Here is a 60,948-nt window from a genome sequence, read left to right as displayed (position 1 = left end):
ATGCCCAGCATTTTAAAAACAAGCAGTACTTGCAAAGAACACAGAATAGACAAGAACAAGATGATATGTCACTTCAAGAACATTTCCACGAAGCATGGGGATTGCAGAGACCTGGTAGAATCATTCTAATAAAGAGCTAGATGGTCACCTCTTCACACCACCGTGATGTTTGCCTAATAGGGCAATTTTTACCAGCACACCTTTCGTATAGATTTTGAAACATCTGAATTGGCCTGAATCACTTTAGAGGTCCCCAACTTCAGTTCCGGTGCTTTGGAGAGATCCCCCTTCAGCTCAGACAAGCCTGAAATTTGTCCAAAGTGCCCCCACTTTTGGGGGGGGATCTGTTGCACATGCCTATCCTTTACAGGTTATTGGGTCTGACTCTCAGGTAAATGAAAGCCACTGCAAAGATCTCTCTGGAGGCTAAAGCGAGACTTAGGCTGCAGCCCCCCAATCTCCCAAGTTAATAGAATTTTTGTCATTCTTTTTATGCATTTCACTGCAGGTGTTGCTCCAATTTAAATGCGGCATTAGCAAAGTTGAAGGCAACTGTTTTATAGATTTCACCAAACTATTTCATTAGAAGCGCAACTGCATTTGTCCACTTGTTTCTTTCTAAAACAAATTAAGTTGTTTTGCCAACTCACTTAGGTCATTAGCACGGTCTTTCAGCAGCTTTGGTTGCCTTGGTTCCAATCCATTAATTTAAAACTGTGGCTTCAGTGAGATTCTCATTTGTGACTTAATGCTTTTATTTTATCCAAGAAAGTCCTTTGTCTCATTCTGCAGTGAACCCTGCTGCTTTAACCCTGACCGGAGGTTTTGTTTCACTTAGCTGGCAACGGAGCTCAGGTTCTGTCATTCACACACACACATTTCTTTTAAAACCCTGTTGCATGCCTTCCTCATTTAGTGAATTACTGTATTCTCAGGAGGCTATTTCAGGAGCAGAAAGCGCTCTATTGTGTTCAATTTGGGGAATAAGCAGAATGGTTGCTCGTCTTTAATTCCTGGATTCTTCATCTGCCCCCACTGGGATAAGGAAGGGTGGGTCAGGTCACTGCCGTCATATTTAAAAGGTATTAACTGCTCTCAGGAGGTATAAAACTGTTCTGTTCGTGCTTGTTCCCTCAACCCTCTTGGAAATTCCAAGAATCTGTCACCACCCTGATAATTCGGAGCGGGGAGGTGGGGAGAAGATGGTGGAGGGGTTTCGTGTGCAAGATAAAAATAAAATTTCAGTCAAGTTTTTGGCATGCTTCTGCTTGTATTATTTTCACTGACAGTACTCTAACGCAACCACACACAGACTCCCAGGTAAATGTTTATAGGATTGCAGCCTTAATTTTTGTAGGTTAATAGAAGGCTGAACTCCATCTGCAACGCACTGTACAAGAAACAAAACAAAACAAAAAACCCTACTTCAAAGGGTATTTGAACATGTAATGAAAAAGCAGGTTTTTATTATGTCATTTTGTCCATTATTCAGCATTGCTGTAAATGGCTTACATTTACGGCAACTTCTGTACAGACGTGTGGCTTTGAATTTAATAGAACAGCAAAATTTAAAATGAAAAATAAATGCTCAACAGTTCCACACAAGATTTTACAATCCAACATTTCACTGTGTAGGTGAAAAGACATGGTTACTACAGAGTTATTCGGCATGAATAAAAAACTACAACTTTTTATTTTTAAACAGGAGTCACTTGTTTTAATTTTTTTTTACACTGTTTAAAATTACTGTGATAAAAATAACAAAAAAAGCTTTTTAATAATGCCATACACCAGCATAATATAGGATTTGTCCCCATTATATATCTTTTGTATAATATACAAAATAGAACGTTGACACACTATTGAATCCGTGCTATTAAGCCTGGGCTTGTATGGTTTTGGGGGGTTGGGGAGGAAGGAGGCTATTTTCACACACGCAGCCTTTTTACCAGCAAACAAAAGCCTCAAAAAGGGCCCTTCAGTGTTTTCCAATAATATGAGGCTCTATTTCTTGCTTGAAAGTACGGTTCCTACATTGACAGCAGTAGCATAAAAATGTGTGTACATTCAGGGCAATTGTGCCCAATTGGTTTTAATATTGACCAGGCAGTGGTGGATGAGGCTCAATTCTGAAAGAGGCTGGAGACTCTGGTCCCTTTCCACAAAGTACTTAAGCACATACTTTATCTTGCAGTGGGTTCAAAACGCCAGGGCCTTGCCACCCATTCCTCGGATGTCTCAACCCTCCTACACTTGAGGGGCCAGAACTGGCCCCATGGGCTAGTCAAAACATGCAAAAGTTTTCCCCTCCCCTGAAATCGATTTCATTTGCCATGCATTTGCTGAAAATATTGGGAGCCTGTTGTTCTGTGATGTCCAAATACCACCCCATGTTTCTATGGGCGCTCCAAAAGGATTTGCCGACATGTCATGCAGGGCATAAACAGCCCCATCACGATAAAAGCTTTGTGTAAACACCACAACAGCAACTTAGTGCTGATGCAACAGTAAAGCTAAGGAGGCATTAACTACCCAAGTTAATTTTAAAATTTTAACTCTTATGTCCAAAAGCTTACACAGCACCAGGGAAAGCATTTGTGTAACAGTATGCCAGGTAGGTTCTATAAAAGTTCTTGGGCTTCTGCTTGACGAAGCGGAAGAACGTCTTTGGATTTATTTTCACTTTACTTTGGCACTAAAGTATAACACTACTTGTCAACAGAAGACACCTTCTGCAGACACAACTGTAGCTCTGGACCCAGCTTTTCTGTTGGAGCGGGGGGGGGGGGGAGATGCATCTCTCAAAGGAGATGTTAAAAACTGTAGAAATTACAGACCTCCCCACCCCACCAGCTACCACCCACCTGTACATTTAATATGGTTTTGTAAATAGTACTTAATTTTTTTAAAAAAAACTAAAACAGGTTTTGCCTGACAGCATTTGATTTAACTCATTCTTTGCAAGTGTAGAAGGGTTAAGTTCTTTGCATAATCAGCATCGGAATACACACTAGGTTGAAGAATTAAGGCCCCACTGAGTTTCTGCATGCTGAACAAAATGAAGATGTGCTATCCTATCTCGTGAGCCTGCATATTTGTAATCGCTCCACATGATGTGCGTATATGAATATGGTAAATGGGACTAGCCTCGGTTCTCAGTTCTCCACCGTCTGCTTTCTTCCCACCTCTTTTCCTAAGACGCTGTTATTTTGTCAAGTTAAGTGGCTGTGTTTCTAAAGGTAGGCTGGCACTTGTTCCCCCAGTTGTGCGCACTTTCTCAGCCTCTGCTGTTTTCAAGGAAACTCAATGCTGTATTTTTGGTTTAATACGGTACGGCTGGCAAGATTGGCAAACCAATCCTAAGCACATTTGCCTGGAAGTCAGTCCCAAAGATTTTATAGGACTTACTTCGAAGTAAGTGTGCTCAGGCTTAAGGCTAAGGCTCTGTTACTTTAGTGGTGTATAAGTGATAAAATTTCCTCTCTCCGTTTGCATGCCCTAACATATCCTATGAAAGGCCATTCCTATTAGTTTCCAAGTGCAATTCTAACATACAGCATGCATATCTGGGGCTACCCATGTTATTTCTGTTAGCATGTTGTGGCAAGGCACTGAAGAGACAGAAGTCAGAATATTCCCTGCTTTATTTGAAGTGCTGATTTTCCCCAGCATGAAAAAGACTAGCCAGACAAGAAACAACATACCTTTTGCTGATGCTTATGTACTTTAAATGGCTTGTACTTATATTCTTAACAGCACATTTAAATTGAAAGTTCTTTTCCAGAATCAGCATTTTTAAAAAGTGAAATCAAAGTCCAAAAACTGAGCAAAAATACATGAAATCAAAAGAATTAGAGCCTCTTTTCCACCGCTGAAGTACTTGTTTGCACATAGTCATAATATTGATTTCTGTATACCTCACTTGTATAGGTAAACCACCATAAATGCGTTGTCCATGGATGCAGTGCTAGCTTCCTTAAACTTGGACTAAAATGTTCACTACACATCAGTTCCCAACTTTCCAAATTTTCCTTTGAAATAAAGACAGGGTGCCATGATTTATCTTTTCAGGAACCTTTCTGAAACCAAATACTTGAGTCTCTTAGCATTAACTAAAATCAGGCAGAATACACGTTTTCATCCCAATGGTTTGCAAACTAATGTTAAAATACTCTCTGAAGCTTAGATTAACTGTTAAAACATACATACTTTAAAGAGCTTATTCAAGAAGAGAGACAGGTTTCTTACCTGTTTCTGGTATCCTTTGAGTGGTCATCTGTGCATAACACAACTGTATTCTATGCAGAACATGTTTAGAACCTTCTAGAGCCCTAGCCAGGGAGCTGGTGCTCCTATGGAAAAGTTCACAGAGAGAAACGCAGGCAGCACATTCTCAAGGCGGTGCGCTTGCCCTATCCCCCCCTCCCCTCCCCACCCCAGATAATTGCAAAGAGGCTCGCAGCACCGGAGGATGAGTTACTTGACAAAAGCTCTGTAAGGTTCTCAAGATGCTATGCATAGGTGCAGCACCCAATTGTGGGACTGCACAGAGATCAAAAAGAATGATTACTGTTATTAAAAGGTAGTATTTTACTTGAAAGTAGCTGGGGATTTCCATTTATAAGCTTAACGTTGGTTGTTGGTGTTTTGTTTTGTTTTTTAAAAAAAGATTTAAAAACAGATAGTTCAGGTAAAACTCCTATTTTACCAGGAACATTTTTGTTGAATAATTAGAAATGTTTTTAGTAGATGGTGAACAACCTATGCTCTATTATTTACATATTGCTGGTACCTGTATGCATTTTAACTGCCAAATTTGTCTCACTGTTTTGCGGTGCTCTGTGAGGCTATATGTGAAAGTAACCCCATACATAGAGAAGTGTGGACATACGAACACACTGCTTTATTTTTTGGGGGGTGGGATAGGGGGAAGGGTCAAATAAACCTGCACATCTGCTGCAGGTTTAGTCCTGGAATGTGAGGGGACCAAGCGCACGGGCTGGGCAATTAAATTGAACCTCCAGCTCCCGTGTTTTTCTTACAGCGGACTAATGGATTTAGCTTTCAGCCCGAGGAACTCCCACCGAATATGGGTAAGTGCCTTTAAAACAAAAAGGAAAGCAAAAGGAAAAGGATAAAAAGAAACAAACGATAGAAACACACCAAGTAAAACTAGAGTACCTCTTTAGATACTTCAGAACAATGCTGCCAGGATTAATACTTCCAGACAAACCACAATTTGTATGGGTTACCATTTAACACATTTGTGACCCCTAGAAAAAATATATCACATGTCATGATAAAGCAATCTGTCATCTAAAAACCATTCTTATGATACACTATACAAGCTATTTTACAATAATTTGATAAATTGCTTTTAAAGCTGTAGTAGCCCTTCCTTCCTTTTTCAAACTCTACCAAATGATATCTATTTGAAAATATAACTAAAAAAATATTAGTAGCATCATATTACATTTTGATTGTTAACTCCTGTTAAGTAATTAAACCCCCATTAATTTCTTTTTACAGAAATATCCAGGCCACTTTGAACAAAAATATTTTTTCTTTCTTTCTTTCGAGTGGCGTAGCATTTACAATTTTCTGAGAATTCCTAAGGTGCTCAGAGGATAGGCTACTACAGCTTGCAAATTGTTTTAAAATATAAATCAATGATGACAAGGAAAAATTCACAAGACTTACATGGTTGTAAATTCACAAGACTTATATGGTGGTTGTTTTTATGGCACACTAGTAGTTTGATGCAGAAGGGTTGGGAGACGTACAGAGACAAAGCTCTAGTCTACACCACTAAATCAGTAGCGGAATTTTCGTGTTCTCCAGGAAACAAGATAGGATTGTTTGGGTGACGAATGAAGTGAAAATGGGGGTGTAACAACACAAGTTTTGGGTTTTTATTTTCCAGAAGTGATTTGTTTCTTTCTGTAGTTTGGTCTATTTTATTTTCTGCATAAAGGTAAAAATCTTATTTGAAGTAAAATCTTTTAAGAATCATTATAATACTAAACATAATATATACTGGGCATAATTACATTTTTTTTTTTGTAATTCAATGATATTTATGTATATGTATTTATATAAAGTATGTGTACGTGTACGTATATACACATATAGAGTTCCTGACTACTGAAGTCAACAGAAATTAACCATCAACTTAAAATAGAGTCAAGATTTTGCCCAATCCGGGGAGTGATCCACAAGCAGAAACTGGCTTCTTTCTACTCATTGTTCTGCTTTACTGGGGTTCAAAAAGCTGCTGCAAAGGTAGGCTTGGGTATGTGTGTTCAGGACTCGGGGCACTACTGCACTGGTGAGGCATGAGCTGCAGTACTATCATCTCATAAGGCAGCCTTGCCATCCTCCAACCCCTTCCCCAGAAGGTCATAAGAAGTGGCAATGCCAATCACATCTTAGGTTGGAGGGAGCAGAGTCTCTGGAATGGCTACACTGGCTGTAATCCAACAATTCTGAGAAACCCAAGGAGGCAATTGCACAGCTTTGCACTTGTGGGGAAAAAAGATGAACTGATCATCAATATTGTCCTCCAAATAATTTTTTAAAGCACAGGTTTTGCTACTTCTCAGTTATGTCCAAGGAGAACAGCAGACATGCCAATTTTGGTGCACCTCAGTTTTGTTCTGCGTTGTGACAGCTGCTCTGGATTGTGGCCACTGTATATATAATATACACTGATGCACACAGAAGTACACACTCATATGGCAATAGACTGAGTATGGAAAAAGTTAATTTTTCCATGTAGAAGTAAACTTTTAAACAATTATGCATATTTTCCTGAAGGTTTCCTGATGGGCAGTCAAGACTGATGTTTTTACTGTCAATCCAGCCCAAGAATCTTACAATTATGGCTATCACATTAAATGTAAATATCTAGTATGCTTTGTTTTAAAAACAAAAAAGTTTTTGTTGACAAACCTGTTTAAGACAGAGCTAGTTTGCAAGTAGCTCACAGAATCTTTGACCAATATCAAAAGTATGCATGTCCAGTGTTCAGGTTAGGTTTGGATTACATTTCAATCCCTCCCACCCCACCCCTGCCACTGAAGAAAGCTGATTTTTATAGGCCAATTTTAAAAGGTGACATCTAAAAGGTGACTATGACAGTCTTGATCAGGTTAGAAAAGTCAACCTATATTCACATGAGTATACTTAAAAGATTAATATCTAGAGGTCATTAAGCTATGAGCTGCCCCACTTTAAAAAAACAGCTGTACAATAGGCATCTTGACGTTTTACAAAAATTATGTAAGAAAAAATGAGCAAGCTTAGTTCACTGTATATAAAGTTAAAGGAAATTGCTAAAACCAGACAGTAATAGCTATAAAAGGCACAACTTCCCTTTTCCAATATACAGTTGTAAACTTTCTTCATGTTACATGCATAAATCAAAATGCTACCTTAACTATACAAAAAATCTATACCAAAACAAAAACCTAGAAAATGTTATCCAGCCAACTGCAGAAATTCCTAGCAGAATGTTGACAATGTAGATTCTGAACTTGACACTGCTGTTTTGGTATATCCTATCCTGTGAATATGATGGTGTTTCTGGAGGGAAAATCCCAAATCATATTTCCTTCTTTTCCTTCTTCCTGTAATCATTCAGTTTGAGGCATCTGCTTCTGAAACCTAGGTCTTGGCCCTCTGTAAACCACATGTAGTGCATAATTACAAAACAAAAACAAGAACACCCAATATAGTTGCAAGGACAAAATTAACAAGTCTTTTAGTTTGTAAAAAAGAAGCTATAATTGACTTTTTTTTCCTTAAGGCATTATTTCTGTATTAAGGCAGTCACTTCTGATGAAATAGGAGTTTCTTGATATTCCCATTTGAATATTTTGGTAACTGATTGCTGATGATTTCTGCCAACATTTCTGGAAATTCAATACTCATGGATTTATCCAAAAACGTTTGGAAGCAAAAGCTTAGAAGATTCTCAACCACCTGCAAATGATAAGAGAATAATTTCGTAAAGGAAGCCTGAATTATCAATACAGTGTAGTATATATAAAATGCTACAAGACGTTAATATCACAGCACAAATTAAAACTGGCAAAAGAACGCTGGATTAAATCAGATTGCAAAGCTGCTTATGAGTAAAACTCTTGTTATAAAAATCCACAATGAAATACTGACATATAAAATGCCATCAGGATCCTTCCCACAGGGCAGTTGGTTCCACAGGCCCTGTGAGGGACACACTGATGTCGTCTTTGCCTGCATCACTACTTACTAGGATACTTTACAATCAATGGCCTAGCAGGGGCAGTGGGAGAGTCCAGAAAGATACCTTTCTGAAGAACCTTAGCTTTAGAATCAGGAAAGCTGTGCCTAGATGGCTTTTTCATTGGCCAGGTTTCATCCACATTGGTACTATCCCCAAATTGCACAGAATCAATGTATGGAAGCAAAACTTACATCATGCATGGAGTCCAAAAGTTTTGTCAGTTGATAAAATCGCTGCCAGTTCTGGCTCGAGTTTCCCTCTCTCTTCACTATAGCTTTCCCCAGTTCTTTGATGTAGGTCATCCGAATTTCATCAAACAAAGCCTGACTCCTCAAGCCCTCCTTAGGAACTGAAATATTGAGATTAGTTTTTAGATCACCTGAGTTTGTAAGCGCCCTACAACAGGATTTCTATTTACCTTAAACCAAGACAAGAGAAGTTAGAATCATGGTTTTAAATTGTGGATATTTATGTAGACAATTGCAGAGAGTTAAGAGTTTCTGCATAAACTGTGAATAACACCATTAAAAGGCCGTTTTGGTTTTGCAGTCTAAGACAGTATGTACCACAAGGAAAACCAATACCCACTTGTGCACTAACCTCTCAAATTATAGGAAATTCTAAGTGACCTTGTCCATAGAAATAGTATGGTTGTAAGATTTTGCACCATGGAGATTAATGTTTCCTGGATTCATCCATCTACCGTGTCCCCAAATGGTTGTATTTCCAGGAAGAAATAAATGGCTATTGATTCTGTTTATTCTTCTAGTGTACCTAGAAAAATAAAACTCCCTTCTACTGAAAAAGCTTCTGCAAATTTCTCCTCCACAGGACTCTACTGGGCTTTGATCACACCAGAGACTCATCCCTATTATCAGAGTCAACTTAAGTCTGAACAGAGCTTCCTTGTCCAAGCATTTATGTGCAAACTGCCACTTTCATCAGCTCTCCAGCTACCACAAAGCTTGAACCCATTTAGGAATTGAACATTTTAGTTATTTCTGGTGGCAAAATCGGTTTGGTCCAATAGATATTGTGACAGATTGTTAATTTCAAAATAATTTTAACATGCTTTTTGGACTATCAATTACGAGGTGCACAAATGCTGACCCAAGACTGACAAAATGTGGTGGCCACAGAACTCTCTAATAAAGTGGATATGAGAGTTCTAAATTCAGTTCCCAGATCAGTATTGAAGAACTCTTTAAAAAGTGGTTGGTTTTTTTGTAAGAAAAGAGGAAGCACCAATGTTCACGTACTTGTAGAGAGAAGCAGCAAGGTTTTCATGCAGAGATATTCCTCATATGAAACTTGAAGGCGTGCTAACTCATTAGTAACCATCAGCAAACGCTTGCATTGTTCATACATACAGGGTAAATTCATTCTCTGCCTGAGGAGTAAATAGAATATACACATCTGAATCAGTACAAAAAATAATAATTTGAACCTTGTTTACCAGTAAGGAGATGTCTCTATTTACATGAATTCCAGAAATTATAGGCTGGTAAAATATGCATACTTTTTCCAAATGAAGTCGCAAAGCAACGCCTTTAAATAAACTGCAGTTTTAATATTATTGTGAAAGGTTTACTCATAATAGTAAAATGGTATTTTATCATGAAGGGTAAAATAGATATTTACAGAATTTCCCTTCTGACCTTTCTGTTGTATAAGTATACAATCTTTTCTTTTTAAAACTTATTGCACTTATGGATTCTCCTATACAGTGGACGCTCGGATTGCGAACGTGATCCGTGCGGGATGCACGTTCGCAACCTGCAGGAGTGCATGTGCGGGTTGCGATTTGGTCGCATGTGCAAAGCGAGATTTAGTGCTTCTGTGCATGCACAACCCTCGGAAGCGCAACCCAAAAAAATGCAGTCTGAAGCGTTTGTAACCCAAGGTGTGACTGTATTCCGTGTTTTACAAATCGTCTAGGCATAAGTTATTAACAAGGCAACACAATAAATACAACAGCTAGACTTGTAGCCACAGATGACCAGGAAGGAATTCCATACTGATGACAGAGTGGGTTGGCAAAGGAGGAACAAAACCCTCTACTCCTTCTCTGACAATCCATGGGATTGGGGATGGCTTTGAAGGAAGGAAGCCAGTTTATTAACACTTTCCCTTATCTACTAGCCTGTTGAGAAGATATTTGAATTTCTAGGCTGACCACAAAGAAGCAGGTAGGTTACTAATGTAAGCGTCTCCCCTTTGTCTCTAGAGAAAGTTTAAGCCAATTCTTAGGACTTTATTTCACCTTATTAAATGTTTGGGCTGGATATTTTATATACTGGCTATTTTTAATGGCTAATAAAACAGCAAGATCAGTTCAATTCTAGAACTGTGTTTGTTGAATTAATATTGCTTTTTTCTATTTTCAAATTTATATGCCTTTTGCACTTTGACAGCAGGGTGTAGCTAGCAGAAAGGCCCACACCCTGTGATATGTTTCTGCTTGAAGAGGATATGGGGCGTAGCTTTGAGACTCAAGATGTGCTAAGCTGTAGGTCATATTTTAGATGCTTTGAAAGCCTGCAATTTTAGAATCCTGTATCATTACTTGCCACAATTATCATGCAGTACACACTTTATGTGAGAGCTAGTATAACTCCTCCCCAATACAAATGAACAGGGAAAAGTACTAGCACTTCCAAAACATGGGGGTGATATCCATCCCTGTTAAACTGTTCCCACTAGACCTTTCCTTGGTTCAATCCACCTAAAGCTGTTCAGACCATTGAAGATCCTATCAGCCACAATGGCTAAACAGAACCTCTTTGTTCAGAGACAGCACACCTATGAATACCAGGTGCTAGTGACATCAACTGCCATAATGCCTTGCTTGTAAGCTGCCCAGAGGCAATTTTCTGGCCACTATTGGAAATAGACTGCTGGAATAGATGGAGACAACTTGCATTGAACTTATTTAGTAGTCTTGGGCAGTTACTTATTTCAGCATAGCTTAGCTGTTTGGAACATGGTGCTGATAACAGCAATGTTGCTTATTCAATCTGTGAATGGGACAGCTGCATATACCTGCATTGCAGGGGGTTGGACTAGATCCCTTGCAACTCCAAAATTCTTTGACTCTGACCCCACATTGGCTGCTGCAACATGGACAGGATGTGACAGGAGCTGCTATGACCTCCTGATCCTGGACACATTTTCTGGCTCTGACCTCAGATTTGGTTTGAGGAGGACTTGCTCTTTGCCCCAAGGCTGCCAGAACCTGAACAAACATCAGGTGCAGGGAGCTGGACCTTACAGAGTCCCTTGTAAATGGCATTATGTTTGCAAACCACCTTGAATGGCTAAAAGTGGAAAGGCAGGATATCAATCTTTTAAAATCAAATCATTCAACCAGCCAACTCCACACTAAAAGCAGAGGAAGAAGTAATTTGCTGAAGGTTCCATCTGAGCCCCAAACATAAAATCCACAAAAAAAAAATCCCTTTCCAAAAGTTCCAACTACTGGCCCAACATATACTTTCCAGTAGCACCTTAAAGACCAACTAAGTTAGTTCTTGGTATGAGCTTTCGTGTGCATGCACACGAAAGCTCATACCAAGAACTAACTTACGTTGGTCTTTAAGGTGCTACTGGAAAGAATTTTTTTTGTTTTGACTATGGCAGACCAACACAGCTACCTATCTGTAACTGGCCCAACATATGTCGCACTGCTCTAGTGTTCTTTGTGCTGAACTGTGTTCCTAAACTCAATTCAAAGTGTTCATTAATATATTTAAAGCCCCAAACAGCTTAGTTCAATATTATTCAAAGAACCCCCTGCACCCATGTAGTGGTGTCTATATTTTAAAATCTAGTTCAGAAGGCCTGCTTCAGCACCCACCAGATGGGTGAGGATATGGATTGGTGGTAGTTAACGGGTAGGGTCAAATCATTTATGTGTTGTGCTGGTTATTTTAATGTTACTGTTTATTGTAATTTTATGTATTATTGACTCCAAGCAGCTCCAGGTGGCATACATAACCACCGGAAGTCAGTTATACCCAAGTTCACCCAGTAAGCTTCATGGCTGATTGCAGATTTCAAAACTGATATGCCGGGTCCTAATCCAGCACTTTATCTACTATACCACACTTAACAGCTACTTTTTGAAGAAAAACTTTTATGAAATACGCAAGCTGCTTTGTGAAGGAGAACAAGCATATCTCCAATAAAATAAATTATCAGATGCTAGGGACAACCAAGATGGAAAGCCTATTTCCTTCATGGCCATCTTATGAGTTTCCAGAGGAACCAGAATAGCTCAAGTCAGCCTTTCCAAATCTGATGGTCTCCAGATCTTTGGCTCTCCCAACTTTCATCAGCTTCAGCAAGCATGGCCAATGGGATCTGAAGTGCAAAATATGGGGAGGACATCAGCTTGGGGAAAGCTGGCAGCTAAATTTAATGGGTAGCTTTTGTTTTAATGAGTACTTTGAATTTGGGGAAGTGTTTGATTATTGTTAAGTTTCATCAACTAATGTTTCCTAACCAGTTGATATTGACCATTAAATTGTGCTAAATAGCTGCACTGTGCAATTAAGGAGCACCGGGAATAGGGGCTGCTTGTAACTGTGGCCTTAAAGTGCACAAGTGAGAATAATTATATAAAATAAGCATGAACAGTGAGTTACATTCCTACAGCTAACCTTCTCTTCTAGGAAAATGAATAATTAGTAATGATATGGTGCTACAGCAAATCTGCAGTGTAATTACATTATAACTACCCTGCAATTACAATTCCCACTTCCTCCCTGTGGTATATGTTATGTGAATACACTTGCTCCTATTCTGAGTATGTATATTTATTTTTGAATAGCTTAGACTATGGGTTCCTAAGCAGAGCTATCTATTCAGAACATAAATATAATCTTGGTGGTCCAATTTTTCATTCTACAATTGCCTTACATCTGCTTCAGCTAACTTGCTATAGCCATAGGTTGGTAACCTACCACTCAGATTACTGCAATGCATTCTACACAGATCTACCCTCCAAAACAGTCTGGAAGCTTCAGTTGGTCCAAAATAGGTTGACTAAGTTATGGATGGGGAGCTGCCCAGGGTTGTTGGGGCAGCCCAGTCAGATGGGCGGCATATAAATGAAGTAGTAGTAAAAAAATGAGTGAGTGAATGAATGAATGGGACTGATAAATATAATTATATCATACCAGTGCTTGATCATCTGTAGTACCTTGTAGTCAAGTTTCCAGTTCCAATTCAAAGTGCTGGTTTTAATGTTTAATAACCTAAATGAGTTGGGGCAAAGCTACTTCTGCAATGCCTCATCAGAGGTCATTCTCCAGGTTCCCCTACCTAATGAACTGAGGCAGATGCCTACTATGCAGGCTCCTTGAGTAATTTTAGTTTGAGGGCTACAGCTTTTTTGGTAGAAGAGGTTATATAAAGCCCTGTATATTCTTATTTTGCTAGATAAGTTACCTGAAATTATTATTTGCTTAATAGATGAGAGGTCATAGATCATTTCCATTAGTAAAATTACTGGTTAACCAACAGTTATCCATAGGTGTGAAATTAAATTAGCAAATGGGAGATGGAAAAGATTTACACCATCACTAATGGAAATTTATATTGTGCAATACAGAGTTACTACATGCCACTTGCAAGTCTCATAAGATACAGTAGCCTACCAACTTGTATTTCCTGTTTCTCTCACACACGCACAGAGCGAGCGCTTTGTTAAGGGATTTTAGCAAACAGCACTTGGCCAGGAGATAAGCTCAGATATTGCATCCATGACTGATTAAAACAAGATCTATTATGGACTGATACAGGAATGGGGAGTTCAGAAATAGCCACATTTTCATTGTGCAATTTATAATTGAAATGCTCAAATATTCAGGGAAATGATCAGCATTCCAAGGAGTAAAAATTGCTGGGAAACCAGATTACTTCTTCCACAAAGGTCTGTCCCTCCTCCCAAGCTCAAATGGAAGTGCCAGCCAATATTCCTGAACTAGTGCCAATACATCTATTCTGCATTCCCATTATAGTGAAAGTCTGAAAAGGCAGATACCCTCCCGCAATTCACAAACTACTCTGAGAAACACCTATATTTCTCACAACTTCACTTATCAGATGTTTCATTTAACCTCATTAAATGAGACTGAAAGTGGTGAAAATTTAATTCACGTATCTCTCCTTTTCTCACTTATTTCCAGACCTTCACTTCACAGAACTAGAAGTGCATAGATATCCATCAAGCTGCATAACAAGGACTATGTATGTGGAGTCAGCAAAACAGCACAGGGCACCATGGAGCTGGCTAAGACTACAGTCTCTCTGCATGCAGTTTCCTGTCAGCTGGGTAAGCAGCACCTCATAGTCTCTTGTAAATGTAGATGCTGACTAAAAGGCTGCAGCAGTATTTTCTTGGAAATAATGTTGTTAATTAAAGATGGTGGGTATTTTTTGAAGCATTCATTTATAGATAAATAAATGCCCTCCCATATTACGATGCTTCCTGTTATTTAACCTTTTATGTGTTTTTGTAGTATAATACAGTGGTGCCTCGCAAGACGAAATTAATTCGTTCCGCAAGTTTTTTCTTCTTGCGAGTTTTTCGTCTTGCGAAGCACGGTTTCCCATAGGAATGCATTAAAAATCAATTAATGCGTTCCTATGGAGACCGCTTGCCAGGCTGGCGGTGCAGAGAAGGGCTTTCCTCCCCACCACAAGCCTTCAGCACAGGTACGGGAACAGAGGGGAAGGCGCACAGCGCTTCTCCTCTGTTTCCGGGGCTTGTGGTGGTAGGAGGGTTTTTCCTCCCCACCGCCAACATTCAGAACAGCATTCTGAATGTTGGCGGTGGGAAGGAAAACCCTCCTCCCACCGCAACTCTTCAGGACAGGCTTCTGAAGGCTGGCGGCAGGAGGAGGTATCTCCGCCCCACCGCCAGCCTTCGGAGCAGCCTCCCGAAGGCTGCCGGTGGGGCGGAGAGACCTCCTCCCGCCGCCAGCCTTCGGAGCAGCCTTCCGAAGGCTGCCGGTGGGGCGGAGAGACCTCCTCCCGCCGCCAGCCTTCGGAGCAGCCTTCCGAAGCTTTCCGAAGGCTGCCGGTGGGGCGGAGAGACCTCCTCCTGCCGCTAGCCTTCGGAGCAGCCTTCCGAAGGCTGACGGCGGGAGGAGGTCTCTCCGCCCCACCACCAGCCTTCGGACAGGTACGGGAACAGAGGGGAAGGCGCACAGCGCTTCTCCTCTGTTCCTGGGGCTTGCGGTGGGAGGAGGGTTTTTCCTCCCCACCGCCAACATTCAGAACAGCATTCTGAATGTTGGCGGTGGGAAGGAAAACCCTCCTCCCACCGCAACTCTTCAGGACAGCCATCCGAAGGCTGGCACGGGGAGAAGGGCTCTCTGCCCCATCGCCAGCCTTCGGAGGAGGTCCGAGGACAGTGGGGAAGACGCGCTGCGCTTCCCCGCTGTCCCGGAGATTTCCCTATGGGCTTTCATCTTGCAAAGGAAGCCCATAGGGAAATTCATTTTGCGAAGCGCCTCCAAAATGGAAAACCCTTTCGTCTAGCGGGTTTTCCGACTTGCGAGGTGTTCGTCTTGCGGGGCACCACTGTATATTCCTTTTTGTTTGAAGTTGCTACCCTTGTCAATTTTATATTGGTGAAATCCTTGGTATCTGCAGATGATCATGTACTTTAAAACTATATCCCTGTAGCATTAATGGGTGGGCAGAAAAAGTGGATTGTCTTAGCTCTTATGGTGGCTAAGAAACTTCTACTTCGAGATTGCAAGGACAAAAATCTATTACACTATAATCTGAAGAGTTCATTTCATACAGGCATCAATCTTCTGTGGTTACCTATTTGGAGAGTTTATATTAACTTATATGCTTTATTTAAATGGCATCTAAGTTATGAAGTTTATCCTGTGAACTGCCCTGAGACCTGCAGGTATAGGGCAGTATACAATTTTAATAATAATAGAAATAAATAAAACCATTTTGATTGGTATAGGCAGTTTCCTATATTCCTATATATGGAAGGGCACACCTGCCTAGCCAGCCAAATCAACCCTGGTGATCAATGGGGTGACAGATGTCACAGCCAGATCGCGCTCACATATATGGTGGGTTAACCAGAAAACCTCAGCATCAATCTCCTTTCATGAAATGCAACTAGAATACAATAATCAGAATCAGGAAGAGCACAGTATATCTCAGTAAGCTATTTTTCAGCTTCCTTCTCAATCCACATAACAGAATAAAAAAACAATAAATTTAGCTATGATGTTTTATCACTCAGTTTTTGTTTTTTTTAAAAAAAAATAATTCACTGTTTGCATTCAATACAGGGACTGATATAGAACTTCCACATACTGTATTTCATTGGGAAACCATCAAAGTATACAGGTGGTTATACTAAGCCTCTATTTTTGACGCAAGCAATATCAATCTGATGCATTGTTTCTTTCAGGTCAAGATTGGGTTAATGAAGGATAAAACAGTCAAAAGGCACTGTAGCAAAAGAGAAGAAGCCTCACAGTAGAAGAAATTATTTGTTCATTACTAAAGCAAGTAATGAACACAAAAGATTACAGTGCTGTAGGTCAACATGCAAGACAGGCTTCTTCAGGGAGGAACAAAGTCATTGAGGATGAGATCATAGTCCATCCTTATTGTAGTTGCTCAATAAAATTTGATACAAGTCTTCTATTTGGGTGACTAGAATAACACAACACTTGAGAAAGCTTTTTTTAAATAAATAAATAAATAGCCAGGTCAAGTTCTGTTCATCAAGATCCTTGTAGGGCATCGAGGTTTGCCATAAACTGAATCTACCTATATTGTTACAGTATGTAATTTTTTCATAAAACTGCACCAAGTGTCTACAGAAAGTGGTGAGAACATCCCACCACTGACTATTCTGGCCCTGCTGCAGAAAATATCTACCACCATCAGAAATGTTACAAAAATGTAAAAAGGCTTGCTTTTGAGGAATAAATATACAGACTGTCTTGGAAGCAACTGTTCTCACACAATATTAAAATACAGAAATAATAGATGTGTTAAGATTTAGCCCTTAGTTACTTATTGTTTCAAAGCTTTTTTCAATTGTGCAATGTTACAGTGCCATGCAAATACCATTACTGTGTTACTAGGACTCTGAGCTACAGTATCTCATGTATTAGAAGTGTCACCGTTTATTATGTGAAACACTGTCTGCAAAGGGCATCTGAAGGGAAGAGTTTATTTGAGTGGAAGGAACATTTAATGCTCTTAACTTATTATGACAAAAGGATTCACATATGCAAAAACAAGGTCAAGGTGGCCAGACAATATCAGTTCATAGCTGTCAACAAATAATGTTAGACAAATATAGAGGTATGATAATGGAACTATTATTATTGTGGTGTCAGTAAGCTAGAGCATTTCAAAATTAGAATTTAACAAGACAAACATGCACTATGAAAGACGGCAGTTTTAGAATGTGAGAAGCGGAGTCTGTGGAAAAATCTCACAGGTCAAAGGGGAAGAGAGAAATTAGTCTCCAGAGGAGTGTATCCTCTGTGGCATTCAGCCTTTATCAATTTGTATAATTTCAGTAAAAGGTCAATGTTATGCCATTTGAACCCACCTATATTATCCTTTGTTCTACTGTCTGCCTACCCGCCCCCATTTTGGATTCTCAGCACAACTGTGCATAGCACCACTACTTTAACCAGTTATTTCATCTAATAGTGAAATGCAGGGTACCCTAATAGCATACTGCTATAATGAGCAAAAGGAAAAGCCTAAACAGTAACAAACAAATCTAAATATATTCTTTGCTTAGTTGAATATTAATTAATAGTAGACAGGCACTCTAATATATATATTTGACCAATCAATTGAACTGTGACCTAACCCTAGTACTCAGAAAAGTAACCTTGTTAATATATTCAAAGCATCATAAAGTGGAGATGGATTGTGCATATATTCTAACAAATATTTTACTGGGAGACATCTCTAACATATTTTGTGCCCCCCCCCCGTACTACTACCATCCATCACGATGCAAAACAAACCTAACCAACCCTAATCATTCCCCACCTCACCTTTGGCTTGCTTCTGGTAATTTAAATTTAGCCAAATTAGGTTGCCAACTAACATATGCACATTAGGGTCTCCCAATGAGCTTCATGCTGAATTGAACCTGAGTGCCCCTTGTCGTAGTATGACAATTCCTAACTATTGCACCACAGTGGCTCTCATCCTGCCAACTTGTGTTGCACAGGATGTGGTGTTATCATTTTCAACAGACAGATGTAGTTATGCATTATTAAAGTAAAAGCCATAAGAGATACCTTCATTTCTACTGTTCTATTAAGCAGTACAAGTTACTGAAATATTCAATTTCAAAAATAAATAAGGAATTGGTTTTTTCATAAGCCAAGTCTTTATACACAATTATAGTACTAATTGTGCACCTAGGTTATAAGAACACATTTCTAGAAGTGTAGCCAAGCTTTAGAAACACAGAGAGAAGGAGTCGAATACTACTTACTCATTGATGATCAAATCTGGTGCAAAACACAATAAACTTCCATTAGCCTGTTTATATGATCTCCATCCTAGGGCAAAAGCCATCAGAAACATCCACGAATACTGCAGAAGTGTCATTTGGTCATCCAGATGCAAGTTTCTGAAACCTGATTGGAAATAAAAGCTACAAGATCTAGCACATTTCCTGTTGTAATTAAAGTACTGCTTGTCCAAAGTGTTCTTTTGAATCTTAAAGTTCAGAATGACTTTTTGAGAGGCTCCAGAGTCAAAATGCATAAGAAATTCAGTAAAGGGACATAAGATTCAAAATAGTTTTATGAAGTAGTAATGCTAAATAGCAAAAAAATGTTAATAAGAGACCTATTAATATCTAAAGGTAAATGGACCCCTGACCATTAGGTCCAGTCGTGGCCGACTCTGGGGTTGCGGCACGCATCTCGCTTTATTGGCCGAGGGAGCCAGCGTACAGCTTCTGGGTCAGGTGGCCAGCATGACTAAGCCGCTTCTGGCGAACCAGAGCAGTGCACGGAAACGCCGTTTACCTTCCCGCCAGAGCAGTACCTATTTATCTACTATGAACTTTGGCGTGCTTTCGAACTGCTAGGATGGCAGGAGCAGGGACAGAGAAATGGGAGCTCACCCCATCGTGGGGATTCGAACCGCCGACCTTCTGATTGGCAAGTCCTAGGCTCTGTGGTTTAACCCACAGTGCCACCCGCGTCCCATATTAATATCTACAAAAATGCATGTTACAGTTGATATACTGCAGTGAAATGTCACCAAGCTCTCTCCTTTGTATAATGCTCTTTGGAAGAGGCAATTTCCACTGGAAAAGGAACATTAAGGAAAAGAGTGTTTAATCTTTTCCCTGCCAGGGAAGAAGTTGATTAGACTTTCCAATCCTAGTATTAGTTCTTGTTTCACTTTTTTCCTTTCATGGCAAGCCACAACAATTAACAGTAAGGGAATAATTTATCTCTGTGTCATTTTGGAGGTAGAACTGCAACCTATACAGTGGTACCTCGGGTTACATATGCTTCAGGTTGCAGACTCCGCTAACCCAGAAATAGCACCTCGGGTTAAGAACTTTGCTTCAGGATGAGAACAGAAATCACGCGGCGGCAGTAGGAGGCCCCATTAGCTAAAGTGGTGCTTCATGTTAAGAACAGTTTCAGGTTAAGAACGGACCTCCGGAACGAATTAAGTACTTAACCCGAGGTACCACTGTATGCTGTTACAAAATGGAAACCAGGAAACCGAACCTTTCTCTATGGTGTAAGATAAGAAGCCCATGATTTAGGGCTGGACAAAGTTTGGTTTTCAACATCACAATCTGGCGATAAACCACGATTATGAACTATGCTGCATTGGCCCCAGCCCGCAAGGCACAGGGTGAAATTGATGCAGCTCTTGCCATGGGAGCGGAGGCACTTTCACCCCAGTGCCTCATAGGCAGGGACAACTCAGCTTGTTTGTGCTGCTCAGCTGGGGCCCCCACCTGCACAGGCCGGAGGCTTCTTTTTCCTGCTTGCCCCAAGATGGAGGGAGCCTCACAGGCTCTGTTCGCAGGGCTCCCTCAAGTGTAACGGAGCCCCAACCTTGCCTCCAGCTTGTGCGAGCTGGAGGCTCCATTAAAATTCTCCATTCAGGGGCAGGCAGCCACTAAGTAGAGAAGTTTAATGGAGCTGCCTACCTGCATGGGCAGCTGAGGGAAGAACAAGTTGCATGACGGCCAGAGCACAATGGCTGATTCACCTGGCAGTATATTGCAGGTGAAATCACTGCTGCTGCAGAGACCCACTGTGGCTTGTTCCTCCCTCTCACACTGGGCGCTGACAGCAGAGGGACTCGGCAGCAGAAGCGGCTTCACCCACAACATACCACTGGGTATACGGGCCCTCATACCGGTCCTGGGCAATGTATTGATTCATCATCCAGGCCTACCATGGTTAGGAGCAGAATATGGCCTTGCAAAACACACTTACATTAAGGAAGTATAGTCTATATTCATGTAATACATATACAAACCTGGTATTGCCTTTGCCCATTTCACAGCAGCAACCACTTGCCTTCCTCCTAGCATATTGAGAGTTGACATAATACGCCAAGTTGTGTCCGGTACTGTGCTGTCATAGCCTGAAAACATCACTTCTGGTTCAATGACTTCCAGTAGGGAAACCAGAGTAGGCGTTAGCTGTGGCAGGGAGGCAGGAACAACAGCCTTATTTGTGGGACTTTCTGAAGTCTCTCTTCCTGCAGCCACACTAGATTGCTGGATTCCTTTTATCTTTTTCTTTGTCTTTCGTGCTAGAAATTTTTAAGAAAAGAAAGTCAACATTAAAAAATAAAATCAGAAAGCGTTGCTAACACAATCAATGCAATCTTCTATGCTGCAGGCACACAACAGACTCCTTATGGCAGGGAATCCTGTGGCCTCCTAATCTTGTTGGAACGACAACTCTCATCATCCCCAAACGTTGGCCATACTTGCTGGAACGGAGAAGAGTTGGGGGGCCACAGAGATTTCCTGCTCTTCCTTTATGGTTTCATTTGTATGAACAGAAAATGAAACCTTGGATTAAATGTGAAAAGGAAGAAAAAGCAGTAGTGCACCTGGGGGAAATTACTAAAAAATTTATTCCATTTACAGCTTTGGAATGGAATGGTTTCAATGAGACCTTTGCATTGCACTTAAACCAAGACAACATAACAGATGGATGAACAAAACTACATATACACCATGGAATTATGCCTACATGCACATAGAATGCATTACTAGACATGAATCACCATAGCCAGGATTTTAATTTGTTTCTTCTACAGCTGGACCAAAAAAGATATTCTGACAACTGCTTGCCATTATAATTAAACTATAGAATACATATGCCAGATGAACTGCTCAAAATACACTTCTCCGTATACTGTTTTTATTCACATTTGCACAGTATCTATGCTGCCTGTATACTTTTTTTACTTATACGAACCATATATCCTGAAAATTTTGCAATACTGTATATAAAATCTATCTTACAGTGGAATTACAAAAATGGACAAAATAGAGTACCAGATAATGAACAGCAAATATAAAGTTAATACTGGTCCCTTCCAACTTCACAATTCAATGAGTAGCAAAGAGCTGTAAAGCACTTAGCCAACTAGGACTTTGAAAAGATAGCACAGGGCCAGATCACTTGCATGCAGCAGTGCTTCCATGTGGTGCTATACACTTGATGCCTCCAACTGCAGCAGTGCTTTTGGCAGCAGCTGCCGTTACAGAAATCACTGCAAATGTAAATCATGGAGCTTACCATGAGCTTACCAGTGATCTTGATATTCCATACCTGAGTTAGCACACAATTAGAGGTGTCTTTGGAGACACATACATGCAATAACATACAAAATCATTAGTTGTGTTATTAGCTATTATACTATTGGCTGCCTATTACCTACTGAGATCGAGGTGATGTGGTTGACATTTAAAGTACTAAACAACTTGGGACTATTATACCTAGCAGACTGCCTTCCCCAATACAGACCAAGTTGATCTTCCAAGGAGACTCTGCTGGTTGCTCCACAACCACCAAATTTTCATTTGGTGACAATGTGGAAGTGGGTCTTCTTGGTGATAGCATCCACACTCTGGATTGCTCTTCCTTAGATATTTTGTAAGGCAGAGATTTAGATGTTTTGTAAGACAGAGACAAAAACGTATGCAAAAGCACAAGCAGCCAAGTATTTTAGATTTTAGTTGTTTGTCCAATTAAATTTGTTACCTGCAAAGGCCTAAAACATACCGCCTCTAAATTAAGTTTCTGGTAAAGACATTCTATTGTTAGGCATAAGGGCTTAAAATAATCGAAACACATAATATTTCAGGGGCCTCTAGAATTATATAGTCACAGCATTATTATGAAATTGCTATAATAACTAGCAATGTTTACAAAGTTTGAATGTGAGGGGGGGGGATGAAAAATGCCTTTGCTCCTAAATATAATGCCACATGGAGCAGCAGAGACAGATCACAATGCAGGCTTGCCTCCCTAACTACTGAGCTAGAAATCACAGAACTGCTGGGTTGGAAGGGAGCCCGGGGATCATCTAGTCCAACCCCAGCAATGCAGCACCTGAGCAGCACCTGCACTCTGTCTAATGGCAAGGCCAGGTCAGTTTTCCTATCACACAAATGGAAGTCTACATTCTGCCAAACACTACTAACATTGCTACTACAAGACTTCCTGGATTGCAATGACAAGCCTGCAAAAGTTACCTCTCCTCAGCCAGAAAGGACCAAACTTGTGAATTTGCTCATTATGAATCTGCCATACAGTATTACTGAATGTTATCACCTAGCCATACTTTAAAAGTTTCATATTGTTGACAATGGATTGCACTCAACCAGGTGCTACTCAGAGTAGACCCACCGAAATTAGTGAACAGAAGTTAATGGTGTTGATTAACTTCAGTGGGTCTAACTCTGACTAGAACTGGTATAGAATACCACCCGATGAGTCAACATTTTTGTTTCTTCCTGATTTGCATTCAAACTGTTGTACACTCCAAGTGTGGGGTTTTCCCAACCACAGTATTTACTGAAAAAAGGAGTGCACAAATACGTGAAATCGGAAAGTGAAAACAAAAAGAAGAGAAACGGAAAAAAGAGATTAGCATGCATACAAATCATACTACTTCAGTGCAAAATACAGTTCTTATGAGAGTCTGGGAAAGATTGGAAATGTATGTTGAAATAAATATCTAAGTTCTGCCAAGAAATACGTGCATATGTTAAACATATACAGTGATAGTCATTCAGAAAACATTAAACAACTGCATATATTGCCACTAACCCACTTAAATAAGTTAAATAAGTTGGAGTCTTTGTTATTAAATATACCAAGCAAAAAGTACACCAAGAACTCAGGCCAATGTAAGTTTCAATAGTGGGAGTGGTCCCTACTCACAATTCAATAGTCAATAGGACAGGAACAGGGCCCTGTTTCAATGTATTCACCTTCATCAGCTAATTTTTAAGTTTGAAGTTTGTAAGTCTGAAGATTTTCGGATAAATATATCCTGTTATATATAGATATATAGAAAATAACAGGATATATTTATCCGAAAGTCTTCAAACTTACAAACTTCAAACTTAAAAATTAGCTGATGAAGGTGAATACATCGAAACAGGGCCCTGTCCTGGTTTCCAATCCATAACTGACTTCTGCTCTATGATTGAAACTGAGTCTCCATCTGCAAGCTGATAAATTATAAGGATCAACATTACTGTCGAGTCAAAAAGAGAAAATCTTTTTAACAAATTATTGTGTTATACATATCTCTTTGAGTTTGTAATCTCTGTTAGAGTTTATAATCTCCATTTGAGTTTGTAATCTTTATTATAATAAATACTTTTGAATGGATTAGTTTTTGTTATTATTGACTATTGAATTGTGAGTAGGGACCACTCCCACTATTGAAACTTACACTAACCCACTTCATGCATTATTCCAGTGATGGGATCAATGTGTAGAATGAAGCAGAGGGACTAGGCCACCAGTCCTGCACTCAACATCATGCAGCTTCCCCCATCCCTTATGTTCATATATTAGGCATGGATTTCTGAGTCTATGGGTACAGGCTGCACATCATAGGAAAGGCCAGGAAAAAGATGTGTGGCATTGGATGCAACATGTCCCCACTGTCTTTTTCTATATTTGGGACATCTTCATATGAGTAATGTGCAAAGAGGCTTTCCATCTTTTATATATGCAAAAATGAAGGATTTTCTAGGTTTCAGCTTTAAAACATTTCAAGTTACCTTCCAGGTTCATGCCAGCTTGAAGACATTTCCGATAGCGGCAAGCTGGGCAGTTTTTTCTCCGGATTTTGTCAATAATGCAGTCATTTCTTCCAGCACAGAGATAATTGTGCTGCCCTGCATTTGCAAACAAAGCACAACACCTTTATAATTATGAGCATTTAATTTCTAACATGCACTTGTTGGGTTGGGGAAGAGAAGAAACAAATGGACTTATGTATCCTATCCATGTACATCAGGATGGTCTAACGTGTGGGGACACCCCTTGCCCCTGCAGCCCTTGTACTGCCTTCCCAAAGCCAGGTAAGCAAGGTGCTGGGAAAGGATGCATGAGGGCTCCGACACGGTTCTACAGCCCCCCCCTTCCCAAAGCCTAGTTAGCTCTTTCCCAGCTTTGAGAAGGAGATGGGTGGGCTCTAGGACCCTGCCAGAGCCCTCACACCTCCTTCCCAAAATGCAGTGTCTTTCTTAAGGGGCATGAAGGGGTGTGTGTGTGTGTGTGTGTGTGTCAAATTTTGGTCTCAAGCTCCCCCTCCCTTTTTGGCTCCATGGGCCAGATCTTTATCAGGATCTTACTCACAGGTAAAATCTGACAGGTGAGCAGGCTGCCCACTTTACAAAAATCCCTTGAAATCCAATCTTAAGCAGGGAAGGAAGAGAATTGCAAAGGTTTTTTGCAAACCCCCTCCCATTTCCCTTTTAAGACCCCAATATCAGTGAATTAAAAGGGAAGTAGGAAGAGGTTTTTTAAATCATCTGCAAGTCTCCCACTTCCCTTTTTTGCTCTGAAAGGGGGGGGGGGGTTACACAAAAAAATTGAAGAGTCAGATGAGAGGTATTGGAGAGGGAGTGAATATAAGGAAGGCCTACATTGTTCCAGTATTCTATAGGTACATGTCCATGAAAATCTGAGATGGATGAGACAGAAAGAGGCTGAACATCTGCAGCAGAATGTCAGTTGCTAGGAAATCAGTGTGGAACTGGAGTACTTTTTATGACCACTCACATTTTTATATCAATGTATATATCCAAGTAGTCATTTTATTGTACTGTATAATTTCTCCAACACAGAACTTTTGAAAAAAGTAAACTGCTTTTTCAAAAAACTCGCTATGGAATAGTTCACTATAAAATGTCTATCCATACTTTTTTCCTGGAACAGAATTACGTATTCTCTGCATTTTTTAGGTTAAAGTTGGTACCACCAGAGCAAGCAGCCAGTAATCCAGTTTGGGAAATTTTGTTTTGAAATGCTGCTTTAGGACATATTGATTTTACCACTTTAAAAGAACAGGGAGGAAACTATTTGGTTTTTGGAGCTTGTGAAGCAGGCAAACTAAATCCTTTGGAATTTTTATGGAACCAAAGATCCAAGTATAAGCAAACTTTGGAAGCAAAGTAAAGTCAACTATAACTTTTAAAGAGCAGATTCTTTCCATATTGAATTAAATAGCAGTGTTAAACAATGGGAGAACAGTGAACCTTAGTAGATCTATTTACCAGGGTCTATTTACTAGAATCTATTTACAAATAAAATCAAACATTGAAAACAACGTGACCTAAAACTTGTCAAGATATAAATAAAATCGAGAGTTTTAAAACAACTTATTATCTTATTGTATTACGGTTATTTAACATTACATGTCTGGCTTAGTTTGCTGTAAACCATACAGGAAAAGTTCCTGCTTAATATTAATTGGGAGGGGGTGGGATTCCAATGCCTAGTGTGCAAGGATTGTAAACAAAACTATGGTGTGGTATCCTGGAGGTTGGGTAAGCAGTTACACTGAGAATCTTCTGGCAGAGAGTGAGGTCCTCTTTGTGTGGGGAGACAATGAAAAGAGCAGACTACTAGTGAAAAACAGGGTGGGAACTTGCTAAAACCATTGGTTGTTTAAACTGTTTGAACATCTTGTGTTTGCTTTTACCTAGGTATTTGGTTAAATTGGAAATTTTTAATTTTATTAATGTAGTTTTGCTTGCTTTTCTCATGACATAATTTTTAAGTTTCTATTTCTTGGGCCTGTTTATATGTTTTTTGCAATGTTGTATCCTATTTTCCTCTGTTTATTTTTATTACTTTGCTCCACGCTCTGGGATTGCAAATATTCAATGACGAGTGAGCTATACCATAAATGAAGAGTGGGCTGTATTGTAAATAAAAATAAACAAAACAGCCCTCTTTGGCTGTTTGTTCTTTCATGTTAGGTAAATACATGAAGAAGAGTTAGGAGAGCAAGCTAGTTCTGGCTCCACCGACATCACCACCCATGATTTGGAGGGCGAACATCTGAAGAAGGTAGCTTCCACAAGTATAGAAGGCTCCCACTTTAGAAGTCTGCCCTCCAACTTGAGAAAAGCAATGGAATGGGAACAGGAGGTAGAGCCAGAATGCTTATTCCCACCGGCTGCTTTCACACGCTTACTTAACACGCACATACACACACTCACACAGAAAAATACTTGAAGATGGCTACTGAAGACCAAGGATTTTGCAAGAAATAGAAAGAGATAGCATGGAAATGAACTCCAAACCTTTGTAAAAACCCACAAACATTTGAGGAGAGATATAGACTATACGTTTTAAATAATTGTGATATATCCTACCTTCCACAGCTCTTTTGAAGAACACTTTGCAGCTGCCACAAGTTAGGACACCATAATGACACCCAGAAGCCTCATCTGAGCAAACAAGGCAGAGCTTGGGAGGTGGTCCCGTAGTTGTTGAAGAGGTAGATGGTGAAGTGCTTACATCAGATCTCATTCCAGGGCTAAGGAAACAACAAAACACAGACCAAACTAAAGAAAGGAATTAAAGTATAGAAATACTAAGTTACAAAAACACTGACTCTTACTCTGCTCTGTTAACCAAAACACAAGAAAAGCATCTTGAGTTTTTGCTGAATTCATTATACTCACAGTAAAGTACTTCACATTTTAAAACCATAAAAAGAAAGTGCTGTTACAGTAATACTGAAGGCAGAGCCTGGGATTTTAAAAGGCACAATATTTAAAAGTATGTTTTCACCCTATTTATTCCATAATTGGAAGAAAAAACAAGTAGGGAAATGCATTGTGGATGCATGCTATGTACTTGTATTTAATGTATGCAATTTTTATTTCAATAAATGGTGCTTGGATGTCAGCTGGAAGTCAGCCTAGATGCTCTTTAAAAGTATTATCTTGAGGCCATTAGGATCAACCATTTTTTTAATGCTTTGTTTTGCACACATGATACTTTCAATGGGATAAAAAACACACAACAATTTCTGTGGGATGAAACATTACGTAATGATTGGCCCAGTTACAACTGGAACTAAGCTTGTTGCTGAAGGAAGTTTGAATCTGTGATGCAACTGAATCTTAACATTTGAGCTTACACAGCAAAATTGAGCAAAACAAGGTGTACACTTCTGAGATCTGCTTAGGTAACTGAATCCTAAGCTCCAAATGAAGAGATGATGCAGGGCTTGTTTGGATTGCAACCAAAAACAGAAGCCACTATGTGCTACATCCACCAGCCACAAAGTTGAGGCCCAGGCCAATGTGGATAACCAACTTTCACTCAGGCACTTGGCCCCTTCCTTGGAGAAATTGGTATGAGTGCTCAAAGCACCAGCAGAACACCCCTACAATCCAAGTATGAACTCCACCACTATCCTGGCTGTTGTCCTTTATATTTATATTTAGACTTTAGCTAAACCAAAAGTCTTAGTTCTGTTTAGAGGTGGTATTGCCTCTGTGCACTTTCAAGATCAAACTCCAGATACCTCCTTCACTTAATTAATCTAACCCCCATAACACATAAAAATTTACTCAATTAACTTTCCTAGGGCACATGGTAGTATGCCTATATTCAAGAAAGCTTGAAACGAGAGGTAAAGCCGAGTGTCATTTACATGCTGATGACATTGCAACCCAAATCTCTGGAAGACTTCCCCCCAGTGGCTCCCTTGTTCTTTAGTATTTACAATATAATACTTATGTAGGACATAAGGCAGCTTTGGCTGTAGAGTAGAGCAAAAGTTCCCCAGCACCATCTTCTGGAACCTCTCCTTCAGAAGTACCACAATCACTTTAAAACCATGTCTTCCAAACTAATCCAGATAAGGTTGCCATGGACAACGGTACTCAAAGCTGTTGAGGTCCAGGAGAACTAACAAGGTTCCTCTGAATACCAAGGAACTGACACCAGATCTACAGACAGAAAACATTTTGAAGTAGTTGTACTGATGACCTAAGTCATATCCTCATTCTAAGCAGAGACCTCAATAAGACTGCCAGTTAAACCTGTGAGAAAATCTCCAATTGGCTTCAGAAAACCATCCAGATCCATCAGCTTCCAGGGAGTAGACCAAATCTGATCAGTTAATGATCTGTACATACCAATGGAGTTGCTTCTCTCACACCCACATATTATTTCCCTCTACTTCTGTAGAGAAACAAGATCCAAGATACACCCTGCCAAGTATTGGTTCAGATCTTGAGACAGGTCCATGGTTGACAGGGCAGCTATGAAATCGTGAGCTGCTCCTGAGAAGACAGCATCAGCATGAACATTTAAGTCCCACAAGAGTTGGAGTTGTCAACACAACACTCAAGACCACAAGGGAAGGACATAGGATGAGGGCTTCTCTTAGCACACCGTCATGAGAACCCAGCACCAGTTAGAGACACTCAAAGCTGATTGTTCGACTGATGACAGAGAATGTACCCCTAGAACAAAGTAACCCTTTCTCTAGTTGTCTGAAACTATACAGCAGGCATCTCTAGTTTGTGTATAAAAACTAGGCTACTGTGCAAAGGTAATATTTCCATTAATTGCTCCACCCACTTTTGCCTCTGTTCCCAACCCTCACTGGCATGTGTCCCAAGGATGTTATTCACAAGGGAATACAGCTCATGGTCTGAAAAGGTTCCTCATCACTGAGTAAGTTTTAGCTTTGCTTCATAACCTTTAAAAATACAATTCAGCACAACAAAAATGCTTCACTGCAGTGATGCCCACTGCTAATACTTCCCTTACAGTCCATTTTTTATTTTAACAAGTTGAAGAGTAAAACTACTTTTGCAAACACAAAGCTAGAAGTGGGAGGTAGGATTTATCAGATTTACAACCCAGAACTAGGCAGAAGAAAAAATGCAGCAGTTATAAAATACAGGTGTGTTGGGTTGTTAAACGCCATGATTATTAGCAAGTAACAGCATGTGTTTAAAATAGTTTTTACCTTTTATTCTCAAAAAGCAGGTTTATACCCCATTATAAAATAAGTGTATTTACTTCCAGAAGGCAAAGATAAGGGTCCTCTGAAAGTTCAGAGGACAATTTCTATTGACAAACCATGTTACCCAACCTAATTTTGTTTATTAATGATTTGCCAAAGTCTTTCACTCAAGCACAAGGTCCAAACTTACATGTTCGGAATAAATTGTTTAATATTACACTAAAAGGTAGGATTCAAAAATGCTATTTTTCAGTGGAACTCACAAGCATAAAATGAATGGAGCAACATTCACTGAAAGAACCCAGTACAACTGGGAGGAAGGTCTATGAGAAACAACAGATAACATTATGGCTAAAACAAAGTGTGCAAGTGGTACTGAACATAGTTACAAGCTAACCTGAGAACTCTGTATTAGCTTGGAAAGTTTTCAGGAAGTTGCAACAGAAGAAATTTCTCTCATCTACCAACAAGCCTTCAGCTTCACCATACTTTTGTGCTAACCACCATGTAATAAATTCTGCCTTTCTTGTTTTCTGTACCACCCTGCCCCTTTTAAAGGTAAAGGTATGCTTTATTCCATATTTCAGAACATATTTTTGCATTGTTTTGGGAAAGTTTTTAAAATAAAAGCAAGCTTAGGATGCCTCTTTATAAAGTAAGTTGAAGGTCTGAAAGCTAAAGGTTAAGTGTCACAAACTTTCTGTCACAGCTCAAGGGTTTGACTGTATCAAGATTCCAAGGCTTGGTGGGGAATATTTAAACATTTGTAGAAGAAAATATTCAAATTGTTTTATTTCTGGGACAGCTGATAGAGACGCTACACTGCAGGGTGGGAGTAGGGGTGGAGGAAGAAGAGAACCGCTCCTATTTTGGTATTATGAACTCTAATTGCTGGTTTATGTTTCATTAAATGAGATGGCAATGCCTAGACATAATCTGAACTGCAGTTCCACTTCAACTACAAGAAGAAACTGCCAGTCTTGTCCCTAATGCTCCTAACATCTACATGAATCTGATAGATATGCCTGCCACTGAGTGGGGCTGCAGATCATACTTCTTTACCAATGATGAATAGCAACCAATAGGAAAAGGACACATGCCCTTTCTAACAGTAATCAAAGGGCAGTGGCTGCATGGGGTCATGCAGTGCACAGCTATTAAGAAACCTACACCAAGTGGAGAAATGTCATTAGCACCATGCGTTTATCTGTATGCCAGTCTTCCACAAAACTATGCCCGGAGTGGCTCACAATATATCATGAAAAATAATAAATATAACAAAAAAAAGAACAATTTAAAATGATAATGTCAATCAAACCTAACCTGAACAGAAAATAATTATGCCATACAATCTACTACAGTGGTGCCCCGCAAGACGAATGCCTCGCAAGACGAAAAACCCGCAAGACAAAAGGGTTTTTCGGTTTTTGCGACGCTTCGCTAGACGATTTTCCCTATGGGCTTGCTTCGCAAGACGAAAGCCCATAGTGAAATCTCCAGGGAGCTCTTTTAAATGCTGGCGGTGGGGAGCAAAGCCTTCCCCCCCCCCTCCGGACTTCAGAAGAGGTCCAGGAAGGCCGGCGGGGGCGAAAGGCTTTGCTCCCCACCGCCAGCATTTTAAAAGCGGTCCGGGATAGCAGGGAAGCGCTTCCCGCTATCCCGGACGGCTTTTGAAGGCAGGCGGGGGGGGAGCAAAGACGTTTGCCCCCCGCCAGCCTTCAGAAGAGGTCCAGGACCTCTTCTGAAGGCGGGCGGGGGGCAAAAGTCTTTGTCCCCCCTTCCTGCCTAACCGGGGGCTTTTAAATCGCCCCGGGACTGTCCGGGGCGATTTAAAAGCGCCCGGACGGCTTTTGAAGGCAGGCGGGGGGGAGCAAAGACTTTTGCCCCCCGCCAGCCTTCAGAAGAGGTCTCTTCTGAAGGCTGGCGGGGGGCAAAAGTCTTTGCTCCCCCCTGCCTGCCTTCCCGGGAGAGCGAAAAACGCAGCGCTGCCTTCCCGCTCTCCCGGAAAGGCAGGCAGGGGGGACAAAGACTTTTGCCCCCCGCCCACCTTCGGAAGAGGTCCTGGACCTCTTCTGAAGGCGGGGGGCAAAAGTCTTTGCTCCCCCCCCCGCCTGCCTTCAAAAGCCGTCCGGGGGCTTTTAAATCGCCCCGGACAGTCCCGGGGTGATTTAAAAGCCCCCGGTTAGGCAGGCAGGGGGGACAAAGACTTTTGCCCCCCGCCCGCCTTTGGAAGAGGTCCTGGACCTCTTCTGAAGGCTGGCGGGGGGCAAAAGTCTTTGCTCCCCCCCGCCTGCCTTCAAAAGCCGTCCGGGCGCTTTTAAATCGCCCCGGACAGTCCCGGGGCGATTTAAAAGCCCCCGGTTAGGCAGGCAGGGGGGACAAAGACTTTTGCCCCCCGCCCGCCTTCGAAAGAGGTCCTGGACCTCTTCCGAAGGCGGGCGGGGGACAAAAGTCTTTGTCCCCCCTGCCTGCCTTTCCGGGAGAGCGGGAAGGCAGCGCTGCGTTTTCCGCTCTCCCGGGAAGGCAGGCAGAGGGGAGCAAAGACTTTTGCCCCCCCCCCCGCCAGCCTTCAGAAGAGGTCAGGGGACAGACTGTCCCCGGACCTGGTCTGAAGGCGGTTTCCATAGGAACGCATTAATTGATTTTTAATGCATTCCTATGGGAAACCGTGCTTCGCAAGACGAAAAACTCGCAAGACGAAAAGACTTGCGGAACGAATTAATTTCGTCTTGCGAGGCACCACTGTACATATTTTAGAAAATGCTTTGTCTGTCTGTCGTCTATACGTTCAGACACCACTCGAGATATCATCACCAAACTTGGCAGGAGGAGTCTGAAGGTGGGAGTGGCAATCTTTGTTGATGTTTGGATGCTAGCCACCATTTTGAAACAAGGTGGTGGACCAAAACATCACTTTGGCCTGATTTTGGCTGTGTTTTTTTGGTTGGCTTTCGTTTTAGCTCATTCTTCGCTGACCTTCCCCTCCTTCAGTTGTGTTTTTTTGACATAGAGTAGATTTGGCTGCCTTTGATATATCACTGCCAAATACAGCACAATTCCCAAGGTGAGAGAAATGGGCATATTAACTTTTGGATGCCAGGCAGAACGCTAAGTCATATGCTGGTCAACTAACAGTACTGAAAAACAACTGATACAACTACTAAAATTATTCACATAGACTGAGGCATTACCAGGGAAAATGGTAAGTTAAATTACATCACAACAATCTATTACTATTGATTTTAAAAACTCTAAACAAACATCCTTAAAATAAAAAGTCTGAAAACTGAAGTTTTGAACTTCCTGTAAGATTCCAAAGAAATATCATTTTAAAAAACGATTGCACTCTAAACCACACCCCTGAAACACACAACTACATTTCTAACTCTTAACGGATTACATGCAAAGCGAAGAGAGTTGTGCTGAAAAAAATGAAAATTCCAGGAATAACATCCCAGCAATTCTTAAGAGACTCACTTTTATTGTTTAAATCACTGTTTAAAAAAATCACAGCAGCCTGCAAGGGAATTTTTAGAACGTTTAAGCCAAGATTATAATTACTATTACTGCCAGAGAGAAAGCAATTTTGCTTCTACAATACCTTATTTTTAGCTTTCATTTTTATAGATATTGCAAGAATGTTATGATATTTTGAGATTAGGTAAAATGATAGTTGAGCATTTCCTCAATGTTCAAAGAACACCTCTTACTGCCCTGCCATAGGCAAATGACCAATTAATGGGGCTTTCCTCATCTAGGAATGTGGTATAAAGAACACAAAGGTTCTATCATACAGGTTGTGCTCCATGAACTTTAATTATTACTGTCTTAAGCACTCTGCGTCTTGAGTCCCTGCAATAACAAAAGGCTCTTTCTACAGTACAGACGACTCCCCTATTATGGGCAGGTTATGTTCTGGGCCGCCACACACATAAGTGAAATTGAGTAAAATGGGGTGCACCCTCTAAACACACTTTGTATTTTATTTTAGATTACGTGAAAATTGTTCAGTTTCGTTGTGTATTTTTTTGATGTTTTATTTATTTATTGATGAGTTTTGTTATGCTAAAGTTATGTATTTTTTTCTTGTTGTAAGCCACCATGAATATGTTGGCATGCAAATAATATTATGGAAAGGTGGCGTGCAAATAATATTATGTATGTATGCAGGTACTCAAGAAGGGACATTTCAGAAAAATGGAATGAAATATAAGAATGATAAATATTGTATACAATGCTTAGAATATGACAAGCAGACAAACTAATTTGTACCTTTCCTACTGACTGAAAGAAGACAGCTATGTCTGTAATTTAGTACATATTAATAGCAGCTTCATGATTTATGCAATTGCTGCAGGTACACTGCTGTTACACAATACATAAAGCAGGGGTCGGCAAAGTTTTTGTGACTTGGGCTGGTTCATGGTCCCGCAGACGCCAGGGTGAGCATGTACACATGCGTAAACGCTCCTTCTGGCACGGAGGAGGCGTGCACAGCTTCTCATTGGCTGCAGCAGCTTCCTGCAACTAATGGGAAGCCAGCCAGCGTCGCGGAAGCCGGTCCCTGCTCTGCTCCGGTTTAGCATGGTGCATGGGAGCCAACCGAGTAGGCGGCGGGGGTCCATGGGCTGGTTAAATGACCCCCATGGGCCTTAGGTTGCCGACCTAAATGAGCAACATACACATTTATTTTATAAAATTCACATACCACTTGATTGTATGTGGAACCTCTAAACGGTCTACATCATCTAACCTCCATCTGAAAATGGGAGTACAAAAATTAATTCTAATGAAGCAGGTATGCTACTGGTCTACTTCTAAGTATGATCAGCCTGTTATATCAACCATAATCTCCTGCAATGCCTCAAGGGTGAATTTCTTTAATTCTGTTATCAGATTTTAGGAAACTAGGAAACCCTGCCCCTCTGCCAACTTATGTACCCTCCCCTGACAGGCTGCACACCTGCAACCTAAGATTTCTCTTGTATGGAAGGTGCTACTGCTCTTCCTGCTTCAAGCCCCTCCTGGTTCGAGGAGGCAGTGGGGCAGGGGACGGTGGAGAGTCTACTGACCCATCTGTCTGCTGAACAGCCTCTTCTTCTTCCACCACATCCACTGCACCTTCCTCCATCTCAATCTGCCTTAACTATCCTTCTTTCCCTGGTTCCTGTATTGTGGGCGATGTCATATCCCATAAATCTCGTCCCTTTTTCTGGTTCCCTCCCCTGGTCCCATCACACACTCTTCAGAGCCCTGCCAGTCCCTGCCAGTTTACTACTTTTCAAACAAGGAAACCAACAGGTCTTTATTAATGAAGACCATTTATATAGAACTTGCTTAGGAGATCACTCTCTTATTAAAAGATAGCCCACAGGAATCTTAGACATTGCACATTCTTTGTGCAAGTATATAGAATGCATTTAATATAAAACTACTGTCTACTTGTGTTACCACAAATATTTAAAGGTCTAACAAGTATAAATGGGTATAATTATTATCATGGTGTGATTTAGTTTTATTAAAGCATCAGCTGGGTAGCATGTTTATACACAATGCCCTTCTTTGCAAGATGCCAGGAGGGATGCTTTTAAACTACAGAAATTCATACCAGTAGTCAAAAGCAGAAGCACAGTTTTTGACAAAATAATATGTCTTTGAAGAAAATACAAGGGTATATCTCTTAGAGCAGCGGTTCTCAACCTGTGGGTCCGCAGATGTTGTTGGACTAAAACTCTCATCATCCCTGAGCTCTGGCCTTCCTAGCTAGGGGTGATGGGAGTTGTAGTTCAACAACATCTGTGTACCCACAGGTTGAGAAAGGCTGTCTTAGAGGAACAATTTCTTTCTAGTCCCCTTTTTCCTTGTCTACAAAAATCAGAACATTTGACTCATGCAAAGCCTTTCACAGAGTATTTTTACATTGCCCTGAACTGAACCACTAGTTCAATGTCCTTGACGTTTTGTCACACTGGGGCAATATTATGATTTGTGATCTCTATTGACCCAGAGATCTGCTGCATCTTTTCCTAACTATATTTTGCCATAGAGGCTAGTAGACCATATTATTTTCAGACTCAAATATTTCCAGGAAATACTTTGAAGTTTTCAGTCACTAGTCTAGATTAGAGGGATTAGCATATTAAAGGGAGAGGATCAAGTGGGTGGGGTAAAGTTTGAAATAGGGAGTTGGAGTCAAATCCCCCCCAAAAAACTATTCCAAGGTTATTCTATAAGGTTACTAAAATTTGTATGAGGTGAGGATAATGGTTTTCTGCTGAGGTCCTCCACATCCAAAGCATTTGGAAACCCACTGAACTTTTATTGAGGAAAGTGAACAAACAGTGTAGCATGCTGTTGGTTTTGGAGAGCCTAATGCAGAAGATACAGGATGGTTTCCAATTATGTCTCTCTAGTGACAGAATGCTCTTCGATCCTAGTTGGAATTCCATTAGAAAAAACAAAGGGTGAGGCTAGTTTCTCCTTCCTTCTGCAACCACCTTGGAAGGTCCCAAAATTTGTCCCAGTGGAACAGCATGGTGAAGGGGGACTGCAAAATGAAATAACATTATGCTAGCTGTGTTTGAGACTCCCATTGCTCTAGGCACATTCTACAAGACGGCAATTCATTAGCGCAAGCAGTTTCTGAGCTCCGAGTGCAGTACTGCGCCTAAGATTTCAGATTAAAACTGCAGAGTGGAAGGAACAGAGGACCTTTTTCTGCCTCCCCACTTCCACCTGTTCTCTGAAGACTGGAGAAGAGACCCTCTCAAGAATATTAGGGGGGTGGGCAGGGGAAGGACTAGACCACAAGAAAAATGAAGATAATATTTTAGCTGCAGTTCATTCATTTTCAGCTTTGCATTCTAGTTATAAAAAAGTGCACCCAGATATTCCGTTGTGCCCATAACCGAGGTTTAAGGTACCATTTAGCTCCTAACTTTCATATCTCAGTTTTTAACACTGCCTGCTAGCAGGAGGACATAATTGGATACAAACCCTTAGATAAAGTTAAAACAATACAACGTTTGTGCTAAGGCCGTCAAGAAATTCCTCATTCTATCCTAAAAGCAAAATAACCTTTGTTCGCCTCAGACCTTATACAATCCCTTTAAGACTAATCTAGCTTTAAGAACACACAAGCACGTACAATTATGCCTGGTTTGTGTCAAATTTTGCTAAAAGGCACAGTCTTTGAAGTAATGACTTAGAATCAAAGGTATGATGATTCTGTTGTACCACTAATTTTAAGTTTCATCTCAGAAATATTTAAAAAATGTCAAATTGATAAACGATAAAGCCTGTGGGTAAAGAACAAAGCAAACCATGCTACTAGGCTTAGCTCCTTGTTTCGGTAAGCTCTTATTAAAACCTGTGGTTAAATGCATGTTTTTAGAGGGATTAACACAGGAACAAAATTTATGGCTATGCTTTTAGCGCAATGGTAAATTATGTGAATATGTATTCCTTGTAAAACTCCTGTCCTACTTATACCCACAAATAGCATTTCATCATGAAGGGTTCCACACTCAAATACACCAAATGTTTTTAATTTATGCAAGCATTTATTTACAAGTTGTTGCACCTTCCTTCAGGCACAAGCTCTCAGGGTGGCTTACAAAGTTAAACAAAAATGGTAACAAGTTTTTAAAAATCAAAATATAAGCAATGATGCAAAACAGTATACAACAGAAGAGCAGTAAAGCACAAGATAAAACCAAATAAAGTAAAATATAGAAACAACAACAAAAGCAGCAATATAAGAATTTAAAGCGCTGGAAGTTCTGGAAAAAATCAAAAGGTCTTTATCAGGCTTCCTCAACCTTGGCACTCCAGATGTTTTTGGCCTACAACTCCCATGATCCCTAGCTAGAAGGACCAGTGGTCAGGGATGCTGGGAATTGTAGTCTCAAAACATCTGGAGGGCCAAGGTAGAAGAAGCCTGGTCTATATTCTGGTGCTGAAAAGCCAAAGCTAATACCAGGCCAGCCTCCCTGGGAACATCAACTGGCATATGGAGTGTTCCAACTAAGAAGGTTTTTTCTCTGGTCACCCCAACTTTTGAAGGTGGTGGGGGACGACGGCACAGAGAAGGTCATAAGGAATATAACACTTGGGGACATCCTTCCCAAAGCTGGTCCTTCAGATACTTAGGTCCCAAGCCTTATTTATTTCATAAGATTTATGCACTGCTTAATTGTAAAAAGAGAAAGAAACAAACTTTAAAGAATTTTATGGTGTCAATTTTATTGCCAATTTACCAATTTCCTATGGACCAAACGTACCTTATGCTGCTCCGAACTAATGTTTTGAGAATCGAAAAATAGTACTTGTACCACAATTGCTGCTTAAGTAACCTCAACCATGTGCCACAGTTTTGTTTTGTTTTTCAAAGTCCATTATGTCATCATCCAGACAAAATATGTAACTAATTGAAATTCAAAAAGACCAAGTCCTCAAAATGTAAGGATTTTCTTGCTGGATTAAATTATGGTTCACATAGTCCAGCATTCTGATTCCAACAGCAGTGCAATACCACTGGAGAAACTCGCAAACAGAATGCAAAAAAGATGAAGGCCATTCCCCATTGTTTGTCCCTGGCATCTGGAACTAGTGTTCTCTAACTCTTGGGTGCATTGTTTCAGAGTCAGGGGTGAGGGTTGGGACTGTAACTAGAAGGGTGTGTGTGAAAACCCCCTGCCTACAGCCCTACTGCATTCAAGTTTTAGTATGTTCAAGAAAGTCAACTCTTACATCCTTCTAAACACAAATGCACAATTTCTGGCTAGCCTAAGCTGCAGGTCAAAACTATCTCTATGTTCCTTCCCCTTCTAGCTTGTCTGGTGCTCAAAGAGTGGGTTCAGAGCACCCCTTTGTCAAGGAGCAACTTAAGAAGCTCCTTACCATTTGGTGCTATTATGGTGAAGGTTCTCCAGAGAGCCAGTGTGGTATAGTGGTTAAGAGTGGTAGTCTCGTAATCTGGTGAACCGGGTTCGATTCCCTGCTCCTCCACATGCAGCTGCTGGGTGACCTTGGGCCAGTCACGCTTCTCTAAAGTCTCTCAGCCCCACTCACCTCACAGAGTGTTTGTTGTGGGGGAGGAAGGGAAAGGAGATTGTTAGCCGCTTTGAGACTCCTTAAAGGGAGTGAAAGGCGAGATATCAAATCCAATCCAAACCTTGGCCTTGTGGTTACTGAACCACCTCCCAAGTTTTCGTCCAAGCTGGAGAGAAGGTATGGGCTGCTGCGTAACTGCTAGGAAAATTCTTATCCCACTTTGGAATTTTAAAGTTGGTTGCTTATCACACGACATGGCAAGTCAAGTAAAAAAGTGAAAGTAAAGTCATACGCACACCAACTACGTACACAGCATCATTGTTATCATTTCTATATGCTTGGTTGGTATACAGTATAAAGACGAGGCCATGCTACTAACCTACACATTTTGGTGGTGTGATATTCACAAGTGTTTCTATAAAACTGATTATCTGAAAATAAACTAATCACATCCACATGTATGGTAGACTTCACACACATTGCAAAAAACATGATGTTGATAATGGCAGGTATGTGTGCATCTCAACACATAATTCAAAATACAAGATATATTATCATTTCTGTATGCAACAATATATAATATACTGTTATAGCAAACAGAATTTGAGAAACATTTCTCACATTTAATGGACTTGTAATTGACTAAACTGTCAAATTAAATGGAATGGATGCTCATATATTTTCTGCACACATACATAGTAATTATGATGAAATCTTAAATTACATCCTGATTTAAGCAAAATATAAACTGATTTTAAATGTTTTATATATGTTTTATTGTATTTTTACTTATACTGTTTTACTCATATTGTTTTGCTGCTTTGTTGTTTGCTGCCCTGTTGTTGTTTGTTGCCTTTCTTCCTTTGGAAGAAAAGGTGGGATTAAATTTAATGTTGTTTTTTAAGTGTGGGATATATTTTTGTGGTTGGTTTTTAGTGTAGTTGTTTATGTTTGTCATTTAAGAGTTTTTTTAAGATAAAAAGTGGTTTGGTAAATTTATAAAATAAAAATATTTTCTTATGTCATAACTGGAACTGTAGGAGGAGACTGAATAAGTTTTTTTATTTTAAGAAACCATGATCCAGAGGGAGGGTAGGGGAGAGAAAGACTTTTTTTTTTAGCAGACAAAATATGTTGCACCAGGGTAAGGTATACTATTAAAGGTCAAGAGTTTTGACTTAAAATAGCAAATTATCAGAGCATACATTATATAATTGATACATTTAACCGTAATTGAGATTTTTGCATGCATGACAAAGCAACTATAACCAAAGCAAAAGAGCTTCTTTCTTGGAACCACCTTAAAGACTCGGTTAAAAAAAAGACAAAGACATTTTTCTAACCCAAAGTACAAGTCACAAGTTTCAGGATAGTTGCATGCCAGCTGGCACAAATCTTATTTACAAGCTCACTTGCTGTCCAGCGATGGATCCACAAACTACATGTCCAAGATTCTACGGCGTGTAAAAGCCACTCATTTTAATAAGTCAGGAAATTATTTTGACTTTCTAAAAATTAATGCACTGAAGAAGAATGTGAGTTTGCTAGAAAGTGAACATATGCAGGCCCTCTAAGATGTTGAGCAAATTGCTGTCGTGTTCTGAACAGTATACTATTGAAACACAAGAACTTTAATAAAAGTTATCCATGTGCAAAAGTTACTTGTCTGAAGAAAATTAAAGGACTGAGGAATTAACTCACATCTGTAAAAGATCTTATCCGATTCCCATATGCTTGCAAAACTAACTTTATATTAAAGTAGAAATTTAATGGCAGGTGTTGTTATGCATGTTGTTTGGTCTTGGCTAGAACAAAAACAGCAAAGATGGACAGAACAGCAAAAGCAGATGCCACCACCTTTCTTTTATAATCTGATCAATCTGAAGTAAGGGTCATATGAATTTCCAAAAAGTGTTGTTCCCAGAACAAATTCGTAGACTGCACTTGTTACTATTATCCCATTTGGTAATCCACAATGTTTAACCATAGCAGACCATACCCTCATTGCTTGCATTGATGAAACTATAAATTCTCTTACCTGGTTGGAAGGGGAAGAAAAAAAGGGTTGCGATTTTGAACTGGGTCACTGGCCTGATCCAGCAGGGCTTTTCTTATACTCTTATGCTCCTTAACCAGGCACTTTTATTATTGCTAATCAAACCAAACAAAAACCGGTATGTCGTGACAAAATTCTATTCCTCAGAACAGCCATTTTCATGCAGAACTGAAGAAAACATCACAGACTAAAAAAAGGTATGTTTTAGTATGCCTCAGATTCTCTGAAGCGATACACACTTTCAAAATGAAGATGCAAATTTAGAGATGTTTATGTCCATGACAATGCACTCATGTATATAGAAAAAAACTGTTCTAGAAGAATGATTTGATGTAGGACAGTTTCCTGTGGCTGACTCAACTTTATTGATCAACATGTCCTAAGACTGGCCTTTGAGAAGTGACTGGTGTAACACCTTTTAAAAAAAAAGGATACAGAGAGATTCAAGGAGATTACAGACAGATTGGCTGAAAGCCTGTTTCAGGTAAATTGGTGCAAAGCGCTGATTAAAGATACTAAGTTTGCTGAGGAATAATCAACATTGTTTCTGCAAACGTAGGTCCTATCTCATGAAAGCTTTAGAATTTTTGCACGGGCTGCAAGGCATGGTGATGGGGTGATCCAGTAGATGCTGTTTATTTGGACTTTCAAAAAGCTTTTGACAAAGTCTCTTACCAAAGACTCCTACACAAACTTATGAGTAATAGAGTAAGAGAAGAACAGGAAGGAGAGTGGAAGAGCTGTGCAAACATTATTCTCACAATGGAGGGATTTAATCAGTTAGGTCCACGAAGCATCTGTACTGGAAACAGTACTTTCAGTCAAATAAAAGGATGTGATTTTCTTTGTATAAACAAGGTAGGTACTATAGATGAGGAATCCGTCCCTCACCTCCCCACCTCAATTTTAAACAGTATGATATTGCCAGTATGATATTCAACAATTGTGTCTCCTCATGAACACCTTGGATTGTAACATTACATTTTGTTTGGAAAGATGAGCTAGTAAAGGTATGGCAAACCAGGACAAAGGTGCCTTGGAAGTTTCCCACAAAATGCATCTATTGAAATGGACAAAGAAGACTCCATCCCCTTCCATACCAGGACGGGATTCCAAATATCCCCACCAGCCAATATTTGTGCTGGACCACCCACCTCATGTCATGATGACAGCAGCTGATTAATGGTGAAAGCAACTGGTGGTTATAAGGAATACCCTAGTGCACCTGATCCCAGCAGGACTCTTATCAGTGCTGATTAGCTCCGGATTGTTCCTGTATATCTGTGTCTGCATCTGTCCTACACCTGATGTGTTTGGAAGGTGGGCATGATTTGGGTGGGCCAAATTAGAAGCAGCGGGCCTAATTCTTTTTGATAAGCAGAAACCAGGACCATAGGATTTTTTGTGCACCTAGAAATCTCAGTTTCATGACCACACTACTCTTTTGTGAATCTTTCTAACTGCCCCAGAACTAAGTGGGACGCCAGAATATCAAAGTCATACTTGTCCTTCCCAGGATTTCCCCTGCACGTTTTTTGTTAGCCAAATTGTCTGCCAGCAAAACTAAACATTTATAGAGCCTGGCTAGATGTCCATTCTTAAATCTCTGAATCCCTTAATTCCAGGTGGTTCTAAATGTACACCATGCAAAGACAGATTCAACCTGACTAACCCTGGTCTCCCATCAGACTGTTCTTTGTCCACATCCCTACTCTGGATTATGTCTAGTAAAGTATTGGCGTGGCTGAGGAAAATCTATTATTTTTACCTTCTTTCTGGATATTACCCCAATGTTAGGAATCTTCATTCCCACTTCCAGTGTTTCACACAGCATATTAAGGAAGAAATGTTCTGTGTCTTATACTTCAGACTGCTTCCGAAGCCAAGCAGATCACTACACAGCCTCTGTGGCTGGCAGCCATCTTACTAATCCTCTGCTCTCTCCCCCCCACCCCAATCTCTGGAACAGCCTTAACAGTTAACTATTAAAGTGACATTGTTATACAGTGGTACCTCTGGATGCGAATGGGATCCGTTCTGGAGCCCTGTTTGCATCTTGAAGCAAATGCAACCCGCAACTGTCGCGTCACAATTCACCACTTCCGCGGATGCGCGTGACGTCATTTTGAGCGTCTGCGCATGCGCTCCATTACTTCTGGGTCGCCGCGGAGCATAACCTGAAAACACTCAACCTGAAGCACATTTAACCCGAGGTATGACTGTAATGTACTTTCTCAATAAACCTCAATTTCTGAAATGGCTGTGACTGCATCTCTCTTGCTCTGCAGTGTATCTTGTGAAGGCATTTTGCTACTTCGGCTAAACAATCTGAAGTTACTCTGCTGTAAATGAAAGCCAGGATTGGAGTGAGAAACTGCTCCTCTAGCATATCTGAGCTAAATTCTCTCAAACTATTCATATTTTGGAATGGCTTATTCCCTAAACGCAGAGAAATAGTTCGCAGATGTGTAGACACATGTTCCGAGTAAGTGTGGTAACAGTGAGTAATGAGTCTATTCTGGAACAACCCTGCCCATATGAAGCAGAAAACAAACAATATATTTGGGGAATCTTCACCTCTTGCATTTTATGCAGGATGGTAATGCCGATCAGTTAATTCAAATCTATGCAATATACTGTAGTAGGTGAACAGATCAAGATCTAAATAGTGAAATGAAACACAGTGGAGTAGTAGAAGATTGTCTCACACTTACTCTGTACTTGATGCTGCTGTCAGCAAATAATAACTTTTGTGGGCGAATGAGCCAATATGTTGTCTCATGCTACATATAGAAATTTCACATTCCCTCAAACACAGAGCTTCTTTGATCATCTTTAAACCAGTATCATCTCAAAATCTAAGTTTTTAACTTTGAACTATGGATATTACCTATGAAAGAATGACCAGAAGACAGAGACTTAGTTGCACACTTTCTCCCTTAGAAATTGCTTGGCAGTTTAACTGGCACATTTGCCAACAGTGTGCATAATCCAGCAAAATGTTACTCATTAATTGCCTCAATCAAATGCAACGGTCAACTGCAGCTATGGCCCACTCCATTGCCTTGACTGTGAGTCAGTCAAAATTTTGCTGGCTTGTACTCAATGTCACTGATTTCTTCCTCCTTCCTGCAGAAACGTTTCTTATCCTTCTCAGTGCTTAAACATACCAAGGCAACGGGTAACAGAAGAATTTTCCAATCTCTACCTAAGTGACTGGCATTTTGTTTCACACCTTGCAGGAGATTTCCTTCAAATCTCAAACCATTTCCAATTATACTATTTTTGTACACCTCTGAAATTTCTCCCTATGCAAATAGCCTATGTCACCCACAAGAAGCATAACTCAACGCTAGAAATGTTGTTGGCACCTGTCTGCTCCAGAGACATTGCAGTAAGCACTCTGGGGGTGAAGTCAAACCACTGTGTTAGCAGTATCAAAGTGACCTCCCTAGGGCATACGCCTGGGCAGTGTGTATGGAGGTCCTGGGCTACTCAGACGACCTTGGCCTTGCTGATGTGGTCCAAAGGAAAGCAGAGCAATACATTTGGCAGGAGCTCAGCTGCAGGAGCTGCCAGAAGGAGGCTGTGATGGACAGCAGAGCCAGACCAGAGTCTGGTGATGAAATTCCTCAAAATCTCACCAGAGTGCTGGAGCCTAGCTCTGATTGGCTCCCAAGACAGCTGGCTAGAGGGGGTGGAGCAAAACTTTGGAGAGGGAGAAAAAGAGAAGCAGTTTCTGAGTTTTTAGACAGGGATAGAAAAGGGAAAGAGCTGGAGTTAGAGTTTAGTTTGAGAGATAAGGCTTGATTTGAGATGGGAGTGCGATTACGATAGGGTTTGTCTGAGAGAATTGGTTCTGATTTCAGATGAATATCTTCTCTGAAGAAATGATCTATAGCAAGAGGAAGAGAGCCTTGCAGCTGAGATAGGAAGACCGGGTTGAATGTCTGGGGAAGGTATACAGACGCGAGTTAACTGTAGAGCCGAATCTGAGTCAAGGGAAGTATGAAGATGTTGGAATACAAATTACCTGGGTTTCATTCCAATCAGGAGGGGAGAGTTGTTCTAGGAAAGGCAACTCCCAAGCCAGTAACAAGAAGTGAGGTCTGTTATACTAATTGAAAGACTTTAGGAGTGGGTTTGTTAAGAGAGTGGGTAACTGACAAAAAGTGCCCCTCGCTCATAAACCAAAGTATTAAGATGGGAAAGAAGCTGTGCTGTGTCAGAAGTATTTAACTAACACCTGTCATAATAACTAAGTAAAGGAATGAGAGTGAAGTAACAGAAATTGAGTTAAGAATTTTGCCACCTATTCTAGAAACCTGAACATCTACCTGAAGTTTAACAACTGATTTTTAGCAACTGAAGTTTAAGAAAAGCTGTGCACATACTACTGTGTTTAAGCCTGTGACATCTTCATATTTGGGTTTAAGTAATAAACTGATTTCTAACTGAAAGAACACATCTCCTGACCCAACTTTGTTCCACTTTTGGAAATAATACTTTTCTTCACTGATCAACTCCTGAGACTCCCTGAATCGAAGTTTACCTCCCACAAGATAGCCTGTGGTAAATTGTATAAATTGGCTTAATTGGTGTACTGTGTGGTGGGTCCACTATATTTAATCTGAGGGCAGTTACAGGGCTGAGTCTGCTACAGAGACATACAAGGCGCCATCGAACCATCTTAGGGACTCCACTGCAGATTTGTGTAAACTTTGCTTCTTAGTCTTATATTCTCCTGAAGATCTCTCACAAGGCAGCAGAGGTTTAGGATCAGTTTCTTCCTTCTCCTAGATGGGCTACCCATTTGGCCCTCACTTCCCTTGCAGTGGTGTCCAAACTTTTTTCAAAGAGGGCCAGATTTGATGAAGTGAAGGGCCGTGGGGGCCGACCAAAGTTGTTGACCCTTTTTAAGGATTGAAGTTGTTGAGATTTTTTTAAGGGTTGGAGTTGTTGAGCTTCTTTTAGGATTGAAATTGTTTTGTTGAGGGTTTTTTAGGATTTTACCCCAGGAAATAAACTGCCACAGGGGCTGAACTAGGCCCCGAAATGGATTTTGGACATGCCTGCTCTACAGCATGTGCAGAAAGGTCTTCTTGGCTATTCGACCCACTATTGGTATCACCCCCACAATCTGCTGGAGCATGCAGGGGTTTGAGACCCATTGGCTACTCTCACCTGGTTTAATGTAAAATTAGTAAATGAGAATTTTGCTCTCAGTGTATGAGAAACATGCTTGAAAGTCAATAAATCAATGGCTAGTGTCATGAAACGTGTACCATCTTTTCACATCTTTGTTAAAAAATATCAGAAAAAACTATTGACCAAATTTATACCTAACTCTGGGTGAACCAACACCCTACCCTCCTGATTGTATTCATGTACCCTTGTAATTGCTCAAATACCTATGCTTCAGAGAAACAGATTAGTAGATTGCTGATAAAAAGAGGCAGTGCTTTCTATTAGTTGTCATCAGAACAAACAAGAACAATAACCCAAAATTATACTGTAGCCAGCTCCTACATATAAGACATACCTCACTTATTTCAAAGGTAGAGCCATGGTAGAGCCTACAGGATTAAGTACAGTGGTACCTCGGGTTACAAACACATCGGGTTACCGACACTTCAGGTTACAAACTCCGCTAATCCAGAAGTAGTACCTCGGGTTAAGAACTTTGCCCCAGGTTGAGAATGGCAATTGCGTGCTGGCAGTGGGGCAGCAGCGGGAGGCCCCATTAGCTAAAGTGGTACCTCAGGTTAAGAACGGTTTCCAATTAAGAACGGACCTCCAGAATGAATTAGGTTCATAACCAGAGGTACCACTGTATAAGTGTTTGATTAAATGGATTTGGAAAACCCAGTCACAATCTCCAAATGAAAATTATTAAATGCTTAGTTTTGACAGGCAAAATCCAGATACCAGAATGGTACTCCCCATAGTAGAACAAATTGTTTTAGTTTGTCTTTACACAAGAACCACTCTAGTATCCACTACAAACCTTCAGATTAGTTGAAGCCATTTTCAGGCAGTTGTCATGCATAGAATACTAACTTGGGAAAACTTTGTGCCCCTTTCACATAGCAGTGCACATTCCATCTGCACTATTTTGTCTCTCTGCATTCCCTTATCCTTTTGTGAATTCCTGGCAAACAAAGTAGCACATCTAGAATACAACACAAATAAAAGGCTAAATGCAAATCTGTACATCCTAGGACTTCCATGAAATGATTTTCACCTGCTAAAACTAGGCAATACCAATCTGGTATTAAGCTTCGGGTATTAAATGGATATTAATGATAATGTTTTGAATATAAACATACGCACACACACACACATACACTTGGTTATTCTTCCTAAGTGGTATTGAATATTCTTCTCCCAACCCTGGTGCTCTTCAGTTATTTAGCCGCCCAGAGTGGCTGGGGAAACCCAGCCAGATGGTCGGAGAACAACAACAAATAAATTATTATTATTATTATTAACTACTGGGGCTGATGGAAGTTGTGGTTAAACAACATCTGAATGACACTGGAATGGAAATGCATCTTGAATTGGAGTGTTCTATACAGCCCACTTCAGGCTTTATCATGCCATGGAGCAACATGGGTATAACACCAACAACTCTTAAAAGAGTTCAAATGGCTAACAACTGTCATGAAACTTACTATAGCAGTTACTCTTGTTGCTTTACCTACAAACTATGTAACAACTTCTCATAGGGCACTCATGTCTGTAATAGCCTTTGCAGTATCAAAAGACTGTTGTTTCTGCTAACAGATTTATTGTAGCATGCACACAGTCCACTAAATTTATATAATTCTTTTTTTAGGCTTTAAGGTGCCACAAGAGTCTTCATTTAGATTTAGTTATGGCTGCACTTTTATTTGGGAGCAAGACTTAATTCAGTAAGATGTGTATCGTGGTAGGAAAAGCTCCAGCAACTCTCAGGCTCATGCATGTTTCCTCCCCCTCCAGTACAACTGCAAAGAGGGCACTGGAAGCTTGTGTCCTAGTTTTAATTAACTGCAATTTGTTGTTTTGTGCAAAACCAACATGATGAAACTATGGCTTGTATGAAACAAGTCAATGTCAGACATTAGGTTAAGATTAGTTATTAACCATAGTCTAAAACACATTTTAGGGTTTAAACTGAACATTAAACTTCAGTTAATCAAAAAAACATACTGCAGCTCTCAGTCTCATCACAGCTGCAATGAAAGAGATAAGAGACAGTGTGAGACCCTAAGGGTTGTTGCGGTTTGTTTCTGCTTGAACTGGCCCAGTTTTACTTCTGAGAAAGCATGCATCTGATGAGGTTTCACAAGGGCTCCAAAATGAATCTGTCAAAGTGACTTTTACAAGAGAAATCAGATGTGCTTGGATAGGAAGTGAGAAGCATAATGACAGACTAGAATAACTATTTTTAAAAAATTAAACAATACATGGAGAAGCACGCGAGATATAAGAGCGGATATCAAATCATGAAATGTTAAGTCTAAATAATACATCACATGTGGCAGAAATCTACACAACTAGTAATTAGCAAGTAGGAGGTACCTTCAGAAATCTTTTAAAATGAAAGCTGTATTTGAAATTTTAAAAAGTATATTTAATAACAGACAGATTAGCTATATACTTCCACAATGATACTGGTTTATTCTTTCAGCAGACTGGCCTACCAGAACTATAACTTCTATCATCTCTGACTACTAGCCATCCTTGCTCCAGGTGATGAGAACTGTACTCCAACAAACTCTGGAGAGCACTATCCTTGCTGCAGAACCTCATTCACGCACAATGTCAATCCACCATTTGAAGGCTTATTCTTTCCCCATTTCAATTATTTGCTTCCCATTTAGTACAAACTATTTTTTGCCATTATTTTGCAAACCATGGTTTTTTATTTGGTTTGTAATCCTACCGTATGGCTTTCCCATTTCAACAGACTAAAACCTTTAATATCATCCTTGCAACAATACACAAAGAGATGAAATACAATTACTTAAACCTGAGACACTTCAGAATAGGAAAGAGGGGAAACTGGAAAATAACAGCCCCTCTATTGCCCCCTAGACATTCATATTTCTGCTGAAATTCAGTTAAAAAAGAGGCTAAACCACTGTTTGCAGCAACTGTTGTTTAAAGGCCACAGCTTAGTCTAAATTAGCAGTACCCAACTGGTGCCTTTCAGATATTGTTGGGACTCCTTACTCCCATTAGTCCCAGTCAACATGGTGAATGGTCTAGCATAATGGAAGTTCAACTCCTGCGTCATCTGCAAGGCTCCATGTTGGCTATCCCTGGTCTAGAGCTGCTATAGGTTTTCTCTTTCCATTTGCTTAGTGTCCCTTTTCTGTGGTGGAACTGCCTTTAAAGGCAGGCTTACTGTTAAAACAGTTGTTAATCTGGACATCACACCAAACCATAACTACAGCATCCTTAATGAGGCGTAGGCATGATGTCTGAAGTGTTTACATTTAAACCAATAAAATGCTCTGTAAGCTCTTAGGAATAAAACCACATTTAATATTTTCTTTTTAAATTTCCTAATATAGTATTATAACACAAATAAAATAGCTCTCCACCAAATATCAAATCAAACTGTGCCCCTAACTTACAGCCTTGCCAATGAAAATGTGTGAGCAGTTAGTTAAAGACTGCCACTCCAGTAGACTATATTCCTAACCATGTAAGCCTATACTAAAAAGGATATTCTATTAAATTTAATGTGATTTATTCCCAGGTAATTAGGACTTGGATTGCAACTGTATCATGCTGAAAAACGTGAAAGTATGAGTTACTAGCTCAATATGCACGTCCCACTTGAAAAACAAGTTATTCATCAAAACAGTGCTATTGATTTTGTAGAGCTCTTTAGTTCTTCTACCAATTGGAATAAACTACTAATTGGAATAAATGTCAACCAGTCAAGTACATTCCCTGTTTCAACAATGTCCTACAAAAGAAACATTTTCATAATTTTACATAATTAATTTTCACTTTGTTCTAAAGGTTGTATTAGTCAAGAGTTCAGCTGTGCAGCATTAAAAAGTATAACTATTGTTAGCTATGTCAATTTTATCGGAGTTAGATGGCCATGTCATGAGCAAATCCTAGTCAAAGTTTCTGGATGATGAAATATATTCCAGCCTAGAAACACTCCTGCCGTCCTAAATTAGTCAGCCTTTAAAGTGCCATGAGGATTTTTGGCCTGGTTTGCATGTCACTTTAAATCATTAGGACTGAAGCAAGCAGGTAGTATGCTGGTGTTCACTGCTCAAAAGTACCATGGTGCTCCACCACCACGTGGAAGAGGAAACAAACTAGAGGCTGAGCTGTCATTACGTACACTTTTTTCCTAGCAAACTGATGGTGAACCAATGTTCATACTTGAATCACTATCACGGTTTGTTAGGAGACAAACAAACAAGGAGTGCTGGTTCACATATATAAGCCAGTCTTTGGTTCATTTCCAATTCCATGCAGGAAAGGAAGGAAGGAAGGAAGAAAGGAGCGCTATGGAGACCTGAGGAGCTTGCACAAGCAGTTTAACATTTTCTGAACAACGTATTTGTTGCTTGAACTATGTATACATTAGTGCTGCTTTCCTATAAATAAACTGCAGAACAATCTGAAATAAAAGCAATTTCTAAATACACCATTTAAATTAAATATCAGAAATACCGGTAGATTGGGATGGCTTAAAAAAGAAGTCAGCAATCATTGGCTTTCATATTTCAAAGCATAGCATTTCACAAGCAAGAATTTCAGACATGCCAGGCAATGCCATCAGTTGGATAAATATTACCACTAAACATCCCCCCAAAAAACTCCTAGGTACAAGTTTACCATTTAATGCATATTTTATAGATTTTACATGGCATTCATGTTAAAATATATTGGAAAAATATATCTAATTCTCCCCTTCATATTCTTATCAAAAGGAATAACTCAAATCACAGTATCTACAGTATTTAAGTCTCATGAGTTTCTCACCGTGTTTCTTGAGTGACATTTACTGTAGTAACTGTATAAGTAACTTGACGATAAAAAGCAGCCTAGCAACAAGTCCCCTCTTCTTCAGAAGAAATTCCTCAAAAATGTTCCAAAAACATGCAGTACAAACTGTTGCTCATTATAATATCATAAAACAAAACATACTAGTTGCAAACATTGCATGTGAAGAGGTACAGTATGGTGTTCACAATGAGATTCCCTTTCCATCCCTGCAGCATGAATTGATGGGCAAGACTGAAAATAAGACATTATAAGGAACAGGAGCTTGGTGCATGCCCCAGAATTCCTAGAATGTCTTACTGCTCCATGCATACCAGCATATGCACATCCAGGTGTAATAAGGGAAGTCCCAGATCAAATGCGAAATAAAAACCTGTATACCATTTTGTAAAGTATGCATGCAGAACAAATCAAGACTTTCAGATAAGCCTTAAGGCAATTTCAATATGTAGGATAATTTTTTTAAGCAAGGTGCAGGCTTTAAATCACTTGAAATAAAAGCATAAATGAAAGTTTAAAATAAAAGGGAGAGAGGCAACAATGAAAAAAATGTAAGTTGCTATCACCACATTTCACATTTCTAGGTTCTGGATAAATTTTCTGTTCATACAGACTTGGAATGAAAACATACTTTTAAAAAACTTCTGCTCCAAATATTTTCCACATTTAGCATTATCAAGAAAGACTATTCCACATTTTTTTTATCAACACAATAAAGTCTTCCTATGATTCATTTCTCAATGGTAACCAAAATGTAGATTGAAACATAATGTATTATCTTTTCTCTTTTAAATACTGTTGATCAAGGGGAAGGCGGAGGGGAATCCTACTTTGAACACTAGAGCTGAAAGTTTCATAGGCTGCAGTTACTACACCAAAGCAGGCACAACACAACATGATGGGAATTCACCAAGCTGTGCATGTTGCACACACCATTTTAATGAAATGTCAACTGTTCTGCTAGTTGTAGAAAGCCTTCTGCATGAACTATTTGGATTTAAGATCTATTTGTGCTTAACATTCCTATTTTAACATTTCCCTGACATATATTTTAAATCATGATTCATCCTTTACTGCTGATGGTCGTTTTATTTAATAAAAGTAATTTCTTTATTGCAATGTGTTAATTCATGCACACAAGCATGAGAAATTATTATTCTCTTTCTAACTACAGGAAGAGACAAAATGAACATTGCTGAAATAACTATTCTTGTAATAAGTTTAGAACAAAAACATCTCTTACCTTGAAAACCCATTAGAGAAGACAGGTCTGCCAGAATAATTCAAAGCCCCCATTGACGTAAGAGCATCATCCCCAGATCCCTGGCACCTATTCCAATTTTCTGAACCAGCAGGATGAGATGGAATGGCATTGAAAACTGGTTTCTGATCCTGCTGTTGAGTGACAGATGCTGTGTTCAAGTCATAGTGGTAGATTTGTCCTCCAGACGTGCTGACACCATGAACCGAAATAGCAGATGTCTTACTTCCAAGCATATTTGACCCAGAGAAGTTAGCCTGACAATAAACTGTGCCTATTTTCTCTTGCTTTATTACCCCAGGGGTGCACAGTTCAATAAAATCTTCTTTTTCAGTCTTCACTTGTGGCAACTTCACTGTGGAGCTGTGCAACAGATCCCCACACTCATTAATTTTAGGCTTAGTATCTGGTAAAATCGGAGGCTTGCAGTCCTCCATTTCAGTTCCCTCCAGGATAAAACTATCATCACCAAGAGGTGAAAGCAAGCTGCTGTCATCCAGCATGGGGTCCATTCTCCAAGGGCTCCCATTTGTTTCTTTTCCTGGAGACACTGGTGGCAAATCAAAATCCTGCAAAATATCAAAGGTGCTTTGGTCTTCAGGAAACAGCTTCAAGTTGCCACCATTAGTGCCAACCTGGCTTTGCGCTAAAGCCCCTTGCCCTAAAGTGAGATCATGACTAGCCATGCTTGGGAACTCTTGTTCTAGAGACACATCCCCAGATGCAGTACCCTTTGAGCTTTCTGCCTGACTAGAGGATTTATTCAAACTTGCAATGCTTTCTTCCAGGAGCCTAAAATCCGTTTCTGCCGAAGAGAGACTGATTTGGCCCTGCTGAGGAAATCCAAGTTCGTTTCCCATCACTTTTGCCTCTGTCTCCCCCATATACAGTCCCATGGAGAGCGACACTGCTTTAGACAGATCTGGCTGCGGCACATTGCTTCCCAATCCCTTTGACAAGTCAGACACAGCAGGCGGTTGCTTGGAATCAGACTGAGAAGGGGTAGGCAAGGGAGACGTAGTTGCAGGAGTCTTGGCAGTAGCTCCTCCCCTAAAGGATGGATGGAAGTCCATCACAATTCCTCCTTTGTCACGGAAGTGAGCACTTTTCCCTGCTTCCTCCCCTCCAGAGGACTTCAGTGATTCTTTGGGCTCCATTATTTTAATACTGGTTATAAAGAAAGAGAAATATTCACCATTAGCATAAAACTTGAATAGTGCAAACCCAAAGCCCTTGAAGCTCCAACACTGAAAGAACAGACACATATTCAAGAAAACGGTAGATATTAGATTAACACTTTCCAATACTGGAATGAATTTCTAACCCAATCCATCCAAAGGGCTGGAATTTTTCCAAGCTTTTCTCAATCTAGGTTATAGTAAAAGGATATTAGACTAATAAAAATAACATCAACTCATCACAACCGGAACATACCAGTAATATTTGTCACTGATGCAATAAATATTGTTTACTACTGCATACATACTTGCAAAAAATCTATGTGACAACTTCCATTCCCATTCACTTAATACACCACCCAGGTTTTTCAATACTGCCTAATGTACCAACTTTGCCTAGGGGGGGAAATTTCCAGGTGATACCAGTAACTTTCCAAATGTCTGTCTCTCTCCCACTTTCACCAGGTTTTTGTAAAAATACAATTTTAGAAATATGTTGTTCCACTTTAGTCCAAGACCATGGTCAGTTTCAAATAGTAGATTGTAAAATGTAGACATGTATTTTTAAAAATAAGCGTGTGGAGAAGAATACACACATTTAATCCTCTACATTTCATATTATTCCCGGAGAACGTAAAATAAAAAGTAGCCCATAGTGAAATCCTTACAAGATAGTGTAGAGGATAGTGAAATTCTTACAAGAAATGAGACAGACAGTTTCGTTTTAAATTTTAAACCTTCCATATCTTGTACCAACTTGTATGGAGAAAAAGCTAAAGTCGGCATATGTTGATGTATCTAAAAACTGCTGATGCTTGTGTAGAAATAATTGCATTCCCATCAATAATTGATCAGGAGGTCAAATTAGGACAAAAATGACCAGGTGTCAAAAGGACATTGAAGCCAACATGGAAAAAAGTTTACTCTTAAAGTAACAGAGAAATTTAACAATGTGTATTTAGTTTCTTTTAAATTCTCCTTTTCAGGGCATTGCATAGATTTCCCCAAAACACTGAAAGCTGTAAAAAGTGCTAAAAGGATAGGAAGCTTTCCTAACAGCTCTCTCCCAAGCCAAAGCAAAAAGGCATAATGAAAAAGAGAAACAGCCTACTCTTGTCAAAAGTTGCATGAGACGCTTTTTAAAAAAAGGGCCATCATGTAATTAAAAAAAGCACACAGTTGCATAGTTTTGAGGGAAAAAAGGGAAGGACAAGGGGAACAACTGGAGTTACCACATTTTCATAGGTTTCTCTTGCACAGACGCAAAAGCCATTAAATGATAGGCAACGCCAAAGGGGGAAAATCTATCACGATACAGCTCTTCTCCACCCCCGAGGAAATATATCTAAGCACCTTCTTTCTGAGTTGAAATTCTCCTTTTCAAAAAGCAGATTTCGAAAAGAAAAGAAAAATGTGTTGGGACCTGTTGAGCATTTTGCCTGGCACGCCCACCAGCCCTTTGCTTCAAAAACTCCAACTCCGAGTTTTCGACGACTTCTTGGTTTCCAAACCCTTGGGCCTCCGTCAACTAAACAAAAAACACGACGGGGGGGGGGTTTGAGAGCCTTTCAAACTTAAAAAAAACCCCAAAACCCGATTCTCAACAACAGATGTTCATTTTTTAACACACACACACAAATCAACTGGAAGCAAGTTGGGCGAGGAGGGCAATAAATTATAGCACTTTTTATCATTAAACAAAATTTCATTTCTCAGAAAAGAGATACTATATTGGGCATATCATCCTTTTGGGATTGAAATTGGCCAGAGAAGGTTGTGAAATAGGATAGCGAACCAGTTTCCGCACCCCCCCTCCTCCCATCCCACGCACGCACACGCATATTGTGTGTGCGAGAGGGAGACACACATACACACGCACACCCCTTCTCTGACGTCCAAATTTAACGTGGACGACTTTAAAGTTGAGACGAGGCGCAGCGCTTCTCTCCCCCCCCCCCATTTTCCTTTCCTCATCTCTCTCCAAACCCACCCCACAAAAAAAAATATCTGGCCTCGCGCCTCAGAAACAAATCGCCTGGTCTTAACGGCGGTGGGAAGCGGGTCGAAGGAGGGGGGGGCGGTAAGGAGAAGCCGAAACGGGCAGACATTACTGAGGAAGGGACGGAGGGGGGTGACCTCTACGGGGGGGGGAGCAGGCCGCCGCCTCCGCCTTCTCCCTCCCTCCGTCGCCCTCCGCCTCCCTTCGAGGATCCTAAAAGTAGAAGCCATTCCTCGGCCCCCACCCGCCCCCGCCGCGTCTCGACAGCCAGCCAGCCAGACGGACATGGAGAAGAAGCCACCCCTTACCTTATCCAGTGGGGGCGCTGGGACTCCTCTAGCCGCCAACTTCCATGGCTCCGGCACCACAGAGCCAAGCGAATAAACAACTTGGAAGGCGCGGGGCGGAGGTGGGGGGGAGAGAGAGACTGGAAGGAAGGAGAGTTACGGGGCGACGGGATTGGGTGTGGGGCGGCGGCGAAAGCTGCCGCCCCTTTGCAGATGAGAATGCAGCCGCCCCCCTCCCTTCGCCCCACACACGCACACAGGCGCCAGAAGCAGCAGCAAAGGCGGCCCCCTCACCTGCTCCTCTTCTCCCCCACCCTTCTCTCTCTGTCTGTCTGTCTGTCACACACACTCTCTCCTGTCCCCCCTCAATTAATTAAAGCCCCACTTGGCGCGCCCCGCTGCCTCTCCTCCAGCCTCAGCCCCCTCTGCATCCCCGCCTTCCCCCTTCTGCACTTCACACCCACCCAGCGTCCCGCCCTCCCCCTTCTCCTTCTCCTCCCTTCCCCTCCTCTCCTCCCAGCCGCCGCACCGTCCGCGCTCCCCTCTACGGCTTTGCCCCAGCCACAAAATGGAGGACGGCGGCGCTAGCAGCAGAGGCTGCTGCCTCCTCCCCCTTCTCTCTCCCTCGCTCGCTCGCTCCCTCCGTCCCCTCCCCCTCCCCCGCCCCGCAGACATGCAAAGAGCGCGAGCGAGAGAGAGAGACGAAAGGGAAGCGGCGCTCGCGCCCGCCCGGCCGCTCGCGGGCGCAGCATAGCAGAGAGCGCGTGTCCAGGGAGGGAGGGAGCGCGCATTGCGGGGCAGCCGAGGGGGAACGGTGCAACCTGTTGACTGAGAGCGGCAACTGCAGCCCCGAACAAGGGCCTCCTTTTCGCTGCCGCCGCCGCCTCAGTCTCCTGCTTTTCGCAATCCCCCCTTTTGGCCACGGCGGCTGGCTCGCTCGCTCGCTTTCTCTCTTCCACCCTCCATTTACCTACCAATACTTTTCTTGCTCTTTTCCTTTGCTCGACCCTTCCTGTGCTTGCTATCCCCGCGTTTGGCGGAGAGGAAAAAAAGAGGAAGGAAAAAGAAAGTGGCGCTTGTTTTGCGACGCGCTCCTTTTCAGGCGTGTTTACTCGGAAGTAAGGCCCTCTCGTTTTGGCGGGGTTTACTCCCATGTAACTGCGCTGGGTGGCAGCCAGACGGCAGGTTTCAACTTGGAAACAAATTTCATTCAGCATAGTGCGATGTATACATATAATATATATAAATAGATATAGGTCCACCCTGTGTAGGATAGGTCTTCCTTTAGGAGAAGTGAAGGAGGGTTGCCCAGATTTGTGAGGAGCAAGCCAAATTCCACTTTCCCGGGAGATCCAGTGGAAAATTATGACCAAAGATAATGTGAAATGGTTCAAATGATATTTTCCTGCAGGTTAGAAAATTTAGTAAAGGCAAAGGCTGCCACCCTAGGCACATTTTAATCAGGAGAAAGCCCTTCTGGAAGATGGTGGGATTTACTTTATAGAAATGTGCCTATGGTTCGCACTTAAGGATTAGCACCTGGCATTGTCACAACATATATCCCCAAAGTATCCACATTTTGAGAACTGCAAAGTTCAGTGCAGATTGGCTAAGTTTCTGTCAAGCTCCTCTTAGCATGGTAGCAACATGGAAAGGTTTTAGCTGAAGCTCCAGAATCAAGAGGAACTTTGTCAAATGGAGATAAATGGAAAGGAAGCCTTATGTGCTTCATCCCAAACTTCTGGGGTCTTAATAAATCTAATATCCAGGGTTGTGTAGCATTACATACATGACTTTTTGCCTGCTTTGCTGGAAATGTGTGTATTTCAATAAGATTCCTTACACAATGTGCTACCAGGAGAGCACAACTCAAAACAGTTTTGAGGGCTGCTGTTAATTCTATTCATTCAATAGGGCCACATCACTTGACTCCACAGAAAAGAAAATCTTTAATAAAATTTTTTTAAAAAGAAACGAAAAACATTTGTTAGAATTTTAACTGTGAAAAGCCCCTTCATGTACTGCCGCAGGAAGGTGCTCCCCACAACTGAAGGGGAATAGGATCCCTTGATTGTAGCAACAGCAAACAAGGTTTCTGTTCTCTACTCATTTCTCACACTGAGGGTATCTCAGACACAGGTTAACTGGCTAACAGCAGGTTAGAAAACTGGTGCCAAATGCACTCTGCCTCAGAGGTGAGAAGCAATGCTGATGTGTCTGGTCTGTACCATTTCAGACTGCAAGTGGTGGTTCACATGGTTAAATGCTTTCCCATATTTATTTTGTGTTTAAATCCTTGAGGCTGAAACATTTATTTTGTGGGAGGATATTTATTTATTTGTATGTAAGACTATTCAGACATACAAGCCCTCACCTACAAACTGAAACAGTACAGCCAAGACAGTGGTTTACTATCTCAATGAGAACAGGTCTCTTGTGATCAGGGGTGTAAGAAGGCACCATTTTCCATTCTGCTTATTTGTTGCTTGCACTCCACAGCAGTTTGTCTTCTGCTCCAAACTACATTATTTGTCTTTCCGCTGTTGGTGAAATTGCATAATTACATTGACATTGCTTTATTCCACCCCATTCATTTCCATACAAAGGAACCACAATGCAAATAGGTGGAAACTGTATCATTTGCTGACTGAAAGCGGCAACAATAGTGAATACTGATCTGATTTGCTGGATTGATTTCCGGAGATGGGACAAATAAATGAGCATCAGCAGTTCTTGTTCCTGTTTCCACTTTCATTGGAATCTTCCAGCATTTTTTCTTGTGATCCAAGCATTTTTATGTACCCAGTTTTGAGTGATTATTCAATCTTAATAGAAAGAAACCCAAAACAGCTAGACAGCAAATGCTTGGAATTCACCTAGGCCTTTAAAAAAGAAATCATCCGTAACATCCTTTACCACATGTATGCTAGAACTATCATGATTTCCTTACTGCTTCTGTTCTAGAATCTAGCTGTATGAAGGGGACTCGTGTTCATTCCACTCATGAAACTACAGTTACCAATATTCCAAGACTAAAAAAGTTCTTTTCTGGTCTTTACTTTTCTGAATACAACAACTGAATGCAGAGCCTTAGATTTGCTGTGAATGGCCAAATAATTATAAATGAAGTGTATGAATTCTACAGCAATTGCTCTTTTTGCCCTTACCAGTGTTGATATTTTAAGATGACTGTTTCAAGTATTTCCACTGATGTTAAGAGTCCAGCCCTACCTAGCAGGTCCAATGACCAGTGATGATGGGAGTTTTACTTCAGTAATGTTCGGAAGGTCAAAGGTTATAAAGCAATGGCCACAAACTATTTATTAAATTTGGACCCCATATTTTAAGCAAATGATGCTCAAGGCAGCTAACAGAAAAATACAAAGTAAAAATGCAAACATAAAAACAGGCAAAACATTAACAAAGTCAATAAGAACAGTCAGGTGATCAAATGGCAACATTTACTGCAATCCAAACACGAGACCCAAAGTCTCACTGAATAAAAATGCATTCACTTGCCAGTAGATTATTATCAGGGATGAGGCTTGGCAAGGAGCTCCAGAGTGTGGGAGCAGCCACTGAGAAGGCCCTGTCTCAGGCACCTACCTAACATGCTTCAGATGTTGGGGCATACAGACTCAAATGAAAGAGCATGGTCTTTCGGGTAAACCAATCCCAAATCATGTATTGAGTCATAGCCAGCACAGTGAATTGTGCCCAGAAACAAGGTAGCAGCCAGAGCAGGTGTTGAAGCATGGACACCACACTGCAGTTGTCTGTAAGGAAAATATTGCTGATATTTTTCAGGTGCAATATTTATTTTCACATTTTGGATATCTGAAAGGCAATGCAAATAAAAAATGCTGAAAAGCATCATGGCAGGGTAGTTGTGAAACACACATGGAGCAACAGATTTTTTTGGGGATTACTATGCATTTTCCTAGGCTAGCATGTTCTAAGCCTGGATAAAGAGGAACTGTAGAATGAGGTGAAACAGCTTCCCCACAGATCCCACAAAACTGTGCTGCATTTCAGTGGATTTTGGGAAGGAGCTCTACTTGGTAGACTGTATCCAAAATTATTTCCATTGGTAGTGCCGACGAATTATTCTAAGGTCTGATTGACCATATTTATTTACTTCACAGCCACAATGACTGCCAGAATTTTTTTCTTCTTGTCTGGCAATCTTACCAGGGACATGTGGAAAAAGACACTCACAAAAAAGTGGGGGGAGAAACACCCAGCCCGTCCTGCTTTTATTATTACAGTTTCTCTGGCACCTGATGCTACTGTTTATACTGATATGAGAACTTGAAGCTGACTCAGGGTTCCCACTGCCCTTTCCTGGTGAGGTAGCAGTCAGCCTAGCATACTTTTTCCACAATAGGAGAATTTTGTTTTATAGGAGTTTCTGCCTTTGCAGTATGAGCCTTCATCACCAACTCCCCTATGCTTATATTTTGGGACATCATTGCAGCCTCTTACCTGTACTGACCAGGAAAGGAGAGCATGTGAGAGGCTTTGAAAACGGACCAGAGATGACACAGCCAGCTTAAGTCATATTCTGTGTGAAGGCTGCAGACATTAAAACAAAGCCAAAATGGGCCCCAAAGCTCTGCATATCTGCCCAGTGTCCTACTTTTTAATCTATTAAAAATGTGTCCTTTGTTAAAGGCATTGCTCGCTTAGCTCACAGTTCACTAGAAAACTGCAAATCAGTAATTACCAACTTTTGCATGTGTTTGTGTGTGTCCTTCCTTCCTGTTTTCTTCTTTTAGATAAGCCATTTGAAGGGTACATTTTGAGGTTTGGGGAAAAACTAGCAAAGGTAAAAATCAGATGACATATGATATTTGCTCAGGCTTGTGAAGGGGTGAGGTGAGATATTTTTAGCTGTGCTCCTCCCTCTACTATATCATGCTGCTGCTGCTTTTAGTATGATTTTTATTCTTATTTTAGATTGCATGCTTTCATATAGATTTTTTTTTAATTGTTTGTAACTTGCCCTGGGACCTTTGAGCAATTTAAAGTTTTTAAGTGTCATAACCAGTGCTATTTTTCTAGAAAAAACAGTGCCAGAACTCATCATGAATGCCTCCCTTGTTCTCTTATAATGCCAATGGCGCCCACCTGAGAGGTGCCAGAACTGAGTTCCGGTGAGTTCCAGCTGAATAAAAGCCCTGCTCATAACTAACTCACTCCACAAAATAACTTGCTTTGTGTTTTATGTCGGAGATAGAGAACCTGTGACCCTCCAGAGGTT

The 60,948-nt window shown here is 40.7% G+C and overlaps 1 protein-coding gene across 3 annotated transcripts; it reads right to left on the bottom strand.

The window, feature by feature from the left end:
• Window positions 1–1,444: 1,444 nt before the first annotated feature.
• On the bottom strand, window positions 1,445–56,143 carry NR3C1 (nuclear receptor subfamily 3 group C member 1). Of its 3 annotated transcripts, none has more exons than XM_081900808.1 (10): window positions 55,707–55,825; window positions 54,753–54,927; window positions 52,204–53,388; window positions 27,207–27,370; window positions 24,600–24,716; window positions 20,816–21,094; window positions 18,789–18,933; window positions 9,526–9,656; window positions 8,458–8,615; window positions 1,445–7,983 (listed from the first exon to the last, which is right to left on the bottom strand). In XM_081900808.1, the coding sequence occupies exons 3-10, from the start codon at window positions 53,376–53,378 to the stop codon at window positions 7,831–7,833; spliced, it is 2,322 nt and encodes a 773-aa protein (XP_081756934.1). In that variant the 5' UTR covers window positions 53,379–53,388; window positions 54,753–54,927; window positions 55,707–55,825; the 3' UTR covers window positions 1,445–7,830. The 3 variants fall into 3 exon arrangements, with proteins under 3 accessions (XP_081756934.1, XP_081756932.1, XP_081756933.1); XM_081900806.1 differs by having other exon boundaries at window positions 54,823–54,927; XM_081900807.1 differs by lacking the exon at window positions 54,753–54,927 and having other exon boundaries at window positions 55,707–56,143.
• Window positions 56,144–60,948: the final 4,805 nt, after the last annotated feature.

The sequence above is a fragment of the Podarcis melisellensis genome, assembly GCF_964234715.1.
Source record: "Podarcis melisellensis genome assembly, chromosome: 2".
NCBI lineage: Eukaryota > Metazoa > Chordata > Lepidosauria > Squamata > Lacertidae > Podarcis > Podarcis melisellensis.
The sequence above is the reverse complement of the archived record's forward strand: the minus strand, read 5'-3'. Positions and strand labels throughout refer to the sequence as shown.

Coding starts and splice junctions, on each gene's coding strand:
- NR3C1 (XM_081900806.1), bottom strand. Junction 24,717..27,206: donor CTTCAAAAGAGCTGTGGAAG/GTAGGATATATC, acceptor TTGCAAATGCAG/GGCAGCACAATTATCTCTGT. Junction 18,934..20,815: donor ATGGGCAAAGGCAATACCAG/GTTTGTATATGT, acceptor ATTTCCAATCAG/GTTTCAGAAACTTGCATCTG.